A 72,089-nucleotide genomic window follows, 5' to 3' on the forward strand; every position below is an offset into this window, starting at 1 on the left:
CACACACACACACACACACACACACACACACACACACACACACACACACACACACACACACACACACACACACACACACACACACACACACACACACACACACACACACACACACACACACACACACACACACACACACACACACACACACACGCCGTGAGTAATCTATAGAAACAGGGTGAACTACTCCTTTAATCTTAAAATCGAATCATTTGTAGTTTTAGTATTTTTACCACGTGACTATCTGAACACTTTATAGCATAGTGGTGGTTGCCAAACATTTTTAGTGTGAGCCCCAAAAAAAACCCAAATACATTTTGGAAAATGTTGAAGTGGTTTTTAATTGATGAAGTTGTGATTTCAACTTTAAAATATTTTGGGGAAGAAAAAATAAATAAAAATAAGGCCCCGGGCCCTACGGTACATTTCCTTGAATATAGGTAAAAGACAATAAGTGGGATGCTTTACTTGCGACACACAAAATGTGAACTTTATAGTGTCCCTGTTCTGGGGCTAACAAAAACAGCCAATGTACAAGCTCAAACACTTGGTGTTTGTCATACGTTGTGAGGTTGTAGATTGGCTATTTTTTTTCTGCCAAAGTGTTGTGTAGAGTGAGAACAGGTGTGGGCCTGAACATAGCAGTGGTGGCCATTTTGCAGTGCCACACAATTTACAAAAATCACACCTGTGTGAAGTGGAGCTGTGTGTGTGTGTGTGTGTGTGTGTGTGTGTGTGTGTGTGTGTGTGTGTGTGTGTGTGTGTGTGTGTGTGTGTGTGTGGATCATGTGTACCGATTTTTGTGACATTTGAAGAAAATAGATGGCGGAAAATCTATCCTGGCGCAAATGGGCGTGGCCTATATGGGGAGATGCGTCTTGACCCAAGGAATCCAGGGAAAAAAGAATTTTAATTTTCCGATCTACGGTTCAAGAGTTACGGGGCAAAACGTAAAGTGGGCCGTTATAGCGCCACCATGAGGCCGAGTGATTTTTCGATTCATTCTTAAAATCATTATGAATCTCCTCTCCGAGGTTTGAAACTGTAGCTCCTATGGTTTACGAGAGAAAAATACTTGAAAGTGATTTCTTGCATTGTCCCATTATAAGTCAATGGGGACAATTAAGCGTCGTTTTTTGCCGATTACGTCGGCATGGTAAGGCGGATCGGAACGAAAGGTAATAGAACACCATTCCCGGCCGAGCCGCACATTTTGATGTATATATTGCGCGAGTGGCGTAAATGGTGCGGCACTAGTTACGCGCCGAAGTCAGGCTACATACACACACACAGACACACAGACAGACAGACACACAGACAGACCCACACAGCCACGTATAGGGAGCTGCACACAGCTCCAAAAATCTCCTGGTGAATCATGACCATAACATTTAGCAGTTTTCAAAGAAGAAAGGCCCACACTGCTATGCCCTAGACTAGAGCAGAACCTTTTCATGTCAAGGACCCCCAAATTGACACTTATTAGCCCACAGACCCCCATTTGAAGAGATGGCACTGGGTCCCATTTTTCAGAGTTGTTGTTATGAGTATGACCCAGGGTGGGAATCGAACCCTGACCGCCCAGGCTCAGGGTGGACCACTCTAACCAAAGGCCACAGACCAAGAGCCCTTGGAAATCCGGTCAATTATACTAAGGCTCTATAGAGAAACGAAGCCATGTCGTCATTTGTGTGTAATGTCGCCCTCTAGGGGGTTCATGCTGGTATTGTTTTGTATTCAAATCGCCATAGGGGAATTTGCGAACGCCGCATATAAGGACTGTGTTAAAAAAATAAACACAACATGTGCGCGTTTCTGTCAGCGGGGGGGGTTCTGCATAGTTTATGATATTCATTCATATCTGATATAGCCTGTGTAACTAGTTTCTAGCGTTTATTGTGTTACTCTTTGGGTAAATCTGTACATTTCCACCTTAGTCGATGCTTCATATCCATTTGGGTCAATCCGAGAGCATGGTGTGTTTATATTTTTAACACAGTTCTTATATGCGGTGATCGCAAATTCCCCAATGGCGATTTGAATACAAAACAATACCAGCATGAACCCCGTAGAGGGCGACATTTCACGCCATTTCACGGAAGTGACATCACACTTCTGTGCCCTATTGCCTACAAGCAAGGACAGCATTTCCATCTACACAAAATTGCAAAAAAACAGCCGATCTACACACAGTGAGCTTGGATGTCTAACCCAGAATAGAAACAGTAGGCCTACAGACCAAAACATGATGTTCTTCCCAGCACATTGGTTTGAAAATAATAATGTCATGTATTAAAGCAAGTGAAATAATTGGACATTTGAATAACCCAATAATAATAAACCTTTGTTACCTCTAATAGCGGTGCCCCTTTGAGAGAAATGTTTGTCTACAAACGGAAGTGTAAGCCTGGGCTTTTAGTTTGGGTGCTGTGCTGCTAGTGTGACATGTGATAATGTGAATGAAGAGAAGCTTTCTCCTGAACTGTTTGACTGAAGAACACGGCTGAAAGTAATCCCATTAATTGTGTGGGTGACTGGGGTGTGTTTAATTTCCCCTTTCTTTGGTGTTTCACCCAGGTGGGTTGAGGGTGGTTAAATGCAAGGTCTAATTTATGGCTGGTCTGGTCATATGGAAATAACCCCCCCCCCCCCCCCCCCCCACAGGCTCTCTGTTTCATGTATGTCCATGGCAAAAACAACATTTTGATCAAAATGTCCACCAGAATATGGCAAGTTTAACTTCGTTATGTAATCTACTGTAACAACTAAGCTTTTTTTTTTTTTTTTTTGCTACACCCATGAAACCAAACCAAACAAACAAGAAAAAGCAATAGCACAAGTCTCAACCATAGGGTCTCTATATCTGGTCTCAAGTACAACTTCTTTGAAGTGCAATGGCATGTTTTCATCACAGGATGGCGCTGCTGTCTTCTATACCAGAGCGGTTCCTGTGAACATGGTTGGTTGGTTCTAGTTCTCCAAATAGAACAACTATTTCTCTTGTGATGAGCAGGTGACGGTATATTGTCACGCACTCAATCACAATTCAAACATTCAAAGGGGCTTTATTGGCATGAGAAACTGAAAACATATTTACATTCTCTCTCTCCTCTCTGCTCTCTCCATCTGAGATGCTGCTGCTATACACACTCCGGTACAGCAGGTGGCGGTATACGCGCTGCCTTTACCCGGCATTCCAGTGACAGACACACAATCCGCCCCCTAATCTGTGGTCTGCAGACAGACCCGTCTCGATAGTTTTGGTGTAAAGAACTACAGTTGTAGTCCAACAACAACAACACGAACACAGCGCCGATCATCATGTCGTTCTGCTCCTTCAACGGCGGAGAGGTGTTTAAAGACCACTTCAGTCTAGGTTTGATGTCTCCTCATGTCGTCTTAAACATTCACCTCGTGTCATTTTAACTGCTGTGTGTGGAATAATGACTTTACAACAACTATAGCCCTAACGGGGTAACATGTTACCTAATGTAGCTTAGCTCCTAACCTAACCACAGACAAAGCTGATACTATAACGGTTATAGTAACGCCTATGTTATAAGCTTATATACAAATACTTGCACTAACCTACTGCTGAGTACTTTTTAAGTGTTTAAACGAAAGCCACCAGAATATGGCGCTAGTAGATAGTGTTGTTGTAACTTGTAACCTACTTTCTGATTACACAAGCAGTGCATGGTTATTGATTACACAATAAAGTTACATCAGAGAGTAGTTACAGTTTAGAGTAGCCCTGAATACAGAGTCCTGTATTCAGGGCTAAGTTTAGAGAAGCTGCTGGTGAAAACTTTAACATTAACTTTAACTTAGAATCGAAGTGGAAAATGTGGCCTGAAGTCACTGCTTTGTGAGGACAAACTGGAAAATATATGTATTTGATGTCGAGCATTTATTTATGTCAAGTTCAGTTCAATTCAATTTAACTCAAAGGAGCTTAATGGCATGAGAATGAAGTACTTTAGCTTACACAATCACAAAAAAGTAAGTTCATTTGTTTTTACACATGGTGATATGTACTACAAGGCTAATAGCTATCCTAGGTCAGTGGTTCTCAACCTGTGTGTTGTTTTGGGGACGGTCTCCAGATGACAGTGAATTGACAATGTAAGGACGTTTAATACCTAACAAATTAAAACATCTTGTGAAGGAATTATGGCATTAAAATTAATCAACAAACTATACTATAAAAACTGGCCAAACCTTGTCCAAATTGTCAAATAATATAAGAAAGCGGTAACAATTTTGAAAATAGCTTTGCGTTGCAAGGTGTCGTGAGCTTGTGGATCTGCTATTTTGACAATTGTTATCTGTAGAACTGATCAACTAAATGTAATGTCTCAACACCTACATTCCATATGCCAATAAATAGCAGATCTACAAGCTCACAACGCGTCGCATTGTAGATTGGCAGAGATATTTGGTAGAGAGTGAAAAAAAAAAGCTTGTATCGAGTATGTTATTTTCAGGTCCGTTTTACCATTTATAGAGGGTTTAAATGGTACCAGATATGCAGCTCGGCAAATAAAAGGTGAATTGATCCCAGACATTGCATGACGCTGGATAATTTCATGATTAATCTAAATCTCCACGATACGATTATTGTGAGTCTTCTTTATCACGATGAACGGTAATAATGATTATCGTCCCATCCCTACCCTCATCTCTCTCTCTCTCTCTCTCTCTCTCTCTCTCTCTCTCTCTCTCTCTCTCTCTCTCTCTCTCTCTGCAGGCATGTATGTGTGTGTGAAGTGTGCTCACCAGCTGTTCTCCAGCAGGTCTAAGTATGAGCACTCCTCCCCCTGGCCGGCCTTCACTGAGACCATCCATGAGGACAGCGTCTCCAAACACCAGGAGAGACCCGGGGCGTATAAGGTGACTTCATTCTTCCATGCATGCTTTCATTCATTCCCATTGTAAATGCTGCATTTATATAGAGCGCCTTTATCCAATGCGCTTCACATAGATGGTGCATTGCATTCACACATTCACACTGATGGCGGAGGAAACCATGCAAGGCACCAACCTTCGCATCGGGAGAAATCAGGGGTTCAGTGTCTTGTTCAAGGACACTTCGACACTAACTCTGGGGGAAGTCTTGGAGCATTTGCCTCGATACGTGGGCTTTTTGAGACATGTTTAATCTCCTTCTTCTTTGCCTCTGGTTACCCATACTTGTGCAACTTCCTGCAACTCAGATTCTGAGCTGGGCTGACTTCCGGCCCAGTGATATAATAGTTTCTGCCCAGAAGTTATTCTTGCCCCCCCAGTGGCGAAAAAATAACTTCTGGGAACTCGGGTTACTCTGGGGGAGCCCGGGATCGAACTGGGAACCTTCTGATTTCCAAGCGGGCCACTTTACCTCCTGAGCCACTTCCTCTCGATTTAGGAGTCCTTGACATGAAAATGTTTGAGAACCACTCACTTCTAGGCAGGCACCTTACTAACTACACCAACTACACAGAGGCTCTGTGTGTGTTCAGACTGTAGGCTACTGTAGCCAGGCTGTGTTCAGACTGGCAGCTGCGGTCTGAACAAAGCCTTTACTGTCAGGGTTCCTGCTTGTCCCTGAAAACCTGGCATAATGGCAGCGCTCACAATGGAACTAACAAGTTGTAGTGCTTCAGTTTTTGTCTGCTTTGCCTTTATCCTTCTTTCTCGACTCTAGTGACTACGTAACTTTTCTCTATCTTAATTCCACTGCTACTGTAGGTTACAACCTGTTTATCCCGATTAGTTTTATTTTGTCTACTTTTGAAGCTCAAATGTATCTTACTTGCATCCTGTCCTGTGTTTCACACTGTGTTGCTGTTATGACATCTGAATTTCCCTTGTGGGATCAACAATAATACTTATTGAAGTCTTTCATGCAGTTTTTCAATCGTTGGAAAACGACAAAATAGTCAGAATGAAAGTAGTTCTGGAAAATATGTTGTATAATATTTCACATAAAACGCCTGAGCGTCTGCTCCTGTGGCGCTGTATCTGATCGCTCCCCATAGTCCTCATGTTGATGTTGTGTTTCCCCAGGTGCTTTGTGGGAAGTGTGGTAACGGACTGGGCCACGAGTTTGTCAACGACGGCCCGGGAAGAGGACAGTCACGCTTCTGAATCTTCAGCAGCTCACTGAAGTTCGTCCCTAAAGGTACACACGGTCTGGTTAATCTGTAGAGATGCTGATTATGTGATAAGAAATGTCACTATCCATCGATCCATCAATCTATTCTTTGATCAATCAAATCTCTTTCACAGCTATTACATGGGTCATTAACCACTCTCAACCTGTCATCCCTGTTTAATGCATGTGATAATAAGGAAAGAAATAATAAAGGTATCTATCTATCTATAATACTGTGGGAAACAATGTTGATTAGTAGCCACCCTACAAGCTCACATTGTGGTGGGTTTCCACTTATTCAACACAAACTACAATTTTGTAAAAGAAAAAAAAACTAAAAAACATTGGAAGCAGCAGATGTCATAGCGTCTTAATTTAATTCACAGACCTTTAGTGACCAGTACACAAGTGCCCAGTAGCTTGGCATTGTCGCCCTACCAGATATCATATGTGTCATCATTCTTAACAATAGCAGTTTAGGCAGACAGTATGAAGCAATCTACTTGTGTGTCTTACCACTAAACATACTGTTTGTGTCAAATACACACACACACACACACACACACACACACACACACACACACACACACACACAGTGTACAATATGAATATAACATGACAGTAAGGTTGTTGTGTGGTGTTCTCAGACAAGGTGGATGGACAGTAAGGTGAGCTGACGGAGGTCCAGGATGGATGGAGCTGTGTGTTGTGCTCAGCGTGGGGAGACAGTGGATGATGGGTTCTGGGACAAAGCCCTCCCTGGGACCTCCAGGACCCTGATGGACTGAAGACCCCCTCTGGACCAAAGAGACAGACTGTCCACTCACACACACTCTGTCTGGACTGCAGGGACAGACAGACACTCACACAAACACGCACAAACAGAGAACAAGTTAGTGTCGTTCACAACTAGATCAGTTTATGACATCGTGTTGGCTTTATTTAATATTACACATCTCTAAACAGAAGTCACAAGGTGCTGCCCAGAGAAGTTACATGTTAAAAACAAAAACGCATAAGAACACAAATCACAATTCTAAAGGATGCAAAATAGAAATACTAACAACTCATAAATCTAACGGCAGAAATTCCAAATGAAAAGAGGGCTATTAGACTGTATGAGAATGTCCAAGAGAATGTATGTCCAAAAGCTATTTACTTCCATCGTTTTACAGTGTTCGTTTTGACAGCAAAGTTTGATTAAGTTTGAGACATAGTCTAGATTTAAGTCATATTTTTGTCACCTGAAATGTATTGCTTTTAGTCTACAGTTGAATACACTGGTTTAAATTATTCTCAATCATGTATTCTTGTGTTTTTAGTACATGTTTGTTTCAATTTGAGGACAGAGTAACTTCACACTCATTCCGTTTATCAATCAATCTTTTAATTTATGAACTAAGATAAGAAACTCATTCATCATTCACTGCTGCAATCAGTGACATGTCAGTGGTTTCTTTAGCTTAGGTTTAGAATGAACACCATATTAACCTGATAAAATAACTGTAGCTTGCGTGCTTATACTTTTGAATGAAATTCGGAACGAATTGTCTTCGTTCTACTGGATCTCTTCTCCACAAGTCCCTCGCTAACATTTTGGTATTCATTTGTTGAAGAAATTATCTATATGGTTAGTCATAGTTTTTGTCATCATAGCTTAGTCTTTGTCATTGAAAGAAGGCAGTCAACAAACATTTGTGTGAGCTTGTAGGTCAGCCATTTTCACTACGTTTTAACTGGCACTGTCATACGACAATAAAAGAGTGCATTCATTTATAAGAATTATATAAAAAGATGACATACACCGACAACAATATTATGTTGAATATACAACAGTAAAGGACAAACAAGGACAAACCTGAATGATTTTAATCACATCCATTTTGTAGTCATTTACCGTATGGTGAGTTCACAGACAATACCATGCACATGTATTGTTTTGGTAGCTATATTTGGAAGTGGGAAATATGCATTCGTGAAGCAAAGTATATATATTTATATATACTGTATATAGTTGCAAAAAAGCAAACGTCAAATATGCAAAGAGACAGAGCTATAATTTTGTAATGAGAATATTGCATTGCTTTATCTCTAGTGATAAAATGAATGAATGAAAGAATAAATATAATTTTATAAAGAGAATTGTGTACTGCTGTGTATCCTATGTGGATCTTGAGTCTGCTTTTAGAGGTGCATGAGACTTTATGAGGTTATTCTAATTTAAGGTGGTTGCACACTGCTGCGTTTTTCGTTGCGAAATGCGTTTTTCAGGGCAAGGGGAGAGAGGGAGATCGAGAGAGCAAGGGACCGAGTGGTGTGCGAAACGGGCGGCAGTGTGCAAACGTGACTGACATAACGTGAGGTTGATTTTTGATTTGCGTGCTCCGAAATTCACTCCGATATTCGGCCCGAAAAACGCAACCACCTTTATTCCATAAAAAAAATGGGAAAAGCATCAGTGTCATTTTAGATTTTAGCGTTGGCTATTTTAAAAAAAGAATAGCAGATATACAAGCTCACGGCGTGTCACTTCTCATGCCGCACTGCGAGCTTGTACACATCTGATATTGTTTAACATTCTTTTGATAAATAAGTGTAAGAACCAGTGATTTCTCCAGCTAGAACAAAACACATAGGATATGCACATCCCCACATGTCTTTACACAGTGCTGGATCCAAAAACAAACAAGTGAATAAAAATTTTAATGTTAAGGGGCCATTCTTCTGAACAATATATTTTTCAGAAGTGTGGCCCCTTAACTGATGCAATTATACTGTGTGTGCTGCTATATTGTAGGCCTAAGCACTTATGAGCTGCATTTCTATGTATGAAAAGTGATACATAACATGAGTAGTCTAAATAAAGCTCATTATCGTGTAAATCAAGCCTTATACTCCGGGTCTATTTGGACCACACAGCAGGTGGGTTAATCATTTAGTGAAATATGTTCACAGTACATTTTTGTAAAGCATTCAATTCAGACTTCACTGACTTGGATTACACTGTGTGTGTGTGTGTGTGTGTGTGTGTGTGTGTGTGTGTGTGTGTGTGTGTGTGTGTGTGTGTGTGTGTGTTCGATTCTATTTGTGGAATTCTAAAGATCTTTGCTTTTTAGATGCCTTTATTTGATAGCATACAAGAGTAGACTGACTGGAAATGGGGAGAGAGAGACAGGGAGTTACAGGCAGCAATAAAGGTTGCCGGGATCAGTGGGTAGAAATTCTAATTGTTCTGTCCTAAGATGAACAGTGACCCCATGTCACTGTTCAGCTGGATGATAATGATGAGCATACTGCCACCATGAGGTAGACATGAGAACCTTTGTGTCCTACAAATAGACTATTGGCACTGTAGTCACCTGAACTGTAGTATGTGTACATGTTCATTTTAGCTGTGGCCTTAAGCTAGATGCAGAATAGACAGAGTGATTTTTTTTACTTAAATCTTTGCTTCTGGGGGTTGTCGTAGAGTTTATGTTATCATGATTGATTAAGTGACGTCAATAACAGTAGTAGATATTATATTATCATGATTGATTATGAGTGACGTTAGTAAGAGTAGATTATGCTGTATCATGCATTACAGACAACGTGATGTACTGTAAGATGTTTTCCTAGGTTGATAGATATTGTTTATGTTACAGCTTGTCCTTGCAATGCCAGTATAACTAGGGTTTGATCTCCTTTGCTTGGGGCAGAATCTCGGTACCACAGGCCTGTGGTACTTCTATGTACACAATCACTTGTACAATTCATTGTATTAAACCACCACCACCTTATGCCTTTGTCTCTGACACTTCTTTGTTTACGTCTTACTGACAGAACGTGAATTCCACCACAGGGTCCCCGGAACAAAATATTCTGAGATGGGGGTCCGCGGTCAATAGCATATCATTTTAGGGGTCCATGACATGACAAAGTTTGAGAACCACTGATATAGCAACATAAGTTTATTTTTTTTCCAGAAAACTGTTAGGATTTGTAGAATCAGCCTATATCAGGTCTTAAATTACTTGTTTTATATTGATTACTCACACCATGGAGACTTGAGTTCTATAATATTGCATTCCTAAGACAAATGATTATAGTAAATTTACCTATATATATATATACATATATATATAGCCTACACATATACTCTGTGGCACATTTTGTCCTCTTTTGCTCATTGTATTCCCTTTCATGGGCACTGGTGGTTTGAGGGATACCAGTTATCCAGTTACCCTGCTATCTTCTTTCACTGTCAGCAATGTATTTGTCCCTTTAGCTAAAACTGCCCATTTTTGCCAAAGATGAGGAACTTGCAAATACACGTTCAGACAAACCACAGCCAGATGTTTCCAGCAAAAAAGTGAACTGAGAAAAGGAAAAAGGGAACTACATGTAGGTCATCCTCAGGCTCAGATGAGCCCTCCATCGTCGCTTCCAGTCATCCCGGTTCTCCATACATAACAGCTCCTTATGGTGCGTTGCACTCATGTGCCTTCTTGATCATCCATCATCCATGTATGTTAGTGACCGGTGTTGTGTTGGCAACTCAGTGGGACTGAGTTACTAAGGCCCAAGGTGGAGGGGCCTTAATTATTTCATACTTTAGCTATTGAAAAATAGCAGATATACAAGCTCACAGCTTGCTGCGAGCTTGTAGATCTGCTATGTTTTGAAAAGTCGTGAAAATGTGTGCAAATCTTTGTATAATGTATTTTTTAAGCGAACATTTGTAACTGATTTTTTTTTTTTTTTTTTTGCTTCTGGGGGGTCTGTAGCAACTCATAATGTAATAACGGCTCATAATGTAATAACGGCTCATAATGTAATAAGAAAAATGTAATAAAAACTCATAATGTAATAATCAGCTCATAATGTAATAAAAAAACCAGCGCATAACGTAATAATGGATTTTTCAATAATGTAATAATGTAATAATGTGTTACATTAAGAACCTCCACATAGGAGGCTCATAATGTAATACAACTTCATAATGTAATAATGTATTTTTTATTACATTATGAGCTGATTATTACATTATGAGCTTTTATTACATTTTAATTATTACATTATGCGCTTGTTTTTATTACATTATGAGCTGATTATTACATTATGAGTTTTTATTACATGTTTTTATTACATTATGAGCCCTCATTACATTATGAGTTGCTACACACCTTGCCAATTTTGTTGATGAAGAATGGAGCAAATATCTGCTAAACATGCAGCAAATTAATACATATGGGGATCGTTTAGCTGTACAAAGAGCATCCACAATGTTCAACATACAGTTCGTGATTGTATCGACACTGGGTGTTGATGCAACATCAATAATATCCCCATGTGGTCAGTATGACAGTCTGACATTGCTAGTTCCGGGCCACTTTGCCGAAGGTCATGGGGATCATTATGTAAGCCTTGATGGACCAGTCACACACTTGATTCAAAGAGTCCACGAAGCAGAGGATGGCGCACCACTTCGATCTGTCCCTCACTTTGGCCCTAAGTCTAGCCTTCACTCTGGCCCTGACTCGGTACCTCACTCTGGCCCTGACTCGGTCCCTCACTCTGAGTCTGGCCCTAAATCTGGCCCTCACTCTCGCCGTAAGGCCCTCACTCTGGCCCTGACCCGGTACCTCATTCTGGCCCTAATTCTGGACAGATCGAAGTGGTGCACTCTTTGAATCAAGTGTGTGACTGGTCCATCATAGGCACTTGCCCGTCGGGCAAGTACAGGTCATGTTCTACTTGCCCAAAGGTCATGTACACTTGCGCAACACTCGTCCATTATAAAATGATAGGTAACATTTTAATTACCACTCAATTTAAATCGATAACAATTTTTAATCATACCTCAATACCTCCAAATCCAAATACCTAGGTAGTTATGATTGCTATGGTTTCACACTTTGTCATTTTATATATTTTTTTATGGCCATGTTCAGGTGTTTACACAGATATCTTGTGTCGTGTTTATAGACGGTCGTGTCCCCTCTCAAATGAGCACTTGCCCGGTCTGGCAACCTGAAAGCAAACTTCACCTGCCCCAAAGTTTTATTTACCGGGGGCAGGTGGGCAAGCCTTAGTGTCAATGCCTGTTCGGCAAAGTGGCCCAGATCTAGCAATGGCAGACTGTCGGACTCGTCATACTGACCACATGGGGATATTATCGATGTTGCATCAACACCCAATGTCGATACAATCACAAACTGTATGTTGAACATTGTGGATGCTCTTTGTACAGTTAAATGATCCCCATATGTATTCATTTGCTGCATGTTTAGCAGATAGTTGCTCCATTCTTCATCAACAAAGTTGGCAGGGTGTGTAGCAACTCATAATGTAATAGGGGCTTATAATGTAATAAAAACATGTAATAAAAAGTAAAAACTCATAATGTAATAATCAGCTCATAATGTAATAAAAAACAAGCGCATAATGTAATAATTAAAATGTAATAAAAGCTCATAATCAGCTCATAATGTAATAAAAATACGTTATTACATTATGAAGTTTTATTACATTATGAGCCTCCTATGTGGAGGTTCTTAATGTAACACATTATTACATTATTACATTATTGAAAAATCCATTATTACGTTATGCGCTCGTTTTTTTATTACATTATGAGCTGATTATTACATTATGAGTTTTTATTACATTTTTCTTATTACATTATGAGCCCTTATTACATTATGAGCCGTTATTACATTATGAGTTGCTACAGGGTCCCTGGAACAACATATTTTTAGATGGGGGTCTGTGGCTAAATACATAACTTATTACATTATTGAAAAATCCATTATTACGTTATGCGCTCGTTTTTTTTATTACATTATGAGCTGATTATTACATTATGAGTTTTTATTACATTTTTCTTATTACATTATGAGCCCTTATTACATTATGAGCCGTTATTACATTATGAGTTGCTACAGGGTCCCTGGAACAACATATTTTTAGATGGGGGTCTGTGGCTAAATACATATCATTTTGGAGGTCCTTCACTTGAAAACGTTTGAGCACCAGTGACAAAAAAAATCAAACCTCGGTTTGAAGTGGAGCGGTGAATCTGTGTGTGTGTGTGTGTGTGTGTGTGTGTGTGTGTGTGTGTGTGTGTGTGTGTGTGTGTGTGTGTGTGTGTGTGTTTGTGCCTGCACAACAGCGCCCCTCCTTTAACTTGTGTGGCCACTCAAGGTATTGCCAGGCTACAGACATACCCAGCCAGCCAGCCAGCCAGCCACATAGCCAGCCAGCCACAGACATACCTGTCTATTGGGAGCGCTTTCACCGCTCCAAAAACCTTATTCAAAGACTTGCATAAATGTTCAAGATTTTTCAAAAATAGCAGATCTACAAGCTTGATGCTGCGCTGTGAGCTTGTATATCTGTTAAAGCACAACCTAATTTGTAATAATGCGTTCCATCCCCCTATGAAGAACATTCATGGGGGGCCCGCAGTGAATCCTTGTACCCAGGGCCCAGAATTTGGTGCGACACCCCTGGGGACGTCCTTGTGACCGGTGTTGGTTCCCAGAACTTCCCACAGCACCATGTTTGCTGACTGGCAGCTCCTGGGTGTCTTTGGCAGTGTCTCATTCTCCTGGCTCACCATTGCTATTCCCTCATACAGATTATATCAGCTCAATGGTTTAAAAAAAGAATACTAATGCTGCGCTGGAGCAGGAAACCGGGTTAAAATCTGGGCTAGAGGAAAGTTATATAAGCCTAGTGCAGCTTTAATTCATTATTAATTGGTGTGATCCATATTGACACTTTACTGTATGTTATTCTGTAAATCTCGAAAGAGGGTCTTTTGAATTTAATTGAGTCAGGCGTCAACTGATGTCATTCTTTCATTGTCGAAGTTGGTTACTTTTCTTTTAACTAAAGTATCGACATATTCTATGTTTGCATTGTTTGAATTAGCACAGCAGTGGCTCAGTAGGTAGAGCGGTCGCTTGGCAACATGAAGGTTCCCAGTTCGATCCCGGACTCCCCCAGAATAGCACTTTAATATCTATAGCCCTATCCTTTCAGTCAGCTGTTATATTTGACCGTGGAATTAAAAAAATGTAATAACTAAATACATGCATACATTCATACATTTATACCTACATACATACATACATACATACATCCAAAGGCGCTTTACAGACATTGTGCATTACATTCACCCATTCATTCATTGCATTCACCCATTCACACACACATTCATACACCGATGGCAGGAGGAAAACATGCAAGGCACCAACCTGCTCACCAGGAGCAAGTAGGGGTTCAGAGTTTTGCTCAAGGACTTCTCACTTACTCTGGGGGAGGCCGGGAAGCGGCCGCTCTACCCCTGACCATGCACTGCCACCCAGTATTTTGTCTCCCTGCACTTCTATTGAGACAAGATCATGTCAAAGGTCATGTCTCACAAAGGATCTGACCTGAAGGTTAATCCCCTGAGCAACAACATATTGTATATTTACCGTATGTATAAAATTGCGTTTCATATACATACGCATGTACAAGGTACAGCGCTGCCATTTCTAAACATACCTTATAGAGAACCAATGTCAGTACTAAACAAATCTGTCAATTGCACACTAATCATGATTTATTTTTTACATAAATGCGGAAATTGTTTTAAAATTATTATTATTAATATTATTATATTATAATATTAATATTATTATATATATATATTTTGCTGCAGTACCTCTGCGGACCCCCTGTTGAAAACCTCTGTTGAGGAGAGGATGTGGTCCCACACGGAAGACTGTAGATCATGTTTAGCACTGAGAAATGAAACAAGAAGTGAATCCTTCAACCTAACCACATGCCTGCTGTATGCCTTGCAAACAACACCGGCCTCTCTGCATGCCATCATCTCTGCAGGCATTGGTGCCAACCTAATTAATACTACACTTTGAATACAAGACATCATTACAATTTGCTCAACCAGTCTGGAATAATAATATGGATCAAAACAAAAATTGTCCAGGGAAAACAAATTATGATAAAAAGCACTGTATGATAAAAGCACTGTATGCTTTAAAAAAGAGATCATTTAAAACTTTTCTTTTGTTCCAAGCCTGACACTAGTGTGTCATTTAAAACTAACAGTAGCATACTGTACTATGCTTGGCACAGAAGCCAGACTGATAATAATTAAGAACAGAATAACCATAGAAAGAAAGGATCCACATTGTCCTCACCAAACTGATTTATTTTTGATCTATTGTGGATAATACACATAATCACATAAAGGGACTAAAACAACATTTGACATCATTTTCTGTGGCGGACAAAGAGCTTACGCAAATTGCCAAAGAAGTGTGAATTAATGAATGAATTAATACTTTTATTAACAGAATGCGATGACAAGCAGAAGCTAGTACAATTATTACATTACAGGGTCTGAACATTAGAGACACCACAAGAAAGCCGTTGGGCTTGTTTCGATAGGGGCCCTAGTGTACTCACTTCATAGAAAACATTCAGTGACAGACAGATATATTATACAGTATATTAGGGGTGTAACGATACATTTTAATAGCGATTCGATACATATCACGATACATGGTTAACAATACGATACATGGACGATATTGGTTCATTCATGGCGATACGATTCGATTCAATGATTTAAAATCGATATAGTAACTATTTAGCAAAGAAATTAAATCTGTGTGAAAGGAGTGGATAGTGCAGGATTTTAAGGGAAACATATATTATTATGGATATAAATAAGTAAACACAGTGATTATCTGCCAAATACCTGGACATTGTATAATGACAAACCTGCACCATGACATGAACCCAGAGATTACACACATTTATCGGTAGACCAGTGTAGTTATATGGAAAGGAAAAGTAATTAAACCCCTCCTTTTCATTTTTTCTTCTTAAAAATGCTAAATACAATGCACAAGTAGGTAGTATCGATACAATCGATTCTTTGCACTGCCGATTCGATACGATACAAAATAAAACGATACGATTCGATTTTAGCTGTTTTCATTCCAATATACTTCGATTTTTTAAGTTGAAAACGATATTTCGATACAGTTACTATATTGTTACACCCCTACAGTATATCTATGCTAAAACATCATACAAGAATATGAAAAAGGATAGAAATATATACATACAGTTGCCAGGTCGGTGGCCCACAGCAGAAACCATTGCATGTAGATTGTTGTGTGAATTTATTTTAACATAAGAACTTATGAACACTTTATTAGCATGCTTGGGAAACCGTATGACAGTACAGTTAATTAAAAAAATCACACCCGTGTGAACTGAGCGGTGGTTTACCCACCAACCCCTAGAGCTTCGAATTAATTTATATTTAATTAAAACAACAAATCTGCAGCACTTCTCGCGTGTAACGTTAAAATGTGGCTGGTCTCGCGAGGCAGAAGTCTCCATTCGCCGCTGCAAAAGTGGGCTGATCTACAAGTCCACAATGCGTCACTGATCCAATAGGTTGTGGGCTTGTAGATTAATTAAAAGGGTGCTTGTTTAGCGACACCGACATACAGCGAAGAATAAACCTCCAGCTACTGAACTTTCCCTACACTGACCGTCCTCCGCCTAGCAGACAGTGCTTTGCCTCTTGAGTTAAACGTGCTCACGTTTCACACAATGTAACTTTAATTGATTCAGAATGATAACGAGTCAAGCTGAAACGGGCGACTCATTTGGTAGGGACGGGAAGGCAGACTGTTTACGAGACTTCTCCACCGAAAACACTGTGTAAAGCATGGATTTCTTCTCTCACGAGTCTGCCTGCACGCAGCCACGTTCACGGTAAAACTCCCTCCGTCCCTCTGTAGACTACCTAATTTGGTTCAAACGAAAACATAATCCATTGGTGTGATTATAATTGCTCGTTTCACATCGTGGTTGTTCCACGCTTCGCATAGACGATGCGATGCTGCTGCTCTTGCTTTTACCAACGCCAGTCGTCAGGCACGTGCACACAGACATCAAACGGGGCTTGAGCCCCTGCCCTTTTAAGAGAGAATTGTCCACCAAAGGGCCCTTTTAGAAATGTCAGCCCCTGCCTCTCTTAACATTCTCTGCACGTCCCTGACCAACGCGGTCCCTGACCAACGCGTGAGAGAGAGAGAGAGAGAGAGAGAGAGAGAGAGAGAGAGAGAGAGAGTGTGTTGTCTGCCTCAGTGGTGCGTGTTCCCCACACTCAAGCCCCCACCGTTGCGCTGTGTGTGTGTGTGTGTGTGTGTGTGTGAGAGAGAGAGAGAGAGAGAGAGGGAGAGAGAGAGAGAGAGAGAGTGTGTTGTCTGCCTGCCCTGCTCAATAGCGGTCCTCCTTTAACGTGTGTGTGTGTGTGTGGTCTGTGTGTGTGGTCAGGAGAGGTATGGCCGGCGACAGACATACACGGCAGGCGACAGACATACACGGCCAGTAACATCTTGAAAGCGAATCACAGGAGCGGCTACCACCGCTCAAAAAGCTATGCTAAATGGATAACACAAGTCCGAAGGCCAAGGGGTTCTAACTTAAAAGTAATTCATTATCAAACACTGACCAAAAAGAAGGTTAAGAACTATGACGGCTATGCTACAACAATACACCAGTAAGACGCCCTAAGGGCGAGAAGCGACGTTGTGCCGAAACAACAGAGGCTGATACAATATTTCCATATATGGTCATTCCCACATATGGGCTTAATATTTATGACATCAGTGATCTCCACATATGGGCATAAAAGGGACAAGCACAGGATTAATTACAAGTAATAATATCACGGCACGTCGGCAACCCATCTTTAGTTTTACATTGGACCACATTAAAAAGGTGAGAGAAGGGTGAGGCTGGCAGGGCACTGGGAACTGTGGAAGCCAACACAAACATGGCATAGCAGTCGGGCGAGGTTTTCTGGTGCCACTAAAATAGCTGAGATTTACAAAGATATTTATATCAATAATGTTAAGCCAAGAATCAAGCCATGCAGGATCCTGGTGAATCATTGCCCATAAAACCTTTTCTTTTCTTTTATTTCTTTTTTCCCAGATGTTGTACTGGCCCCAGTAAACCATGCCCACTGCCCATAGCAGGGGTCTTCAACAGGGGGTCCTGGACCACTAGGGGGTCCTTAGAGTTACTACAGGGGGGGCACCAAATCTTTGTGTGATAGAAACCTTATACTCCCTTTTTATATTAACCACTTGAACCCATAATCTGATAACTTTAGCCAAAAATAGCAGATCTACAAGCTCACAACGCCTCGCGCTGCGAGGCGTTGTGCGCTTGTAGATCGGCTATTTTCGGCAAAGAGGTTTTGTGTAGAGGGGGAAAAGAGCTGACTACAGAGTTGAAAGGTAAATTTTATTAAGTATTGATGGTTGGCTCCAGTGGTTAAATATCTGAAAACACAAATGATATGAAACTATATGGAATCTCTGAAAAGGTTGTGGTTTCTGCTTCATCTCTCTCTCAACTAAGGGGTCCTTGGCCTGAAAACGTTGAAGACCCCTGCCCGAAAGACGTGGACCCAATGCGGTGTGACAGCAGAGCTCTGGGGATGGTGGAGAGGAGGATCACTAGCAGACACCAACCTCCCGGGCGGCAGTAGATAGATAGATAGATAGATACTGTACCTTTATTATTCCAAGGGGGAAATTCAGTTGTCCAGTAGAAGCACAGCAGTATACAGTTATTTACAAAGTTACAGAGACGTAAGAAAAGATAGATAAGAGGGGGAAAAAAAACAAAAAAAAACAAAAACAAAGACAAGAGCAGTACAGTACCAATAAAGAGAAGGTGCATCAATAGAGGGGGCGAATAATATATAAGTATATATACATAAAGTGTCTTGCAAAAGAGACCATAGCAGTCAATGCTAGTTAGTGCAAACAAGTATCTCACTGTCATTGTTAAATAAAGCAAAAATACTCAGAAACTACCAACACAACCTAATAGTGCAATGTCAAAAATCTGTGCGAAAAAAGAAGAAACTTGGAAGTGTGTCACCGCAAGACGCACATGAGCACTCTTCCTGGACCGTCCTTAGAGGTCAAAGTCAATACAGCAACAGTTCCTTAGAGGTCAAAGTCAATACAGCAATGGTTCCGTCAGTCTAAGTTAGAAAGGGAGACCTTTTCAAGCGTCCGTAGTCTGTCAGTAGCGGTAGTAGTAGCGGAGGTAGAGCGGCCGCTTGGGAACCAGAAAGGTTTCCAGTTTGATCCCGGGCTCCCCCCAGAGTTAGTGTGGAAGAGTCCTTGAGCAAGACTCTGAACCCCTCGGTGCTCCCGGTGAGCAGGTTGGTGCCTTGCATGGTTTCCTCCTCCATGTGAATGGGTGAATGTAAAGCACAACCTATGTAAAGTGCAGTGGTGTAAATTAACTAAGTACTTTTACTTAAGTACTGTACTTAAGTACAATTTTGAGGTATCTGTACTTTACTTGAGTATTTCCAATTTCTAATACTTTTACTTCTACTCCACTACATCTCGGATCCAAATATTGTACTTTTACTTCGCTACATTTTTTGAAAACCTTAGCTACTAGTTACTTTGCAGTTATACATTATAATATATAAAAAAACATATATTAACCACTTTAGCCTTATTTTATCCCTTGGCTATTTAAAATAGCCGAACGCGTCGCGATGCGACGCGTTCTGAGCTTGTAGATCTGCTATTTTCAAACATTTTGTACTTTTACTTTTGGCACCTTAAGTACATTTTGATGCCAATACTTTCATACTTTTACTCAAGTACATTTTACTTGTAATGGAGTATTTCTATATTGCTGTATTGATACTTTTACTTAAGTATAAAATGTGAGTACTTTTTACAAGCGCCTTGGATGAAGGCGCTATATAAATGCACCATTTAGCTTTTACCTCGTGGATCAAAGAATAGATAAACACAGACAAGACTGACAGACAGACAGCACAAACAACATATAAACACTATAATAACAAAAAAAAAAGGGAGAGAAAGGGAGAGAAAATAATAACATATACGTTTAATTTGAATGTCATGGTGTAACAGTCAAATATGTGCATTAAATATGTACCGTCATTAATTCGGCTGTTCGGTGCTGCATGATGAGATTTTGTGACTGCCCTAACCGAACTGGAATACATTTGTCTCTAAAAGTGGAGTATGCAACGGCCCTTATGGCCCATAGGTGGCAAAGAGCATACGTCTTGCACTGTATTGATATCATTTAAAAATGTGTTTATAGTGCTGCTGTGAATGGGGTCCCTGTGACTCTCATGGAAAGGTTGTGCTATTTTACTAAATACCGGACACATTTTCTGCGGCACTCTTATTTCTAATGGATATGAAACTAAATGACAAGAGCTGGGCCACTAGGCACAGCTATTAATTATTGGATGAGTAGGCATACACACGGAGAGCTACACATTATAATGGCACTGATGAATTAACCCATTCACAAAAATAATAGGAAATAAATGCAATAATGTGCCTAACAAGCTCCAAGGATCACCTTCTAACTCTATACCTCAAATAATAAATATTAACCTTTTGCGAACGATGTCCCACCAACAGCATTCAAGACTTTCCTGAAGGCTTTCTCGTTGTGGCTGCACTTCAGGAATTCACCTTCCCAGAACAGAGTGTCGACAGTGAGGATGACATCTTCTCTGGTCACATGTCTACTGCTGTCATCTAGATAAGCCGGGGCATCATATTTGTGATGCATCACCACCAGAATCACTGGTTTACCACCTTTCAAGAGAGAGTGAAAATGAATATGAATTAAATAATGAATGTGGATGTATCAATGAGACCAACAACTCTTTTAAGATAATTTCTCACTTGGAATCTTTCTCATTGCCTCCTCGACATCAGTTCCAGTTCGTGTGGGGCTTGGGCAGAAAGCCAGGATGTAGTCACTTTGGTCCACAGAATTCTTCTGAATCTGTCCTTTACGTTTAAGTTGTCTAATGAATGTTTCATGGGCACCAAGGGTCTCTCCAGTCACAACCATGAAGAAATTGTAGAGCTGCCCTGTTATCAATATAGAGAGAATGTACGGTATAAGGCTCTAGATCTTATTGAGGAAACAGTCAAGAATGTATTTATCTGTCTGTATTTATTCACAGAATTGACATGAAAGCTTATCAATCAATCAATCAATCAATCAATGTCTCAATTGAAGAGCAGAGAGACAAAATACAACCACCCCAATTGTATACATTATATCTTATTAACATACATACCTACATATTGTATAGTTATATTGTATTAACATACTCTACCATACATATTGTATAAGTTATAGCTTATTGTATTATACTGAAAATCAAATGTTATTATTTTAAAAGGTTACATGAGTGCCACTTTAATTGAATTGCGTTGTGTTGTGTTGTGTTGTGTTGTGTCACATAATGTTCTTACCATGAACCTGTGGTGTGTTTTGCTCTGACAAGAGTCTGAGGAACAGACAAATAAACAGAAAATAACATCATTCAGATGAAATGATCACCAGCAATGCAGACAATGAAGACAATCAGAATACGGTTGCTGATTGTTTTTTCTAATGGTCATCACAGTCATAGACCTACTCTAGCAGTGTCTAACATAGATCATCCATTTACAGGCAGCCTTGGTGGCACGGCCATGGCTGACTGAGTGGGTGGAGATTACTGTAGAGGCTGCTTGGGAAACATTTCCCAGACCCAGTCTACGTGTCAAAACTGCGCAAGAAACGTAACACTTAACTGATCCCTGAGCTCTATACTACTGTGAACTCTCATCCCTCACTGTTCCTTTTAGTAATAGGATGGTTAAGGTGCATTTATGGTGCCTTTATCCAAGGCGCTTTACATAGATTGTGCATTACATTCACCCATTCACACACACACATTCATATACACCGATGGCGGAGGATGAGAGAACAGAGGCGTCAATTGGGTATGGCAAGGCATGGCAGCTGCAATACTGTACCCCGGGAAAATAAAATAAAAATGTACTTCTTTAAATAAATTCACGAATGTCTCTATGACTATCTGCGTTGCGTAGATAGTCGTTGCTAAAGGTACAGTACACGCGTGTATGACACCAGTTATGTTGCCATGGGAGAGTGTTTTTTGCAGGTCTTTCAGAGTGTATCAAAAAAGCAACTGGGACCTGGGTTAGGCACCGTTGGTCTGACCAGTTTAACATTCACCAGGTTAGCGTTCACCAGCGTCTGCATGTTAAAGTGATCCCTGACTAATACGACAAATATGCCTTAATACATTATAATTGTCCTCTATAACTACAATGTAAAATTAAAAACACCTCAATTATTTTATTTCCTCTAGAAATAGGTAATCTTTCACTCAATAGGGAAATGCCCGTCGCAAGTTGATGATGTCATAAATGTCAAGTGTGATCTATCCCTATGGAATTTATGGCATGCATGTGAAAATAAAAACAAACTTAATACTTCCAATGGTTAATATGAGCATCAAATCAATATTTCAAATGTGTTTGTGTTTTGTTTTTTTGCACATGCATGCCATAAAAATTACACATGACATTTATGACATCATCAACTTGCGACAGGCATTTCCCCTACTGAGTGAAATATTAGCTATTTCTAGAAGAAATAACATATTTAAGGTGTTTTTAATTTTACATTGTAGTTATAGAGGACAATTATAATGTATTAAGACATATTTGTCGTATTAGTCAGGGATCACTTTAACATTTCACCAGGTTAGCATTCACCAGTGTTAGTTTTACTGAGGTTAGGGAGGGTTAGGGTTAAGGTTAGTTAGGTTTAGCTTAGGTTTAGCTTAGGTGTATCTCCCCCCCGACTTTCGGCACCTCTGCGCAGCCAATCACAAGCCACTGCCTTAACCCAGTTGCTTTTTGGATACGCTCGGACTGAAAGACCTGTAAAAAACACTCTCCCATGTTGCCATACCTTAGCTTTTTCTGAACTGACGTCACTGAATGAGAAGTCTACTTGCAAGAGCCGAATTATTTTCACTCACCTGGTCGTATCCTCTGATGAATGTGTCCTTCTCTCCATTGTCTGATCGCTTTGGGCAACAATTAATGAGGAAATACTTTTGACCGAATAAATTGTGTCTGATTGGCCTATAGGCTATGTATATCAGCCTGTCAAATGGAGAAGTGCTTCTTTCACATGCTTCTGGTCCACTCTGCAAGGCTCCTCCTCCCTGTTATTGCTCTGACTCTGATGTCACCGCCACTAACATGATATGGAGCTGGAAGCCTGTTTGAAACTTTGTGAGTGAGTCTGCAGTTCTAATTGCAATGGAGAGTTTATACCACAGTTTGGGGGCCAGGATGGCGAAGAGTCTAGACGAGTGGATTGTTGCCCAGGGGTATACATAGCCTTTTGATTGACTGATTGAATATTTTATTGGACCAAAATGGAGAACAGTACAAGTATAGTCAATACAATAAGAAATGTAGTACAGTACAAATACAGTTAAACACCCTGTTAAACACCCATTGCCACTTTGATTGGCAGTTGTGCCGACTGCTCACCCCAAAACATGATTTACAAGACTGTGGTGGCTGGTGTTAGACAACCAAGGCATGGATGTGTTAGTAATGACAACTAACACATTCATAAAAAAGAATACATTTTACCGCAACAAATAGTGTAAAAGTGATAGGCTTAAGGGCTCCACTCTAATCTATACAGGGCTGCCATGGGTTCTGCTGGGGAAACTGGACAACAGCAGCATTTCTGCCGAATAGACCCCATAGACAGTCAAGTCAAGTAGGAAAATGAGCCTAGATGTTATTTAGAGCGGAGTTGTCCTTTAAGTCGCAAGGCACATTGTTTGGTTGATCATGTAATAGTTTGCGATTTTGCCACGGAATAGACTACACATTTTACATTCCTTCAACTGAGTCAGAGTGTCTCCAACATTATTTTGTTTTCCTGAAAATAAAACTATAAATGCATGGGCATCACATGCAATATGCTTGATCGTGTTGTCATTGCTTGTATTTGCTTATTTGTTTAACTTTTGTCCTTGTAATGTTACAGTGGTGCCTGCTTTCTATTTTGAAATGTGTGGTGTCCTTTTCCTTGGGTTTGTGAATTCCTTAGGTCTACTTGTGAATAAAATCCTCCAAACAAGTTTCAATATAAACAACGTTTTACAATCAATTTAAATAAATAGTTGAACCAGTCAATGTCTTAAAACAAGGGTCTTCAACAGGGGTCCGGGACCCCTAGGGGGTCCTTAGAGTTACGACAGGGGGTCCTCCAAATCTTTGAGTGATATATATATATATATATATATATATAAACGACTTTTATCCCTAGTGTCCATATTCGGAGAAATTTTCCAAAAATGGAAGATTAACAAGCTCACAACGCCTCACACTGGAAGGCATTGTGAGCTTGTAGATCTTCTATTTTTGGCAAAGAGCTTTGGTGTATTGGGGAAAATGAGCAGACAAAGTACAGAGTGAAAGGTCAAATTTATTTTGATTAAGTATTGACGGTTCAAGTGGTTAAATATCTGAAAACATAAATTTACTTGAATCCAACATACGCTAACTGTGCTGTCAAACAATGAAACTATATGGAATCTATGAACATGTAGTGGGGGGTCCCTGCTTCATCCATTTCTCAATTAAGGGGTCCTTGGCCTGAAAACGTTTAAAATAAATGTTGACTGCTATAGCAGTATAGCAGGCAGCGGTGAGAGCAGAGTGAGTCAGAGCAGTAACAGGGAGGAGCCTGGCAGATCACACTAGAAGCATGTGAAAGAATCACTTCTCCATTTTACAGGCATAAAGTACGTAGGCTTATAGGACACAAAAGAATATATATATTCTGTAAAAAAAATATATGTATATTTTTTTCATGAGTTGTTGCCCAAATTATCAATTGAGATGGGGGTCCGACTTTCGAAGGGGTGAGTGAAAATTACATGATTTTGCAAGAATTCTCTAACTTATTTGAAAGAGCACAGATTTTGAGCCGACTAATGTTAGTCTTTGGAACCAACATCACTTGACTTTGAAACACTGGCAGTAGCCTATCAATATAGGCTAATGATTAACAATAATAATTTGGTCTCCATGCACTCCTTCGGGTGTCTTTGTCACTGATGGGCCTTAATGAACTCTATAGGGCTCTATTTTGATTGTCTTCAAGTACCTCTTATGCCTTAACTTGACACCAAACCTTTCGTCTGAAAGGGCTGGTTCAACTACAAAATGACGACCTCACCCTTTAGGGTGGGGTCGCTTGTCGCCCTTAGGCGTCTTACTAGGTATTATTAAAGCTATACTGTGTAAGTTGCTCAACTAGTGGTCAGTAGCGTTATAGCAAACCGTGGTCGCGTCTGCTTTTTTCGGCAGTTTTTCGCCGCGGACCGGGCCTTCAGATCACTGCGTCCGCCTCGCCGGCTCGCCCGCCTCGCCACGCATCCGTGGAGGTGTCTCGTGTCCCTCTGCGGACCGGCGTTGGGGAGTTACAGGCTAGACTTCTAGACCAGCGTAAACAAAGCTGTTGAAGCAAGCTATTTCCTGAAGAGACGCAAGATGCACTGTGATTGGCCGGTAGTGTATCATGTGTGTATGATCTGCAATGTGATTGGCCAACGTATACACAACGTATACGGATGATGCAGATGACATCATTTTGCCGGGAAATCCCGCCCCTGTCGCGGCTAAGTAGAAAACATATAAAGAAAAGGCTTTTGGGGCCGAGTGGGGGTTCTAAAACTTTAGCGATTTAATAGTTAGGACAATTATAAGATATGTTTTATAAAAAAAGTTACATAGTATAACTTTAACTATTAGAAAACCAAAATCTCCATGAAGTCAAGGCTTCATGATGGGGTGACGTGTAACTGATGAGAAGATACATCATTTTTGGGGTGAACTGTTCTCAACCTTGACCCCCAAAATAATCATATTTTAACTGCCCCCCCCCCCCCCCCCCTACAAGTACTAAGAGTTGAGGCAGTATAACACGGTTCTATTGTGAAAATATTTTCACAATATCTGCCTCTAATATTTGTCAGTTTTACAGGTATTTGATTTGTAATTCTAGACCTTTTATCACTTTAGAAATGTGCAGATACGGGGCGCCCGCTGGCCTAGTGTTCAAGGCGCATACCACATACTAGGCTTTGATGCCTGCTGGTGTCGCCGGTTCGATTCCCGATCCGGAGAACCTTTGCCACATGTCATTCCCCGTCTCTCTCCCCATTTCCTGTCAGTCTACTATCCTATCAAATAAAGCCCAAAAACAAATCTTAAAAAATAAATAAATGTGCAGATACCCTCTATACTTATACATGCTGTATGTTGGTTTGTTTACTGTTGAGTGAGAAAACAATTTTGCACACTAAGTTAATCATCTGGGGACTCGTTTCACTCGTACAACAAAATGTGTTTTACTTGAAAAAAAAATGCTTCTCAGGTCAAATATCGATGTGCGATTAAAATGCGATTAATTGCGATTAATTAATCACAGAGCCTGTAATTAATTAGATTAAAAATTGTAATCGCATCCCAGCCCTAATATATATATATATATATATATATATATATATATATATTTAACCACTTAAATTGTTGATACTTGGTCAATTTGACCTTTCACTCTGAACTTGGTCTGCTCTTTTTTTTTTACCTCTACACCAAATCTATGTGCCAAAAATAGCCGATCGAGGCGCTGAGAGATTGTAGATCTGCTATTTTTGGGTAAAGTTCTCCCCTGTTGAAGACCCTTGTTCTATGTGAAATGGACCTTCACTGAGTGCTGGCTGTTTTCTTGTTCTAATGATACTGTTGAGCACTTTGAGATAGTTTTTATGATTCAGTGTTTCTGAGTGCTTTTCCTCTGACCTATTTTTAGTGACCTGCTTGCTTGAGGTCATTTCATCATCTCATGTTACTCTTTGTTTATTCTCTGGTCCTCAGATCCACATCACAGGATCATGCAGGTAAGAACATAATATGTGCCTACACTTTTACTAATTCTATAAAGTTACAGGACATGTAGAAACAAATATTCTAGCATAAGTAATAATATTACTACAACTGGTTTGGAGATGGATAGAACAGATGAATATAAATGAATAGAAAAATATAATAATCCCTCCTGATTGGCTACCATTGCCTTCTAAAGTTTGTGTATGTGACCTGACGGTCGCGATTTAGGGAGTCTTACTGGTGAATAATAAAACATTTAGGATAGTATAATTCATATGTGATCTTGTGATCTACAATATGTATGATTGGCCAGTTTGTGATAGAAACTAAAGATTGTAATAAATGGTGAATTCTGTAAATAAATAAATACATGAATTCAGCTTGACTGTTTCTCCAGCCTTACGGTTCTCTCTGTCTTGACAACAGGGCGGACCTTCAATGTATTTGTTGCCCTGACGGGAGAGACCTGCGGCGCCCACGACAAAGTCATTAGAAAACTTGAAAAAAGAGGAATGACCCGGAAGAATTCTGTGGAGGAAAGTGACTGCATCCTTGCTTTCTGCCCCACCCCCTTACACATTAAAACCGATATTCAGGAGGCAATGGGAAAGATCCCAAGTGAGACATTCTCTTATGAAAGTCGATGGATTCATTGATGTAAAAATCATCATCCGGATTAATTAATTGGTCCAAATTGGCTCTCTCTTGAAAGGTGGCAAACCAGTGATTCTGATGGTGATGCATCACAGACGTGATGTTGCAGCTCGTCTAGATGACAGCAGTAGACATGTGACCAGAGAAGATGTCATCCTCACTGTCGACACTCTGTTCTGGAAAGGTGAATTCCTGAAGTGCAGCCACAACAAGGAAATCTTCAGTAAAGTCTTGGATGCTGTTCATCATTCTCTGGTAGGCAACTGGGTTAACAAATGCTCCCCCCCCCTTTATTTTACTACTGTACATGGATGTCTGAGTAGAGGTTCAGGTGCAGAACGGTGCCCTTTGAATATTGGGGATAATCAGTGTCTTGCTTAAAGGGATATTCCACTTTCAAGAACAAATGGTCATGTTATCGTCTAATCAGGCTTTTGTGAACACCATGGACAGTTTTTAATTTGCTTGATTCAATATTTAGATATTTGATATTCATTTTATTAGACACTCCAGGGCCCATTCCTATACAAACCCATTGTAACTTCAAACTCCATTTTAACCATGATAGATTCATCAAAAACATCTGTCTTTTTTTTTTACTGTTGACTCATATACCGTCCTCCTAATACGTGAGCTGGGTGAGCCGTGTTTTTTCGATAACCTTTTTCATATTTTTAATACTCTTTTATTGTATTAAATGTTTTTCTTTTCTTTTTTTTATAGAACTGTACTTCATAGAGCTTTTTCAGCTTAGAACATGCTCCCTATAAATCTTAGACTTACCAGAAGCATAATATTATTTTCTCAAAAATAAGCTCTTAAATAGATGTAATTGTGTTTTTCTATGTTTGTATCTTATTTGTATTCGTGTATTTTGTGAAAACACTGTATTTGTGATTTATTTGATTATGGTGTCTCTGTTTATATATGCAGGGTGATTTCCCTGTTTTTGTTGGTAACTAGATTTTGTCTGTTTTAGATAGCAACATTTTTACTATTGTCTGTTTTTACTGTGTACATTTTCGTGTGGACCCCAGGAAGACTATAGCGACCACATTGTGGAAGCTAATGGGGATCCTAATAAAGCATAAAGGACATCAGTTAAATAACTCAGTTAAAATCAATATACTTTGAATGAATATAGTGATGATGTCGCACTGGGAACTACCTAAGCTCGCTGTCTGATATCACATCCTTTTTTTCTTTAACTTTCCAGACCACTTTGAAATCCACCGGGAATGACTTCTTGAACAGACAGTCTTGTAAGTTGCATTACAAACACAAAGAGAAACCATATTCTAATGTCAGCTGAGCTGTCAAACACATGTTGAACACAATGTATTCAAGGACACACTGGTGTCTGATTAATGGAGAACTTAGGGCAGTTTATTCACTTTTCAATTGTTGAAATTGTTTCAAATTTGTGTTTGTTTGCATGTGTTGGTAACTTTCCAACAGACAGTATAAGACAAGTGACACCTGTATGTGTATGATGACCCCCCCCCCCCCCCCGTGTCTCTGTGTGTGTGTGTGTGTGTGTGTGTGTGTGTGTGTGTGTGTGTGTGTGTGTGTGTGTGTGTGTGTGTGTGTGTCTCTCTCTCAGCCTCTGTAATTCCCCCACTGGAGACAACCAGCACCAGGTAATGTATTTCTCTTACTGCACTTGTTTGTTTGGCCTCATGAGTCTCTTTGTCACTGTTTAAAATTGTTTTTGGAAGATATTAAATATTGACAGAGGAGGTGTATTTCTAATGTCAGTGCCCAAATGAAAGAAAACCAAATGTTTTAATTTACAACGAACACACCTAACGGTGTGATTGTTTATTCTGATACTCGTTAAATAAGACACTTGTTACATGGTACTTTGAAGACCAGTGTGTGTTCTTGTTGTTTGTCATTTCATCTGATGTTATTCTCTGTTTGTCAATCCTCAGCACACCAGAGAACATAGCAGAGAACACTGAGAGTAAGAGTTTTTTTTTATTTTTGAATATAATTATATTGTCCAACCCGAAGGTTGTAGCAGCACGAGGCAGGATGGAGGAAGCACGACTCAACTTTGAGCGTGAGCCAACAGAGGAGGGTCGCGAGACACTGAACGAAGCCAAACAGTCTCTCTTCAGCACCTACGACACCATCAAAGGGGAAGAAGTGATGGAAAGTGTGCGAAGAGTGCAGGCAGCGCAAGGTGAAAGGCAATACGGGGAGGCCTGGAAGGTAATAAATGAGATGACAGGGCGGAAGAGGGCCAAGGAGGGCCAGGTGGAGGGACACAGCCCAGAGGAGAGGGTGGCAACATGGTTCGACCACTTCCAGAGGCTCCTGGGAACATCAGTGGAAGAGGGAGAGGAGGAAAATATACCGACAGTCCTCCAGGGCCTGAACATCGACGATGGACCCTTCACAATCAGCGAGCTCGCCAGGGCAAAATCCACCCTAAGAGAGGGAAAGAGTGCTGGGCCGGATGGCATACCCCCAGAGGTCTTGAAGAACTGCGACCTAGACAACCTCATCCTAGACTTTTGCAACAATGCTCTACAGCACAACAAGCAACCTGAAATATGGTCTCTGTCTAATATCATCCCGGTGCCTAAAGCTGGAGACCTCTCAAAGCCAGACAACTACAGAGGCATCAGCCTGACATGTATCACTGCTAAGGTCTTCAACCGAATGATACTGAACAGGATACGGCATGCCATCGACCCTCACCTGAGAGAGAACCAAAATGGTTTTCGAGAGGAGAGAACAACCGTAGCACAGATCCTGGCATTAAGGAGATTAATAGAGGAGGTGAAAAAGAACAACCTAGCAGCTGTACTGTGCTTCATTGACTTCAAAAAGGCTTTTGATTCTATCCACAGAAGCAAGATGGTGAAGATCCTTGAGGCCTACAATGTCCCTCCCAACATTCTCCGGGCTATCGAGACCATGTACGCAAAAACAAGGGCCAAAGTGGTGACCCCAGATGGCAGCAGTGAGGTGTTTGACATCCGAGCTGGGGTAATGCAAGGAGACACCCTAGCCCCCTACCTCTTCATCATAGTTCTAGATTATGCGCTCAGGAAAGCCATAGGGGGACGGGAACAAGAGCTTGGCTTCACGCTAACACCAAGGAGGTCAAGACGGCATCCCGCAGTAGTTCTGACAGACCTGGACTATGCGGACGACATCAGCCTGCTCTCCGACAGCATGGAACAAGCACAAGAACTCCTGAACAGGGTGGAGATAGAGTGTGCCAAAGTTGGTCTCAGGCTAAACGCTAAGAAAACTGAGGTTATCACCTATAACCTACCTGATCACTCACCTCTGACAACAACAGAAGGAGCTGTGTTGAAGGAAGTCAAGGACTTCAAGTACCTGGGCGCATGGGTCGACTCAACTGAGAAAGACCTTAAAGTAAGGAAGGCACTCGCTTGGAGGGCCCTGAACGGCATGAACAGTGTATGGAACTCTAACCTCCCCCGCCAAATCAAACTTAGCTTCTTCTTTGCAACGGTGGAGTCTGTTCTCCTCTATGGCAGTGAATGCTGGACCCTGAAGCCAACCCTGCAGAAGTCTCTAGACGGGTGCTACACTAGAATGTTGCGTGCAGTACTCAACATCAACAGGAGTGCACATGTTACAAACGAGAGCCTGTATGAGGGAATACCAAAGGTAAGCGAGAAAATTGCCACCAGAAGAATGAGACTAGCAGGACACTGCCAAAGACACCAGGAGCTTCCAGCCAGCAAATTGGTACTGTGGGAGCCAACACACGGGCACCGGCCGTGAGGACGTCCCACAAAAACATACGTGGACGTACTCAAGGAAGACGTAGGGACACAGAACACCAATGAGCTGGCCAGATGTATGGAGAACCGAGATGACTGGAAACAACGATGGAGGGCTCGTCTGAGGACGACCTAGATAGATATATTGTCCAATAACGTATACATTTCGTGTCCCTGTTCTTCTATTGACAGCTTGTTCAGCTTGACTGTACCGGCATATTTTGATAGTTCGACGTCCCATTAGTCTGCGGTGCGGTATAGGGTTAGGGATAGGGATAGAGATATAGAGTGTTAGTCAGCGGGGAAAGACTGTTTCCTTAATAAGATCTCCAGCCTTACGGTTCCCTCTGTATTGATAACAGGGCAGCTCTCCAAATTCCATGTTGTTGTGACTGGAGAGACCCGTGGTGCCCATGAAACATTCATTAGACAACTTGAACAAAAAGGACAGAATCAGAAGAAATCTGTGGACCAAAGTGACTACATCCTGGCTTTCTGCCCAAGCCCCTCACGAACTGGAACTGACGTCGAGGAGGCAATGAGAAAGATTCCAAGTGAGAAATCCTCTGTTAACAGTTTTTGTTCAATTGATGTATAAATCATTATCCAGATTAATCTTTCTATTCATTTTCTCTCTCTCTTGAAAGCTGGTAAACCAGTGATTCTGGTGGTGATGCATCACAGACATAATGTTGAAGCGTATCTAGATGACAGCAGTAGACATGTGCGCAGAGAAGATCATCCATCCGTCATCCTCACCGTCGACACTCTGTTCTGGGAAGGTGAATTCCTGAAGTGCAGCCACAACGAGAAAGCCCTCAGTAAAGTCCTGGAGGCTGTTGGTCATTCTTCGGTACGAGTTTAATTTACACATGAATATTATTTTCTTCTTTTTAGTCTCACAGAGGTCTCCACTACACGGAGGTCTGAGTACAGGGTCAGGTGAAGTACGATGCTCTGTGAAGCTTTTTAGAGATTCAGTGTCTTGCTTAAGTAGTTCACCCCAAAATGACTTTTTTTCTATTCATTAGTCACGCCATGGAGACTTAAGTTCAATAATATATTTTTGTATGTGTCGCATTCCTAAAAAAAAAAAAAAAAAGTATTATAGTAAATTTACCCCGATTGATTCTGACCCAAATGCATTTGGGTCCCCATCCAGGGCCTTATTTGGGTCCCCATCCACGGCCATACATTTGGGTCCCCATCCAGAATCAATTAATTGTTTCTGTGTCTTAGGAATGCAACGAATACAAAAAATATATATATTATTGAACTCAAGTCTCCATGGCGTGACTAATCATTAGAAAAAAAGTAATTTTGGGGTGAACTACTCCTTTAAGGACACGTCGGCAGGACACAATCAAGGGACCATATAATGTAATAGGCCTAATAATGTCACACTGGGAACTATGTGAGTTATTGATATGTATTATGACACTGATGTATAGAAACAAACTGTTGTACTGACTGTCTTATACATGTTTCTTTCTTTTTTTTTTTTTTTTTAACTTTCCAGTCCTTTTGGACATCCACCTGGACCACCATTAAAGGATCGGTTTGTAAGTTGCATCCCAAAAATAAAGATACACCATATTCTAATGTCAGATGTCAGACCATTTTGAAAACAATGTATTCAAGGAAACACTGGTGTCTGATTAGGGGTGCGTTCGGAAATGCGCACTCAACGCACTGGTGTGCCATGTTGTCGTTCGTTTATTCGGTGCACTTGGTGCGTTGTCGTTCGGAAATCCAGTGCGCGACGCACTGGTGTGTTGAGTGCACGCACTGACCAACCCTACTCAGAATATGGGGTTTGGCGGTGTGGTGCGTAGGTGCGGTGTTTTGATTGGTTGGTTTTCATGGCCGTGTCTCGTATGCTTCTCAGCTGTGAACAATGGAGGAAATAACCGCAAAATACAGCACTTGCAGCATAATTGGTCGTTTGGGCTTGATAGTTTCACACACATCAACATGTAAATTAACAGCAGGTATGCCGATGTTGTGAATTAGACCTACATCTCCTAATAGCAACGTTACGTTAGCATACTCAGCAACTGCTGCTTTTCAGAAAGTTTTCCTTCAGAGTTCAGAGTGAAAAAGCACACAGCTGCCTGTTAAAACTGGTCGTTCGTAAATAAGCCACACTGAACGCACTCTCCAACGTCACGCCCACTGCACTCACTACACTGAGCACACACCCGGTGCGGGTTTCCGAACGCACCCTAACAGAGAACTACTCATGAGGATCTGATCTGATCTCTCTCTCTCTGTCTGTCCTACAGTATGCCTAACCTTGTGGGTCGTCACTTCTGCTGTTGTAATTCTGTTTGTCAATCCTCAGCAAATCAAGGAAGAAGAAGAAGAAGAAGAAGAGGAAGAAGTAAAAGAAAAGTGGGCACCCAGAGTAAGATGTGTTGATATAACATAGCAGAATCTTCGATGTTAAAGCTCTATCATGTTTGTTTTTACTTTTCTTGTTTTGGTGAATACATAATGATTGTGTCCAATCCGTGGTAGAGTATGAGAACCCTTTCTTTTGGAGAGATAGTTTGACAATATCTGGAATGTATTTGGAAACATAAAAAATATATATATTTAGTATAATTTTAAACTTGAAGTACAAAGTTATTTTCAGTCAGTTCTAACCAAAATGGCTATTATCCTAAAGTTTCCCTTTTTTTCCCACTCACTCACTCACTCACTCACTCACTCACTCACTCACTCACTCACTCACTCACAATTCAAAGGGGCTTTATTGGCATGGGAAAACAACAAAACATTTACATTTGCCTCTCTCTCTCTCTCTCTCTCTCTCTCTCTCTCTCTCTCTCTCTCTCTCTCTCTCTCTCTCTCTCTCTCTCTCTCTCTCTCCACTTACTGTTTCAGGGGACAAAACCATCTCCAGGTAATATATTTCTCTTTTACTGTATACTTTGGTATGTTGAGTGTCTCTCGTTAAATTGTATTACATTCATTTTTTTAATATGTTCTGAGGAGGTGTATTTCCAATGATGAACTGAAAGAAAACCACATTTTTTTATTTAGCTACAATTAACATACTGTACTCCTATGTTTACTGTATATTCTGTTACTCACTAATTAGGACACTTGTTACAGTACGTAATGTGGGTGGTACTTTGAATACCATGACTGTCCTATTTAAAATATTGTTTAATCTTGTGGGTTGTCATTTCTGCTGTTGTAATTATGTTGTCAATCCTCAGCAAATCAAGGAAGAAGATGAAACCGGGCACTAAGAGTAAGCCACAAGCAACAACAACAACAACAACAACAACAACAACACAAAAAATCACACTTGTGTGAACTGAGCGATGGAGACTGCATGTGTGTGTGTGTGTGTGTGTGTGTGTGTGTGTGTGTGTGTGTGTGTGTGTGTGTGTGTGTGTGTGTGTGTGTGTGTGTGTGCGTGCGTGCGTGCGTGCGTGCGTGTGTGTGTATTTGTGTGTGTGAATGTGAGTGTGAGTGTGCCTGGCCTGAACAACAGCGCCCCTCCCTTAACATGTGTGGTCAGAAAAGGTATAGCAGGCTACATACACAGGCTACATGTGTTTTCAGATGTTTAACCACTTGAACTGTTGATAATTAATAAACTTGGCCTTTCCCTCTGTACTTAGTCTGCTCTTTTTCCCCTCTACACCAAACCTCCTTTCCAAAAATAGCACATCTTTTTATGTGAAGGACCCCGAAAATGATATTTATTTGGCCACGGACCCTCATCTCAAAATATTTAGTTCCAGGGACCCCCCCAGAGGCAAAATCTGAGTTACAAATGTTCGCTTACATATATTCAAAGATTTGCACACATTTTCATGACTTTTCAAAAATAACAGATCTACAAGTTTTCATTAGCTAAATACTTAAGGCCCCACCACCTTGGGCCCTAGTAAACTCAGTCCCACTTTCCCCCCTCTTGTAACGCCCCTGGGTTCAGGTTCATTGATGATGTGTTTTGCATTTTTACTGGTTCCTTCGAACAGTTACAAGAGTTTAAAAGGATCCCTGACTAATACGACAAATATGCCTTAATACATTATAATTGTCCTCTGTAACTACAATGTAAAATTAAAAACACCTCAATTGTTTTAATTCTTCTAGAAATAGCTAATCTTTCACTCAATAGGGGAAATGCCTGTTGCAAGTTGATGATGTCATAAATGTCATGTGTGATCTATGGAATTTATGGCATGATGTGCAAATAAAAACAAACGTACAGTAATACTTCCTATGGTTAATATGAGCATCAAATCAATATTTCAAATGTTGTTTTTGAAGCGGTGGAAACCGCTTCCAATGAATGGCTTTGTGTGTATCACGCCCATATATGGTCATTTCAGTCCAGAATGAACAGGCTTTTTCAAAAACAGAATGTCCGTTTAATTACCATATATGGTGATCTCAGTCCAGAATGAACAGGGTTTTTCAAAAACAGAATGTCCGTTACCTTATGTCCATATATGGTCACTCCAGGCCAGAATGAACAGGTTTTTCCTGTCCCGTACGTGTAAAATATCAGTCCAGAATGAATAGGCTTTTTCAAAAAGCAAAATGTGTGTCCCATGTCCATATATGGTCATTTCAGTTCAGAATGAATAGGCTTTATATGTCCTGTACATCTAGAATATGTGTGCGGTGTCCCTCCCGGTCAGATGAATGGATACTTTGAGGATTGGTCAAGCTTCACATGATAATTTGGCCTTCAGGGTTTATCTGTCTTATTTAAACACTTTATATTTATTTATGTATTTATTTAATTACAAATTCTTATTTTAATGTATGTGTTTTAATCTATTTTATTTTTTAAACCTATTATACCAACTGTCATACCAGCTCTCCAAATACATTCAGAATAGAAGTTTTATCTGTCCACCGCTTCAATTCGAAACGAGGTTTGATTTTTTCACAAGTCATTGCTGTCAGGTTTATCAACTTTTCAGGAACCTCAGGCCCTTAGTAGCCGCCCTTTTGTCTATAGAGTTGTCTCTGTGTTTTCTTAGAATTGTGCATTGTATATATAGTTTTTATTTTCTATTATCATTGCATCACTATTCACATATCATTTGTCTTTTCTTGGTACCCTAAAGTAATATGACTCTTCATTGTGAGCATAAAGTAATATGACTCTTCATTGTGAGCATAAAGTAATATGACTCTTCATTGTGAGCATAAAGTAATATGACTCTTCATTGTGAGCATAAAGTAATATGACTCTTCATTGTGAGCATAAAGTAATATGACTCTTCATTGTGAGCATAAAGTAATATGACTCTTCATTGTGAGCATAAAGTAATATGACTCTTCATTGTGAGCATAAAGTAATATGACTCTTCATTGTGAGCTTTCAAGGCGATGACAGTTGGCACCTGATATCAATTGCACACTTTTATACCTGACTTCCTGTTATCTTGTCACAACGCTGATGAAGACCATCAGGTCGAAACGCGCCTGTTGTTTTCTGTCCAGAAGAGGTAAATAAACCATGTGAAAAGGATATTCCTTGTGTGCTGGCTACTCCTTCATTGTTTCAATTTCAAACCAATAACGTATAACCTAACTAGTAAGACGCTTAAGGGCGACAAGCGACCTCGCCCTAAGGGTGTCGCGCCATGTCTTGGCCATCTGGCCAGTGTTGTATATCGGACCGTGGCAGTTACCCATACAGTATATGGAGACCCCTGGTACCCATAAATGGAGATCCATGTACTGTATTATGGAGATATGCTGTGAGAGCCCAAGTCCTATGCCGTCTATGCCATCTGACATACATACAATGACAATCCCTTTTATGCCCATATATGGAGATCCTTGTCTGTAGAACCAGCCACACAGATATGGTCTGTCTTCCTCCATACATGGGCATTCCCCATATGAAGTCCTGTTAGATATGGGCTTAATATTGATGACATCAGGGATCTCCATATATGGGCATAAAAAGGTTTCTGTTAGTGTGGCTCCCCTCAATCCCCTGACATCACAGTGATGTTGGAGCGTGATGTCATAGCGGCAAACCCATAGGCCGTCAAAAAGTGTACACGGACAGACGTCCGGATGGAGACATGATGTGCCGTTTCTGAAACTGAACTGCGACCTTCGGTCGGAATAATAACAGGAAATGTGCATTTCTGAGAAATTGCAAGTGTGGTTGCACTGAAGCGAGTCGCGAGGAATAAACTGGGAAGGTTAGGTATAGGGTTAGTGTCGGAATGGGGGGATGTCGGAATGGCAGCATGTCGGAATGTAGACATGTAACCCCAATCTTGTCTGATTGGATATTTATATTTTAAGGGATATTCCACTTTCAACAGGGAAACAGGGGAAGGGCCTAATTTTTTTGTATTTAATTTTTTTCCATTTTCCCAAATAATTATTACAAATAAATGAAAACAGTTATGGATAAAACACGGCCTGCTCACGTATTAGCAGGATAGTATGAGTCACCAGAAAAAATAATGGGTGTTTTTAATGAATCTATCATGGTTAAAATGAAGTTTGAAGTTAAAATGTGTGTGTGTGGGGAGAGGCCATTTTTATTATCTATAATACCTGCAACAGATGCCAGTTTTTGGGAGCTGAAATAACAGCCGCTGCTACTGCGCTGTGGTTTAGGTGATTTTAAATTGCGAATAAGAAGTTGCGCTGCTGCACCAGCTGCGGATAATAATACTAATCAGATAATCATTATAGGGTGCAACTGTGTTTCAATAGGCTACTGTTATTGAAATCTCTATGACAATAATATTATTATTAAACAGCCAATATTTGTGTTGTTTTTGATATATTTTTTTTAACTTTACATAGAATATAAATTGCAGGGAGCACAACTTGCAACTGAGGGTGCAATGGCCCAGTAAGATGAATTACGAACAAAGTGTTATGCACATCAAACAAGTCAATGGGACTTTCAAAATACTGTTGACAGCACTTGACCCACTTGGTTGCATAGTTGAGGATTCAGTTCCTCAGTTCTACGTCGACTGGAGAAAATCCCGTCAAATAATTTGTGCTTTGTCCGAAAAGGGTTTTGCCAACTTCCCTTTAATCCGCATTACTGCGGATGTTGTTGATGAGACAAACACGTGCTTAAAGCCACAAAACACCACCGGTTTTCACAGGACAGGAGATTTCAGTTCCTTCTTCCCCTTTTTCTTCCTTTTTTCTCATCCGTAAGTCATGTGAGGCGTCCGTAGGCTCCCTGACTCAGCGGCTCACAAAGGAATATAGAGTATTTTAAGGGAAGTGAGACAGTATTGTTGACAGTTTCCCTTTTAAAATCTGAGTTTGCATCCTGATGGCTAGCAGACTCTCGCCTCATCATCAAGCCTGTGTCTATAGATGCTTGGTACCTGTTTCCTCTTTCCACAGCATGCAACTGTCAGATCGATCTCACACTACTCTTGATTCATCTCTCTCTGCTTGGCTCCTGAGTAGTTCTCATTAAATCCTTGTTTTATACTTTGAAACTGTTTTTGAGTCTCTTATTGTTTGATGGTAGAATTGTTCTGTCTTTTGTGAGTTTCTTTCCTTTTTTTTCCCCTTTTTTTTTGTGAGACTGTGCCCTATAGGTCAGAGAGAGTCATGTAGGATGTGACTGTCGCACCCGCACCCGCTCATTGGTGCTGTAACAATAACAAGTCCTACTGGACTATTTTTGGGGGCGTTATTTCGTCTTTCTCTGGTGTTGTTGGTGTTAAATGTTGTTTTCAACAGGGGACCTATAGTGTACTCAATTCATAAAAAAACATCCAGTGACTAAAACATCATACGTAAACCAAAAAAGAACATAAATATATACATTCATACAGTTTCCAGGTCAGGAGGAGAGACTTTATTACTGGGGCCAGTTTTGAATTGCAGCCACCTGTAGGCGCTCTTTTGGAGTGGATTTGAAAGAAAGTAGGGATTTACACTCTTTTTATGGATTTACTTGCCCACAGCAGAAACATGGTTAATAAAAACTGTGCATATAGATTATTGTATGAATTTATTTTAACATAAGTACTTATGAACACTTTATTAGCATGCTTGGAAACCGTATGACAGTACAGTTAAAAAGCTATGCTACATGTATAACACAAATGTGAAAGCTAAGAGGTTCTATCTTAAAAGTAATTATCAAACACTGAGCAAAAAAGAATGATATATTAATTTGACATTGGACCACATTAAAAGAAGGATGAGGCAGGCACCCGGAACTAACTATACACACACACACACACACACACACACACACACACACACACACACACACACACACACATATATATATATATATATATATATATATATATATACAGTATATAGTGTGTGTTTGTGTGTGTGTGTGTGTGTGTGTGTGTGTGTGTGTGTGTGTGTGTGTGTGTGTGTGTGTATATATGTATATATATATATATATATATATATATATATATGTAATATTTATATTTATATATACATATACACGATGCATTCCGTGGTCAGCGATGGTGCAGTTCCCATACCAGGTGGTGCTGGCACTCGCCAGGACGCTCTTGTTGGTGCTGTTATAGAAAGCTCATAGATACAGACAGTGGGGGTCCATCTCTGACAGCTTGTTTCTAAGCCTATTCAATCTATACATTTAGGTATCCCACCCTAAATGTAGTTGTTCAATTCTGAGCAATTATGTGGGTGGTATTCATAGAAATAGAAAGGTAGACGCCTCACGCCTCCTTCGGCTCTGGGGCATATGCATCGGGGAATCCTTGTGCATTGCGTCCATGTGCGCCACACATACGGACGTTGGTAGGCCAATCAGAGGCAGGTGGGGGCGGGTCTTTTTGTACGCAGCCTGTAAGGTGTGTACAGGGGACGGGGGTGGAGGTTATGGGGACATGGGTGGTGGAGGTTATGGGGACATGGGTGGTGGAGGTTATGGGGACAGGGGTGGAGGTTATGGGGACATGGGTGATGGAGGTTTTGGGGACAGGGGTGGAGGTTATGGGGACGGGGGTGGAGGTTATGGGGACAGGGGTGGTGGAGGTTATGGGGACAGGGGTGGTGGAGGTTATGAGGACAGGGGTGGAGGTTATGGGGACATGGGTGGTGGAGGTTATGGGGACAGGGGTGGAGGTTATGGGGACGGGGGTGGAGGTTATGGGGACGGGTGGTGGAGGTTATGGGGACAGGGGTGGAGGTTATGGGGACATGGGTGGAGGTTATGGAGACAGGGGTGGAGGTTATGGGGACATGGGTGGTATGGGGACAGGGGTGGTGGAGGTTATGGGGACAGGGGTGGAGGTTATGGGGACATGGGTGGCATGGGGACAGGGGTGGAGGTTATGGGGACATGGGTGGAGGTTATGGGGACAGGGGTGGAGGTTATGGGGACAAGGGTGGAGGTTATGGGGACAGGGGTGGAGGTTATGGGGACAAGGGGGTGGAGCTTATGGGGACAGGGGTGGAGGTTATGGGGACAGGGGTGGAGGTTATGGGGACAAGGGTGGAGGTTATGGGGACAGGGGTGGAGGTTATGGGGACAAGGGGGTGATGGGGGTGGTTGAGTTGGCACAACCGCCTTTGTGGCGTATTGTAAAGTACAACCCGATAACTAGGCCTACTAATACTATAACACAAACTACGCCTATAACCCAGAGCGCATAAAAAGCCTGGAACAAAAAAAGGGAGAGAAAAGAAGAGAAAAGGAAACGTTTAATTAATGGTGTAACAGATAGTTATGTGCATTAAATAACTGCCAACTCTACGTTATTGAGGTCCAGCGAAGAAGAGGAGAGGAGGAGAGGAGGATGAGGAGGACGAGGAGGAGGAGGAGAGTAGGGGGAGGGGAGAGAGAGAGAGAGCTACAGCAATGGATAGTCCCTCCACAAAAATAAGTGTCCCAGCAAGCACAGTCAGGACCTGGACCAATCAGTGACGTCTCGATTGGGGCCAGAGATCAGATCACAGCCCATATGGGGATGATCTTGACATCATTACCAGGACGTCATATGGACTTTTTTGTTGGTTGAAATCAGGTATATATCATAACAGTCAGATATGTCCCAGAATACGTTATATACTAACGTTACAAACAATATCAATAATCCTGTCAAAAAAAAAAGTCCATTTACGTCCTGGTAATGACGTGAAGATCATCCCCATATGGGCTGTGATTTGGCCCAAATCGAGACGTCATTGATTTGATCCAGGTCCTGACCGTGCTTGCTGGGGTTCTATGGCTGTGTTTTGGAATAAAATGTATTCCAAAACACACAACATGCAATATGGTGCCTAACAAGCTCCAATTAAGGATCACCATTCTTCTAACCATGTACCTCAATGTAGGGAGAGGGCTCTGAAAAGAGAATATCCCTGAAGCGATCAATTCAACAAGAAGAAAATAATAAATATTAACCTGCTGATGCCCCACAGTCTGCCGGACTTTACCGAGGGCTTTCTCGTTGTGGCTGCACTTCAGGAATTCACCCTCCCAGAACAAAGTGTCGACGGTGAGGATGACATCTTCTCTAGTCACATGTCTACTGCTGTCATCTAGATAAGCTGGAGCATCATATTTGTGATGCATCACCACCAGAATCACCGGTTTACCACCTTTCAAGAGAGAGAAAATCATTAATTTAATAATGAATGTGGACGTATCAATGAGTCCAACAACAACTCTTTTAAGATAATTTCTCACTTGGAATCTTTCTCATTGCCTCCTCGACATCAGTTCCAGTTCGTGAGGGGCTTGGGCAGAAAGCCAGGATGTAGTCACTTTTGTCCACAGAATTCTTCTGAATCTGTCCTTTTTGTTTAAGTTGTCTAATGAATTTTTCATGGGCACCACGGGTCTCTCCAGTCACAACCATGAAGAAATTGATGAGCCGCCCTGTTATCAATATAGAGAGAATGTACGGTATAAGGCTGTAGATATTATTGAGGAAACAGTCAAGAATGTCTGTATTTATTCATAGAATTGATATGAAAGATCAGTCAATCAATCAATCAATCAATCAATCAATCAATCAATCAATCAATCAATCAAACTGTTAATCAATAGAAGAGGAGGGAGACAAAACATAACCACCCCAATTGTATAAGTTATATTGTATTAACATACTTTATACCATACATAGTTGTATAAGTTATATTGTATTATACGACAGATTGGATTTAATTAAATTGTATTTGTTTTAAAGGTGACATCGTGCCAGTTTAACCCATTCAGGTACGAGAACACATTTTTGTGTAGTACATGGTACAGCAACATATTTGTTTTTGTAAAACTTGAATAATATTTGAGAGTGATTGATAAGTGGTGTGGCACATAATGTTCTTACCATGATCCTGGGGTGTGTTCTGCTCTGACATGAGTCTGAGAAAACAGAAAATAACGAAATGATCACCAGCAGTCATTAAAATTAGGACAACCATCAAAGTATCAGATTACGGTTGCTGTTTGTTTTTTCTAATGGTCATCATAGACCTACTCTGGCAGTGTTTAAAACTGATCATCCATTTACTGTACAGGTAGCCTCGGGGGCGGCCATAGCTAAGTGGGTGGAGACTACAGAGGCTGCTTGGGAGGTCACCAGTTTCATTGACCGAATTCACGTTACGCAACTTCCTGGCGCTGACTTCATGGTAGAGGGGGAAAAAACTACTAATATCCCATAGAGTTAACACAGAAATCGCAAATTTAATGCAATTTCCGAATAGTAATGTATAAAATACGGCTAGCATGATCAAGAACACAAGATAGTAAAAGGCACAAAGCGGTATAATTTACTTTACCGTTCGAAATAATGATTTGTTGGCTTAAAGTCCAGCTATTTCTGTTATAGTTTCCCCTTCTAAATTGGACCAAATTATTATTATTAATTGTTATATTGATACTGTTATTATTTCCACTCACCTGGTCATCTCCTGACTCTCCTCTAATGGTGGTGTCACTGTCTGTCTAATCGTCGTCGACTTGGGCAACAATTAATGAGGAAATCTTTATTGTGTCCGATAAGCCTACAGTATTAGACAGTTGTAGAGTCCCCTCCCACACACACACACACAAAAAAAAGTGGAAATCACGCGCCTGTGGTCAGTGGTCACATGTATGAACCACTTGCTGCAACGGCAGAAATGGATAAAAGGATACATGGTTTCAGTTGCAGTTCATTCTTCTTTCATTTGCAGCATCAACCTACGGCTACATTATACACATTCTAAGGTAAGTAGCCTACTTTGTTTCTTCTTATTATAGTTGTTTTACTTACAGATGCAAGACAGTAGATTTCCAGTGGATTGGCAGAACATTGAGCTTGTAGATCAGCTAGTTTTGCACCTTCTCTGACTTCGAAATTTAAATCTAGGCTACCCTAAACAGCACATCTGTATTTGTTTGTATTTGTAATGAAACAACATTTATCAAATACTGCAGAATGCCTACAATGTGATGTTAAAGGTTTTCACACTTTATTCTGGCTATTTTTGTTTCATTCAATAATTGAATTTAGTTAAACTTTTATGGAAGTAAGATGGAGCTTGACCTTTTTTGATTGATTGATTGATTGATTGATTGATTGATTGATTATTTGAAGACTTTATTAGAAGTTTGCATAGGAAAAGGTACAGTTTCATGACTGTACAATTCACTGGTACAACTTGCAGCGTTTCTGCTTATTTGCACAGGAAACCATTTAAGTATCTCATATGACGGATTATCGGATAGAACACAGTACTATGCAGTAGATATTGTCAGAAAAAAAGAAAACAAAATAACAGTGAAAAACATACAGTAGATATTTACAAAGAAGGGTCAGGAGGAAGGTAAGGCTGGGCTAGGTTTTTTTTTTACCAGTTACGAGTGGGTTACCAGAACCCACTTTGAGAACCTCTGACGTATAGATACTTCATGTGCGTTGTATGAAACATGCTTGTAATCAATAATTATCTTACTTTATAGCTACACAATGGGAAACAAGGCATCAACACAAAATCCCTTCTTTGAATGTAAGAATGTTACAAATTTCAATGATATTTAAATAACATTTTACGTATTTATGTATGTATGTATGTATTTATTATGTTGTGTTTTTCTTCTCTTCACTTTTGTCCCTCAGCTGAATGGAGAAAGGTTGACTGGAAGTAAGAAAACCTATTTCTTAAATTGACTGAATACTTTACATCAAATAATATGACAAAACAGTGCTCTTTATTCATCAATATGAACATGAAATTATACAAATGTGTTGCAACTCTGTTCATTTTAAAGGAGACACATCATCAAATGTAACCCCTTCTTACTTTTTAGTGCTGACCGTTTTCACCATTGAGCTAATAGAGCCTGCCTGCTTGCTCAGAGGATAAATTGATCTTAACCATCAGGTCAAAGTTTGTGTCAGATCCTGTCTTGTGTCTGTCTTTGACACAATCTAAATATCCAACCACCTCAATGTATATTTTATTGAAACAATTGTAACATACTGTAGGCCTAGTAGTCCAGTAATTTTAGGCCAAAATTAGGCTAAACCTAAAACAAATTGCAATAGTAGCAAACTCAACTGATTTTGTATCCTCAATATGTCCTTAGTGAGAGAAAAAAAGTCCCAAGGAATCCCATCAGGGCAAAGTTTTGAAAACGACCCACCTACCTTCACTTACTATACACTACAATATAAAGGAAAAAATTACTCCCAAAAAATCTGCTTTAAGTTGGATGTGAGGGGTCAAACTAGGGTTTTTTTAATTATTCTGAATCCATTGCAAGCATTTGTTTTGCACAAAAAACATTCCTTGGGCAAGAAATGGCCACTCAAAACGATGGTTTAGTGATGAGTCATCAATTTTCAGAGTCTTTTGGGGTCAGTTTTTAGCCCAAGGAATGTTTTTCATGCAAAACAAATGCTTGCAATGGATTCAGAATAATTAAAAAACCCTAGTTTGACCCCTCACATCCCACGTATTTTCCTTTATAGTGTAGTATATAGTAACTGAAGGTAGGTAGGTCGTTTTCAAAACTTTGCCCCGATGGGATTCCTTGGGACTTTTTTTCCCTCACTAAGGACCAGAGGCGTAATTTGACCAATATCTAGGGTGTTGCAAGGAATGGAGTTTGTCCACGCATGTGAAAAATGTCGGGTTTTATCCGGTTTTGGGTGTTTTTTATTTCAGTTTCGGGTGTTTATTCTCCACACAACAGTCTAACAAGGAGATGCAGATACCTGTATAGTTACTATTTGGCATGCAGTGAAGCAAACGTACAGTTTTTATATTATTTTTTTATTATTAGAAACAATACTCCCATAGGCTTAGTTTGACATTTGCCCTTTCATTATTGGTATCACAGTTGCAGCAAGCCATTTGGTACGAGAGATATTTGTTTAAGAAGTGCCAATAAGAATAAACCATTTGATAAGGGAATATCAGTGAATAGCCTAATAATACTTAACATTTATATGTTTACATTTTAAACGCCTTTTTAATTATTATTTTTCAAAATTTTGAAAAAATACGTTATTTTCTTAACATCATTAATTTTCAAGCCTAATATGTGTAATAGTTGAGAGTACAGTTCGGATATTGCAGGTATGTACAGGTATATGCATAGCCAGACAACCAGGGAGAGAGACAAGAGAGAGAGAGAGAGCTGATCACTTAACATTCCAATCAATCAATTTAATTGTCACCACCTGGTCTCTGTGTGTGAAACCTAGACTCTAGTGAGCAGTTGTTTAATTCTTTAAAAAATCATAACTCTTGACAAGAATGGGCTAGAGACTTACTTTTTTTCCCTAAATGCTCAGAAATGCTGGAGGCCCAAATGACGTCCCTGCCAAGGACATAATGAGGATACAGAATCAGTTGAGTTTGCTACTATTGCAATTTGTTTTAGGTTTTTTCATATAATGACTGGACTATAGGGGCCAGTTGATAAAATGACAACATTAATGATACTTGATAACTTCTGTCTTTCATTGTCCATCTTAACAACTGACACTGTTTTCTGTCAAAAAGCATAATGATATTGAATTTGCATGAGGTGGTAAAATGAAAGCAAAAGCACCTGTCCATTTTGGGTTAAAGTTAATCTTTTCTGCACTTGCTGAGGCTCATTCTTTATTCGCTACTCGACCCCAGGGAGTGTTAGACCTACTTGTATGATTTACATTATATCCAATGTCTATTTCTTCAGCCAGAAGGCCACAACTGCTAACTCTGTGAAGGAGTTCAAACCTGCAAATCAGAGCGTCAAACACGTCAGGATTCTGCTCCATGGACCAGTGGGGTCTGGCAAGTCCAGCTTCATCAACTCTGTCAACAACATCTTACAGGGGAGAATGACCCATGACGCACTGGTGGCTACTGGCAGTGGTAAAAGTTTCACCAAAAACGTATGTCATATATTCTCATCCAATATATCTACTTGTGAAAGAAATTCGTCATGTATGTATGTGTGTCATGCACATTGAGAGAGAGAGAGAGAGAGAGAGAGAGAGAGAGAGAGAGAGAGAGAGAGATAATTTCACTTTCAAAAAAAAGTTTTTTTGAAAGTGAAATATTCCTTTAATGATCAATACTCTGATAATATGTTAACTTGACATGGCTATTTGGGTTGCATGGAAATCACAGACTTGTGTTATTTTTTTCTTTTTTTTACAGTATCAAACCCATCAAATCCAAAAAGGAGAACCAGGAAACTACTACCCCTTCGTGTTCACTGACCTCATGGGCCTGGAGGAAAGCAAAGGAATTCACGAATCAGACGTTACATTGGCCATGAAAGGTCACATGAAGGAAGGTTACAGGGTAAAATTACTGCATGCAAATGAAAAATATTAATTGAAGCCATATTTAATGAAAGATTATTGAGAAATGTAATATTGTACTCTGATGGGTACATTTTAATTTTTTTTTTGTTCAGTTCAAGTCTGCACCGATGGCGAACGAGGATCCTCTCTACAACCATGAGCCCACTCCAGATGACAAAACCCATGTTCTGGTTTGTGTCGTTCCTGCTGACCAAGTGGCCGTTTTATCCCCAGGACTCATTGAAAAGATGCAGCGCATCAGACTTGCAGCCAGAGACATCGGTAAGCAAATTTCACTTGTTCTTTCATGGTTATTTTTAACTTTTTGTCATCTTCCTAAAACTTAAAGGACAACTTTGTTTTTTTAGAACAAGGGTTCATATTTTAGATTGATAATAGAGAAAAGAAAATATGAGTGTTAAAATGTTTTCATTTACCGCTTTCTATCATTTTAGTGATTTTAATGATTTTGATTTCAGTGGTTAGGGGCATGTGTGCAAGTGGCTAAATATGTCTTTTTCAGATTGAGAAGGCCACTGTTGCACAGCCTAGACACACACGCATGCACGCACACATCAAATATTCACCACTTCACTTCTAACCGATAGTTTGATTTTTGGAGCTGTGTGCAGCTCCCTATACGTGGCTGTGTGGGTCTGTCTGTGTGTGTGTGTGTGTGTGTGTATGTAGCCTGACTTCGGCGCGTAACTAGTGCCGCACCATTTACGCCACTCGCGCAATATATACATCAAAATGTGCGGCTCGGCCGGGAATGGTGTTCTATTACCTTTCGTTCCGATCCGCCTTACCATGCCGACGTAATCGGCAAAAAACTACGCTTAATTGTCCCCATTGACTTATAATGGGACAATGCAAGAAATCACTTTCAAGTATTTTTCTCTCGTAAACCATAGGAGCTACAGTTTCAAACCTCGGAGAGGAGATTCATAATGATTTTAAGAATGAATCGAAAAATAATTACATCACTCGGCCTCATGGTGGCGCTATAACGGCCCACTTTACATTTTGCCCCGTAACTCTTGAACCGTAGATCGGAAAATTCTCTTTTCCCTGGATTCCTTGGGTCAAGACGCATCTCCCCATATAGGCCACGCCCATTTGCGCCAGGATAGATTTTCCGCCATCTTGAATTTTCTCCAAAACACACTTTTTGCTCCTTTTCCTACATATTTTCTTCAAATGTCACAAAAATCGGTACACATGATCTACACACACACACACACACACACACACACACACACACACACACACACACACACACACACACACACACACACACACACACACAGCTCCACTTCACACGGGTGTGATTTTTCAAAATACAATCTAAAATATGAACCCTTGTTTTAGTTGTCCTTTAAAAAAAACTATTAGTGTGGTCAAACTACATAAGAATGTTTAGTCTCAGTGTCATTGTCACAGGATGTAGCAGGTTGGAAAAACAAAACAAAAAGAAACATGAACTTGTTGGGCTGTTTGTGCACTTTTGACAGGCATTCCACAGATCTGCATCATCACCAAAATTGATCAGGCCGATCCTTTGATGGCGGAGGACCTAAAACATGTCTACACATTGAAAGCTGTGAAGGAAAAGGTGAGACTAATGACTAAGACTACGTTTTATACAATATATTGTTCAACTTATCTTTGTTGAATGTCAAAGGAAATTTTGCTTTGTAATACAGTATCTGGCTTAAAGTCCTGTTCGCAATTTGGTGTTAGGGGAGTTTCTCACCTGAACTGAGTCAGTGGGTCCCTAGACATGAAAAATCACCAAGGTGCTCGTCCGCCATAGTGCCACGAATGGCGCAATGGCCACATCAAATATGGCTGCCATCGGCTATGATGAAAATCCAACTTTTCTGTTTCTGGGTGTATATGCACATGTAATACCTCTATTTGGACTAATTGTCGTGTGGGGAATTCATTTCTGATATTGTTTTGACCATTTTGGGTGATTTGGACCTCGAAAGGTCATGGTCAAGGTCATTTTGCTATTCCGAAGACCGTGGGCCATAACTTGGCCATTGTTAGGAGTAAAAACAGGTGCAGTAGGTCTAAATCAACTAATGCTGACATGTATAATTGATTTCTGACATTGTTTTGACCATTAAGGATCACCTTGTCTTTGAAACATCAATGTCAATGCCATTTTTCAAAAACGATTTTGTTCATTACTTGCACTTTTATAGTATTTTTGTAAGTTTGTTACTATTTTATAGTAAGTTTGTTTTGTTTTAACAAAAGACATACTAGTAAGACATACAACAAGTAAACATCCACACTTAACTTTAAAGGGGGGTTTTAACTAGGTGTTTAAATGAGCAAATAAGACTATTTACGAATAAAAGTGACAAATAAAATTACACAACAAAATCACATACAAAATTAAATGACAATTTCCCTCAAAGTGCACCATATTGTGATTGTGTGTGTGCATGCAAGTTAGTATGAGGTGTTTTTACAGGACGGATTTGTCATTGTTCCATGGCAAAATATGATGCACAGAACTCCATCAGTGTCGAGTGTCTTGCTTCAGACATGGCAGGAGTGTACTAAAGTCAAAGTGCTCCTTCCATCCATCAGAGCTTGACATTGACTGTTTGAGGCAGTTGTCCTTTGGACAAGTATATTTCCCATTCACTTGTCAGGGACAAAAGTCACTTGTCCGGATAAAAATGTCATACATTGAAATAATAACAAAAGGATGGCTCCCTCCACTCCATAGTATGGGCACTTGTCCCGGACAACAGGACAAGCCTTTATGTCATGCCCTGTTCCATGTTCCATTGGTTCTAGTCTTTCCTCAGGTTCCTTGGCTGTTGCAAGCAGGTGGCAAGAAATGCGCTAGAAAGGTGCCTTGTTGGTATCAGCAGTTGTACTTCTCTGCTACCAATACTGTGTCTTGTTCTGTCAAGGTCTTTGCCTCTCCAAAGTTTGTTAGATATTGTACTTGGTCAGAAGCCATAACTACATGTTTAATCCTCACCTGGCCCATGCAGTCATCTCCTGTCTCCAAGGCATATGCCTTGATCACTGTCTTGGCTAGTGGTGCTCCAAGATGAGACTGCTTGATGCAGTGGAAGTGAGTCTCACCAGTGCCATACTGCTGCCAGCTCTCCTTCATCCCCAGTGCTTGGAGATATGGGGTGTAGTATAGCAGTAATGTGAAGGAGACAACAACTCTCTGGGGTCCGCTCATAGTTCCGACATCCCATTATTCTGACCATTAGGTTAGTGAAGGTTAGGGATAGGCTTAGTTATAATGGAGGCTGTACATGCACTAGGTGTCAGCCTCCTCAATCCTATTCAAGATGTCTGGGATCTCTTCTCCACTAGCGACATCATCAACAGAGACAACAGAGCTGATAATGGTAAATGGACTGCATTTACAGACATTCACACATACATTCACACCATGAAACCATGCAAGGTGCTCATCGGGAGCAGTTAGGGGTTCAGTGTCTTGCTTAAGGACACTTCGACAAATAAGCAGGAGGAGCCAGAAATCGACCCTGGAACCTTCAGATTCCAAGGCAGCCGTTCTACCTACATCGCCACAAGCTTGAATGGACACCATATTCCGAACACACAGCTGGAGAGCTGTCTGTTCTCCTCAGACACCCAGAATTTGTAAAGTTAATGAGGGATGGGTGCGTCTGTCGACTCTGTTATCTCTGATGATGATGATGAGTGGCTCCCTGCAAAAGGGGCTGGAGGTGAAGAGATCCCAAAGATTTAACTAGATTGAGGAGGCTGTCACCAAGCTGCTAGTACATGTGGAGTCAACTGGCCCTATTATAACTAAACCTACCCATAACCCTAACCTAATGGAGGGAATAATGGGTCACCAGGATTATGAGTGGACCCCAGAGAGTTGTCGTAGTGATACTTCCAAGCACTGGGGATTAAGTAGATCTGGTAGCAGTATGGCACTAGGTGTGCAGCGGCACATGCTTCTACAGCATCAAGCAGTCTCTCATCTTGGAGCACCACTAGCCAAGACAGTGATCAAGGGACATATGCCTTGGAAACTGGAGATGACTGCATGGGCCAGGTGGGGACTAAGCATGCAGCTATGGCTTCTGACCGAATACAATATCTAACAAACTTTGGAGAGGCAAAGACCTTGACAGAACAAGACACAGCACTGGTAGCAGAGAAGTACAACTTCTGAGACCAACAAGGCACCTTTCACCTTGCAACAGCCAAGGAACCTGAGGAAATACTAGAACCAATGGAACATGGATGGATGCAAGGAACACTTTGACTCTCGAGGATATGGCTGCCTTGCTGATGGATATCGGTGCATCATATGATATTTTGCCATGGAACAATGGCAAATACATCCTGTAAAAACACATCATACTAACTTGGATGCACACAATCACAATATGGTGCACTTTGAGGGAATTTGTTATTTAATTTTGTGTGTGCTTTTGTTGTGTGATTTTATGTCACTTTTATTCGTAAATAGTCTTATTTGCTCATTTAAACACCCATTTAAAACCCCCCTTTAAAGTTAAATGTGGATGTGTACTTGTTGTATTTCTCACTAGTATGTCTTTTGTTATAAACAAAACAAACTTACTATAAAATAGTAACAAACTTAAAAAGAATACTATAAAAGTGCAAGTAATGAACAAAATCGTTTTTGAAAAATGGCATTGACATTGATATTTCAAAGACAAGATGATCCTTAATGGTCAAAACAATGTCAGAAATGAATTATACATGTCAGCATTAGTTGATTTAGACCTACTGCACCTGTTTTTACTCCTAACAATGGCCAAGTTATGGCCCACGGTCTTCGGAATAGCAAAATGACCTTGACCATGACCTTTCGAGGTCCAAATCACCCAAAATGGTCAAAACAATATCAGAAATGAATTCCCCACACGACAATTAGTCCAAATAGAGGTATTACATGTGCATATACACCCAGAAACAGAAAAGTTGGATTTTCATCATAGCCGATGGCAGCCATATTTGATGTGGCCATTGCGCCATTCGTGGCACTATGGCGGACGAGCACCTCGGTGATTTTTCATGTCTAGGGACCCACTGACTCAGTTCAGGTGAGAAACTCCCCTAACACCAAATTGCGAACAGGACTTTAAGCCAGATACTGTATTATTGTAGTTAGTAATTATTTGATATTCTCTCAATGCAGATGGAGGAATTCAGCGCCAAAGTGGGGATTCCAATGAACTGCATCTTCCCTGTGAAGAACTACCACGAGGAAACTGACCTGAATGATGACCTTGATGTTCTGATATTCAAAGCTCTGCAGCAGATGATTAACCTTGGAGACGACTTCATCAACAGGATGATGAATCCATATGATGTGAATTCATCCCGTTTGATAAACATCTGATTGATGAAGTCGCTAAACTGATCCATTGTCATCAGAGTATATCAAAGCAAAGCATTTCTGATTAATCTAGTCAGTGAGGTCAGAGGGTCAGTGATTGATTTGCAACACATGCTTAGATACAAATCAGCCGTGTTCATCTTTGAAATAAGACTATAATGAGAACTTTCTTAACTTGTTTTAAGTGAGTTGGATATAAGCGGGTAGGAAAGGGGGGGGGGGGGGATATATTTTTCTAACCAACCTACCTTTTTAGAATCCTTGATCCTGAATTTTGATGTTCCCATATAGGGTTTCTTTTAACCATATATTGTGTCTGTCTTGGATTTTTGCTGTGAAAAATAAAAAACTTAAAATCAACAAATATCCTGAAATATCCATCTGACAGAAACCATTCACCCCATTTGTTTGTCTTTGCAAGATGAGTTCATTGATTATGATGATTGCCATGGTCCCATGTTTAGTGCATCTTCCATAAACAAATGTTGATGTTCCCCATTTGAAATATTGCATTGATTCTTGAGGGTCGGGACAAAACATGTCCCACATAGAAACGTCTTATTTATATAAAAAACAAAGAAATGTATAATGATTGACATACTCACAAAGTTAGATCTAAAGGAATTCTGAATACTGATGTTATATTAGTTTTAGCATAGATAATTACTTTTTGGGGGGAAATTTGTTTAAATATACATAGGCTTATACATAGGCTATATAAAACAATGCATGCCATGAACATCTGAAAATATTGTCCATGGAAAATGTGATATGCCTATAGGCTAAAGTTGTTTCGTCTGTTTGTGAAAATAACCAAACATTAAGGGGCCCATAAAAATGTTTCAAATCATGAATCAACACAACCATGCATCATTGAATCATATTCCCCATCAACTCACCGACTGCCATATAGTTTGACTATAGTTTTGGAGGTTGTCCAATAAGCCAGTGACAAGTTTGACTAGTTTTTAATGAATTACATTTCCGATTTCACCTTATAAAAAGCACTTTCCGTTTGAGCCATTTCTGTATCCGGGACTTTTTTTGGCTCAGGGCACCCCTACAAATATATATATATATTTTTTCATTTTAGCGAGGAAAACATTGAGATAATGTCTATTTTGGTTAGAACTGACTGAAGATTTAAAATCTAAGTTTAGAATTATCCCAAATAGTTGTTTTTAATTGTCCAAATAAATCCCAAATATTATCAAATTATCTTGAGGCCCTGGACTGCCGTCACGGCACCCCAGGGTGCCTGTCACCCACTTTGAAAACCCCTGATCTAAGTACTGTATATGTGTATGTCATCCATCGCTGACCCTCTGAGCTGTCCCACAATAATATTAACATTTTTCAACTCAGGGGTCTTCAACATTTTCGGGTCAAGGACACCTATAGTTGAGAGAGAGATGAAACAGGGACCACCACAACCTTTCCATAGATTCCATATAGTTTCATTGTTTGACAGCACAATCATCAGTGTATTTTGGATTCATGTCAATTTGTGTTTTCAGATATTTAACCACATCAATACTTAATAAACTTGACCTTTCAGCCTGTATTTAGTCTGCTCTTTTCCCCCTCTACACCAAACCTCTTTGCAAAAAAATAGCCGATCTACAAGCTCAGTGATCGGCTAAAGTTCTCAGAATAAGGACACTAGGGTTCAAGTGGTTAATATAAAAAGGAGAAAAAAGTTTCTATCACACAAAGATTTGGACGAACCCCTATAGTACTCCGAGGGGTCCCGGACCCCCTGTTGAAGACCCTTGATTTAACTCATAAAAGTGTACAAAATAATTGTGTTCCTTTTGGTCCATTTAATCGTTTAACAAATGTTTACATTGTTAGTTCTTAACTCACTTACTGCCAATTAAAAATGCCCTCGAGTGGCATTAGTGCCAGCCCTCTCCATAGACTTCCATGTAATTTGTAGTGCACAGATCATGCACACCCATGCACAGATCATGCACCATGTTTGTGCAGGCTGTTCACAGCTTTCAAACAAAAAAAAAAGATTGGAAATCCGTTCAGGCATTCTTGAGATAATAGCCATTATGTTTTCCTAAAATGTAAACAAAGATGGCTGCCATGTTTGATAGATGGGGTTGCTATGGGGGTTAAACATGCAATTTCGCGATTTCTATCATGCCTACTACATTTTTTGGGGTCCAAAAATTTTTTTGAAAAAAAAAATTTTTTGAAAAAAAATTTTTTTTTTGTTTTTTTTCTAAGTAAAAGTCGCCCAAAGTCGCTTGGCAGGGAAGCCCATAGTGAGAAAGTTGCTCTAAAAGTCGCCTGGCACTGTATGAGTTAATAATAACATAACATTGTAACATAACATTGTAATAACATTTTTATATAACAATAAAACATTTGTGGAATTAAGGATTATGCCTCAAAATGAAGCAGAAATGCTATACAATCTTTAAGACTTTTGAGTTATTCTGATTACATTGGATCAGACTTCGTCCTGTTGATGAAGTTTTCTCCAAAGAAAATCATCCATTGCAGTGCAGTCAGTATCAGAACATCAACGTCGTCATCCAGGTCAGTTTCTTCATGGTAGTTCTTCACAGGAAAGATGCTCTCCACTGGAATGCCCACTCTGGTGCTGAATTCCTCCATCTGTGTTGAGAGTTCTAGTCAACGTTCAACGGATATTGGTTTAATAATATTGTATACAACTTCCTATAGACTCACCTTCTCCTGCAGGTTCTTGCTCTCGTAGACCTTTGCTACGCCTTCCTTCATCAAAGAACTGGCCTTATCAATTTTGGTGAGAATGCAGATCTGTGGAATGCCTGTCAAAGGTGCAGAGTGCAGACACATTCAGACTACAGAGCCCACAAATGCATTTGACACTTTCCTCCTTCCCAACCTGCTACACATCAATCTTATATAATTTAGAACCACACTATTATGTTTTTATTGTTGTATTTTTAAGAAGATAACACAAAAGGTTGACAATAACCATGTGAAAACAAACAACCAGCGCCGGCGGCCCGTAAACGCATACTACGCAGTCTGCGTGAGGCCCCGCCGACCAAAAAGGCCCCCACCGCCTCCTCCTCTGCAGAAAAGAACTAGTGCTGCACGGTTAATCGTTTTCAAACCGAAGTCGCGATGTGAAATCCCGCGATTAGCGAATCGCAATTTTAGAAAGCCCTTCATAATTGACTAAGCAATGATCAAATCAAACTGTGGTGACTTTCTTTGCTTCTGTGCATCGCCACACTGCTGAAAGTGAAAATGAATGTGATGTTTTGGCACAGACGGTGGCTCCGGCCATAGCCGTGGGAACTAGGGGTGCTGCAGGTGCTCCAGCACCCCTATGGGGAAGTTTTAATTTTTTATTTAAATATGAAAAGAACAAATCAAACATAGCAAAAATACGTTGCCTGATGTTGTAGTTTTTTATTTATTCATTTATATATATTTTTTGGGGGGGGAGGCGGAGGATTTAGTGCTATATTTACAAATTATATAGCCTACTATAATAGGTTTCAGATCATCGCCTTGGCATAGCCTACATCTATGCTTATTTGGGGGTATTTGTCCAGTCCTTAGTTAAGTTAGGCTATTTGGCACTACATTGCATGACGATTATGCAATTTGGCCTATTTATATTTTTAAAAAACAGAATTAAACCCATTATAAAATGGATTAAAAAACTATAAAAAAATATTATTATAGGCCCCATAGCAGAATCATGCTTAGGGCCCCCGTGGGCCCAGAAACGGCTCTGCAAACAACATTATTTACCTCGCTAAAAACCCCAGGATAGAAATCCACTCGTCCTAGACAATTTGCCCTCCTGGCCCCCAAACTGTGGAATAAACTCCCTGTCGCACTTAGAACTACAGAATCACTCCCTAGCTTCCGCCGTGGACTGAAGACTCACCTCTTCAGACTCCACCTAAACCCATAGCACTATTGTAACACTCCACTTCCCTCGATGACCACACATGAAGCTAGATAGCATTTTTTAGGTTTTAGATTTTTTTGTTTTTTGTTTTTTACTGATTAGGTGCGTGGTCTACCTATGTTATAGTTTTTTCTAGATTGATATTCCTATGCATTTGTTGTATTGTTGTTGATGTACTCACATATTATTTTGCTTATTACGTGCTTGTAAGTCATTTTGGATTAAAAGTGTCTGCTAAATGCTTAAATTGTAAATCGTACCTATAGCAGCTGCATTGTTTTTCATCTTCTTCATGGACTCTAGGGATGAAGAGGTCATTTGGTCAGCAGGAATGACCAGAACCAGAACATGGGTTTGGTCCTCTGGAGCGGGGTGAGGGTTGTAGCGAGGATCCTTATCTGACATCGCTGCTGCAGGATTGAACTGTACAAGAAAGTAAAATATTCTTATGGTCAAAACTATGACATCGGCAGGGACCGTTTAGTTTGCCACAAAAATGTGGTTTGAATTATGAATTTGTGTAAATGACGACATGTCATCCCCGTCTGATAATGGTAATGCAGGATTGAAATGTAGAAGAAAATAACATGTAAATAAATATAGAATAAAATAAATAACCCAAATTAAGAATTTGCATTGGCATTTAGCAGACTCTCCTAATCCAGAGATTTACGAAGCAAGCGATTTACAATACATCAACATCAATACAATGTAAACATCAATACATCAAGTAGACATTCAGTAAAGGATGACATGCTATGATGAGTGATGAATCTAGTCATTTTACCGTATAACCATCCATCACATGACCTTTCAGAGCCAATAGAATGTCTTCTTCATGAACTCCTTTCTCACCCCCAAGGCCCATGGTGTCACTGAACACGAAGGGGAAGTAGTTTTCTTTTTCTCTTTTGATCTTATAGGTTTTATACTGTAAAAGAATGAACGTATGTATATGTAAGACAGTGCTTGTAGCCAAGCCTTCTGGCACCTATAATATATATGCATTTCTGGTCCACGTTACATTGATAAAAACCTAGATGCGCGCGCAGGTCGGTACCAAATGAGCAAATGAAACCAGCACTCCCCAAAAACAACAGGTTTGGGGATTGTTGGGAATTGATTACATGATACAGTCACCTGTGTATTTAGTCTCAATGTTTGTAAACAAGAAATTGGTCTATTGCAACAGAGATCATACTGAAGATAAAAGTCATAATTCTGATAATAATAGGTGTAATTAGTACACAACAATTTAAATGGTCAGACACTGACCCCAGTGTCTACAAGGATTGTGACAATTGACAAAGGTGACTCCTACTGATTTGTTTGTTTGTGATCAGGATATAGAATTGCTGCCTGTTTTAAACTTTGCACACTTTTAAAGTGTATGGCACAGTATTCTAAGCAGTGAAATATCCCTTTAAGTAAATTACAATGTACTAGTAGACATACTGTAACAAAACATGACGTACATTTGTTGTGTAACTTTTTTTTGTGTGTAACACATCACCACGACTAGCATCCACAGGTGCATCATGGGTCATTCTCCCCTGCAAGACGCTGCTGACAGAGTTGATGAAGCTGGACTTGCCAGCGTCTACTGGTCCATGGAGCAGGATCCTAAAGTGTTTGATGCTCTTATTTGCAGGTTGGAACTCCTTCACCCGGTTAACGACTGTGGCTTTGTCTCTGAATACATTATTGAGAACACATGATACAAGAGAACTAATTAGACAGAGACTTCTGTGAGCCAAAGCATTTGTTTTCTTATTTTACAAATGTCTTACTCGAATGAGTGGGCACCTCTCCATAGGGGTACTGAAAGAAGAACACAGGTCTAAGACAACAATAATACACAATTTATTTGAACAGCTTTAACATTGGATGTTCTGTAAAAAACACATCTTACCCTCAGTGTCCTCTGATGTGCTGAGAATTGAAAGATGCAGAATTAAATCAGATGAAATGACAACCAGCTATGATTGACACTAAAATATGACACGTGTGAGCCCATTAGGAACACAACCCCTAGCTCTGAAAATATTTAAGCTCTTCAAAAAAAAAAAGAAAAAAAGAAACATGTAATACAATTTAATGAGAGACTCTTATTAAGACCAACCAAGTACAGTAAAAGATAAATATATTACCTGGTGCTGGATGTCTCTTGTGGGGGAGTTACAGAGTCTGAGAGAAATTGAGAGAAGTCTTATGTACATTTACACTTGTCTCTCTAATAAAAAGATATATTAAAAAAGAGAATATGGTTTCTCTTCATGTTTGTAATGCAACTTACAAGCCCATGTTGTAATGGTGTTCCAGATGAGTGATGTCAAAGGGGTCTGTAAAGTTTAAAATATCATGTATGTTATCAACAAAGAACAACAGCTTGTGCAGTTCCCATTGTGAAATCATTACTATATTCTAATAATGTATTATATACTGATAAAGTATACTTTGTTATTTCACTGATAGTCTAGTAGCCAGCCCATAGAGCCCCATTGTAGACCCGGACATTTTGAGTACCCTAAAGTTTTATGTTAGAAATGTTGAGTATGGGTCCCCAGCATGTAAAAACCACCGGATGCTAACTTGTATATGTTGGGCAATTTTCATAATCAGCCGCTAGAGTTGGTGTCCCATTAACTTTACATTACAGGAAAAATAAGCAAAAGATTAATCTGCTTTAAGTAGCATATGAGGGGTCTAACTAGGGGTATTTCATGATTCTGAATCCATTGCAAGCATCCGTTTTGCACGAAAAACATTCCTTGGCGAAGAATCGGCCTTGGTTTAGTGATGAAAAGTGCCGAGTCATCACTTTTCACATGTTTCTGGGGTCCGTTTTAGCCCAAGGAATGTTTTTCATGCAAAACGGATGCTTGCAATGGATTCAGAATCATGAAATACCCCTAGTTAGACCCCTCATATGCTACTTGAAGCAGATTAATTTTTTGCTTATTTTTCCTGTAATGTAAAGTTGATGGGACACCAACTCTAGCGGCTGATTATGAAAATCGCCCAACATATACAAGTTAGCATCCGGTGGTTTTTACTTGCTGGGGACCCATACTCAACATTTCTAACATAAAACATTGGGGTACTCAAAATGTCTGGGTTCACATTCTGGCTACTAGACTATGATGTTCTCATCCAGTTTATCAATGGATAAGTGCAGTTGAGTTTAAGCCCCTTCTGTCCTGCTTCTTTAAAGAAGCAATAAGAAGAATATGACAACAATGCTGTGAAATTGTAACTCGTACCGAAGAATGACCAACAGCCTCCAGGACTTTACTGAGGGCTTTCTCGTTGTAGCTGCAGTTCAGGAATTCACCTCCCCAGAACAAAGTGTCGACGGTGAGGATGACGTCATCTTCTCTGGTCACATGTCTACTGCTGTCATCTAGATAAGCTGAAACATCATATCTGTGATGCATCACCACCAGAATCACTGGTTTACCTCCTTTCAAGAGAGAGAGAAAATGTATCAATAAATGAATCTGTATGGATGATGCATACATAAATGAATCCTATAACACTTATAAGAGGATTTCTCACTTGGAATCTTTCTCATTGCCTCCTTGACGTCAGTACCAGTTCGTGAGGGGCTTGGGCAGAAAGCCAGGATGTAGTCACTTTGGTCCGAATTCTTCCGATTCTGCCCTTTTTGTTCAAGTTGTCTAATGAATGTTTCATGGGCACCACGGGTCACTCCAGTCACAACAACAAAGAAATTGAAGAGCTTCCCTGTTATCAAGATAGAGATAAGACTGGTGATCTTATTGAGGCAACAGTCAAGCTGAATTTAACTTTCCTAGATGTCTAAATAGAAGAACAGGGAAACCAAAAACAACAACCCCAAATGTTATATTCTCTACCAGAGGGGTCTTCAGTGTTTTCAGACCAAGGACCCCTTAGCTGAGAGAGAGATGAAGCAGGGACCCCCACTACATATAGTATAGTAGTATAGTAATTACAATCTGCGAAACTTCAAACAAATTCGACCCTACCTAACAATAGAAGCAGCCAAAACGTACCTTCATTGCATGATTTTCTCTCACATGGAATACTGTTTTACAAACTGGTCTTTTGCTAATACAACCACCACCAAACCCATTGAACAGGTATTTAAAAGGGCTATTAAAATACTAGACAAAAAACCAAACTCCTATCACCACTGTAACATCCTGGAAAAGTATCACCTTCTCAGCTTTGAACATTTTAGGAAATTTAAAAATGCATGTCTAATATATAAATGCCTTAATGATCTGGCTCCCCCTTATGGAATTCATCCATAAGAGGAGGGATATTGGACGTAGTACTAGGTCAACATCCAGGGGAGACTGTGACATTGACTTTAGAAAAACTACTTTTAGTAAAAGCGTTCTCTCCATAAATGGATGCCAATATTGGAACCAGATCCCTACCTCAATTAGAGAGATCCCCACATTTGGTGCTTTTAAAGGGCAGTTGAAGCAATGGTTAAAACGCTCACAAACATGTAACCACCTATGAGAACTATTTGATGCCGGTACGAATTACTCTGCCAGGTTAGTTTCTCCTGTGTGGATTTTTAGCTTACTTCTGGCACTAAGCACTTTGTCGCACTAGGCACTCTGTTGCGCCAAGCACCTTGTTCTTGTTGTGTTTTGTCGCCCTGTACTGTTCTGTTCTTGTTATTGTTAGTCTTGTTTTGTTTATTGTTTTATGTGAGGACAACGGATGAAATTTAGCTTTAAGCTAACTCCGGCTGGTTTACACTGAGATTTTTGTATGTTTGTATTTATTATGCAACATGTCAATGTCAATGTGTCCATTAACTGGTACTGTCCTGTCCAAAAAAAAAGTAAAAAAAAAGAAAAAGTAAGTATAATGTGTGATGCAGATGTGTGATTGATTTCTTAGATAGATTCATAGACTTGTTTGACAGGCTGACAGCACTGTGATCAGTCTATGTTGGATTCATGTTAATGTGTATTTTCAGACATTTAACCACTTAAATTGTCGATATTTTGCAAACTTTCACTCTATACTGGCTCTTTTTTTATCTCTATACCAAAAATATTTGCCGATCTACTAGCTCTCAACGCCTCGCGTTGAGAGCTTGTAGATCGGCTATTTTTTGCTAAAGTTCTCCTCGGAATATGGGATGCGAGGGTTCAAGTTATTAATTTAAAATAATTATCCTATCGCACAAGGATTTGGTGGCCCCCCTGTAGTAACTCTAAGGACCCCCTAAGGGTCCCGGACCCCCTGTTGAAGACCCCTGCTCTACCATACAGATTAGACAATATTCATGTCAAAAATTATAATAATAAAGCAAAGCATAATAAAGCTTTAACATTGAAAAGAGTGTAAATGTATAAACAATGCTTATACAGTACTCTCAGGGTCCTCTGCAATCTTCTTCACTGGTGTGCTGAGGATTGACAAACAGAGAATAACATCAGATGAAATGACAACCATCAAGAACACACACTGAAATAGGACAATCATGGTCATCAAAGTACAACCCACATAACCATGTGACAAGTGTCTTAATTAATGAGTATCAGAATATACATTAAGCATACAGTTAGGTTTGGTAATGGTAAATTAAAACCTGTGGTTCAAGCACCTCACGAGAAGACTCGCCTATTGGGAGATAAACTCTTGGTTTTCTTTCATTTCATCAATGGGCACATTAGACATACACCTCCTCCGTAAATATGTAATGTTTTCCAAAAACAAGAGAGTGGCTCATGAGGCCAAACAAGTACAGTAAGAGAAATGTTTTACTTGGTGCTGGTTGTCTCCAGTGGAGGAATTACAGGAGAGTCTGAGAGAAAGAGAGAGAGAGAGAGAGAGAGAGAGAGAGAGAGAGAGAGAGAGAGAGAGAGGCACACATCACACACACACTTATTTATTATGACTACTGTATATGGAATGTCCGTATTACTTGCGCAAGCAGAGAGTGCAAGTACTGTAATCAGCAATCAGCTGGGTATGTAGGGGAGAACGGGGTAAGATGAACCGCTGGGTAAGATGAACCACCTCCTTTATCTTTAGACTATACACATGAGTTGTCATTTGACCCCACAATAACAACGCAAACATAATTTCCACCTGGCTGTGGAGTTGACAGACACGTGGGCAAAGTGGAAAGCATATTTCTACCCCAAAAAGTGTTTTTTTGCTGGTCGAAGTACATTTTTTACTTTTATGGTATAATGATTTTTATGTTAAAGCAAATGTACCCAGGTCTAAACGTATATATCATGCATGTTGGTGATATCCCAATGTATAAAACTATGTTAATTATTTAGCTAAAGATGAGACTTAAGCATTAAGCTAACCAGGTTTTGTCAAAATGGTGGCCATGGGGCAAGATGAACCACATGCCTTAAGGGTAAGTTAAACTATGTGAATCACCATTCATATTTTGTATTAGGTCTTTGCTACTCAATTTATGCTGAATGATCTTTCATTTTGATGAATACACTAATTTAAGAGAAGTTTTTAATATTATATTAATAATTGCAAATATTAAAAGGTTCTGAATAACAAACTTAATTTAATTGGTTTTAATACTTTTTCTTATGGTTTAAATAACCATAAGAAAGGAAATATGACTATTTGCAAAAGGGAAATGTGTTATCAAAATATTTCTGATAAGTACATACATTCTTTGTTCAAGTTTAAACTCTTAAAAGTTTAGAATTTCACGTGGGTCAACTTACTCCTTTACCTGGATCAACTTACCCCTCACCTGGGGCAAGTTGAACCAGATGACCACTTTTTTTTAATATGTCATATTTTTAAGGTCCTTTGTCATAGACACTTACTTATAATTTCAAATGATAGCAGACATCCTGAAATATGTCTAGATGTTTTGAATTTACTGCCATCTCACTTTTTCTTGCTTCCAGGGCAACATAAGCACAAAGTGGTTCATCTTACCCTGTTCTCCCCCTATGTACTGTAGGTGACACCTACACTGAGGGACCAGCATGCCTGGTGGTGATGTCAGCAGAGTTTGTATAAAAGAGCGCTCTTGATAATGTCTTCATTAACGGGCGAAGCCATAGGACTTGAGGCCAACAGTGCACACCTCGTGGCGCACTCTGCTTGCGCACAAGTAGGCCATGTGTGGCCTGCTTGAGCGTAAGGCGCAATTTTTTGAGGGTTAGAGAAATAACAAAAGAAATTCAATAGGCTACTCATAATGAGTACTTTTACTTTGGTATTGTTAGCATAGTGATGCCAATACGTTTGTACTTTGACTAGACTACAATTCTATATTGCAGGACTTAAAGAAATTAAAAATAGAGTACTTGTTCTGCCAACGCTGTGTACCTGTGTCCTTGTGGTCATACCACACGGCAGTAGGACCACTGGAGTTAGGATCGTCAGTAGGACCCACCATGGAGGTAGGATCTTCTGTTGGAGTTGGAGCTGAAAAGCAGGACAGAATGTCTTATGTTATAGACCACACGAGACTCACACACAATATGTCCATATATTGGGCATTCCAAGCTATATGGGCTTAATAGTGATGACATCAGGGATCTCCATATATGGGCATACAAGGGACATGGACGGAATGTGATGTCACAATGTGATGTCACAACAATGTCATAGGTCAGCTATAGACATTGAGGCATTGCTCACGGACAAGATGTGGCGGTTTTCATAGCTAACTGCGACCTATACGGTCACAATAAGTATCATAAAAGCGTGGTAAGTGATTAGTTAGCAAGACTGAATATCATGGCAGTTCACACAGCTGTGTCTGCAAATGTGATGATATATATATTTCTTTTCCACGCAACTACAATTTCGCATTGCAGGTCTTAAAGAATTAAAAAAATGAAGAGTACTTGTTCTGCCACCGCTGTGTACCTGTATCCATGTGGTATCCAACTTCTTCCTTCTTGACCAATCCGCTGGCGGGGTCAGAGTTGAACACGACGACAGGGTCCACGGCCCCTCTCACCTCCCCTGCTGTTGTTGCAAGGTCACGGGCACCTGAACGTGTTGGAAAGATGGAAAACACAGCTAAATACTTTTTCTATATAATACATTTGTATATATACTATGTACTGTATATAATATATAGGTAGCCTATCATAAATGCATGGTAAGTAATTAGTAAGCATGTCTAGTTAAGCAGTGACTCGTGCAGACTTGTGCTAGAATATTTGTTTTCTACATTTCTTGTAACTTTGTTGAATTAATATACTGTACAAGTGATGGAAGATAAGGATCTTACCACAAGGCTGTGTTGTGATTCTGAGGAACAGACAAATGAACAAACAATAACATCAGATTAAATTACCAGAAAGACTCCCTAATCGGGAGACCAGCGACCGTCAGGTCGCATACACAAACTTTAGAAGGCAATGGTAGCCAATCAGGAGGGAATATGGGAAATGGGACAGATCCATGTTGATGACATGACTTTAGAGATACTGTGTACCACTTGCTTTGCGTGATTTTAGGGCAAAATCTGTAGGAGCAGTGTCCAAAAATGTGTTTTGCATGAATCGGCCTCATGGTGGTGCTAGAAGAGGGACATGTGAGAAATGAGGGGTGTTTGGCATGGATTGGGGCAACGGTGGCGGAGATATGAGTAGGACAAAAGTTTGACGTGACATGTGACGGACAGACTGATAGACAGACTGACTGACAGCCGTTGGAGGTTTTGATAGTAACTGCGACCTGACAGTTGCAACCACCAGAAAAGCAAGTCCCCATAATTAGTGTTATATTATTTTGTAACATAAAAGGCAAGTGATGCATGCAGTTTCCTAGATGATAATGGCTCGAATATGTGCTCTTTCAAATGAGAAGCCTACCTGAAAAGTTATGATTTTCACTCACCCCTTGGACTCATCGTAAGTTCCTCCCGACATTGTCTGACAACAGTGAAAACAAGACAAATATAATGTTTTAGTTTTCTTTTTTTTTTTACCAAATATCCTTCGTGTCCGAGGTCTATGTACCACTTCAAGCCTGTCAAATGGAGAAGTGATTCTTTCACATGCTTCCAGTGTGATCTGCAAGGCTCCTCCTGTTACTGCTCTGACTCACTCTGATGTCACTGCCTGCTACGTTGAATGTTTCATGGGCACTTTATGTATAGGCCTATTAGTAAGTGGATTTTATAAGATATTTGACCAATCTGCGAAGTAAATCGTTACCAAGAAATGTCTTCACCAATTTGTTTCTAAAGGTGTGTAATAATATGTACTAAAAGGTTGAAATTCAACTCCTGGGGGAAACCTCATAAAAAAAACTGATTTGTTGTCCCATTAATTTACTATACAGGAAAAAGAAATACAAAAAATTAATATGATTTAAGTATCATGTGAGGGGTCATTGGGTCAAACTAGGAGTCATGATGCTGAATCCATTGTAAACATTTGTTTTGCACGAAAAACAGTCCTTGGGCTAAAAACAGACCCACAAAACGATGGTTTAGTGATGAATCATCACTTTTCACCGTTATGTGGGGGCCATTTGTAGCCCACGGAATGTTTTTCGTGCAAAACAAATGCTTGCAATGGATTCAGCATCATGAAAAAACCCGAGTTTGACGGCTCACATGATACATAAAGCATATTTATTTTTTTGTATTTTTATCCTGTATAGTAAAGTTAATGGGATACAAACACAAATCTTTTTTTTAATTTTTTTTATGAGGTTTCCCCCGGGAGTTGAATTTCAACCTTTTAAGTACATATTATTACACACCTTTAGAAACACATTGGCGAAGAAATGTCTTGGTAACGTTTTACTTTGCAGATTTTCTTATGTTCCCCATATAGTCTTCTTTTATTGTGACAGGTCTTTGACACTTTATGTTTATATTCTTCTTTTTATTGTGCCTTGCTGTTTTTGACTGTACACAACAGTACTTTTTTTCTTACTTCTTTGTAACCTTAAACTGCTATGCTGCCTCTGGGCAACATATTTCCCCCTGTGGGATAATACAAAAATATCTACCGGTATCTATCTATCTATCTATCTATCTAACGTTGAACCTTGAATAACAATACATTTAAATTAGCATATAGTGACACCCAGTGGCCACCTTTAGCCAAGTCATCCAAACGATGGAAGGAGGTAGAAGCACTTTAGAAAAGACACTGACTGAAGATGTGGAGCAAATGAAGACAGACGATTCATGCAACAAACACATCAACAGTGGGCACAAAGCATTGTGGGCTCAAACAGCACTTGGTGAAGCTGGATACCAGGGCATTTAGTATGGATGTCTCCGAGCTCCTTCTCATAGGAAGGTCCTTGGTGCACGTCCCACTGGGAGGAGACCCCGTGGCAGACCAAAGACCAGATGGAAGGATTATATCTCCAAACTAGCCTGGGAATGCCTCGGTATACTCCCGAGTGGAGGAAGTTGCTCAGGATAGGGAACTCTGGAAGTCTCAGTTGGAACTGTTACCCCCGCTACGCGATTCAGGATAAGCGGGTGAAGATGGATGGTTGGACGGAGGACACCATGACCCACGTCCGTCATCCTTCACACCACTCTCTCCCACCTGAGGATGGGAGAAAGCTGCTCTGTGTCAAACTGGTTAATAGCTGCTCTGCCTCTGGGTTCAATACCATAGTATCCTCCAGGCTGGCCAGTAGGCTGTGGGAGTCAGGAGTCAAGACCAGGGTAACAGGAAAACTCAACCTAAAACACACTCTACCTCAGTCATTCGGATGACCACGCGTGTGCCAACAGGACAGTGGCCTTAAGCTATAGATGCAGAATAGACCAAAATCAAATCTTTGCTTCTGGGGGTCCCTGGAACAAAATATTGTGCGATGGAGGTCCGTGGCGAAATACATATCATTCTGGGGGTCCTTGACATGACAAAGTTTGAGAAACAGTGATTTCAACAGATTTTTTTTCCCCCAGAAAACTGTTAGGATTTAGAAGACATTTGTAGAATCTGTGGTTAAGGACCCCCAAAATGAGTTTTTGGACGCAGACCCCCCCATCTCAAAATATTTTGTTCCACGGATGGAACCCTATCGCAAAATATTTTGTTCCAGGGACCCCCAGAAGCTAAGATTAGATTTTGGTCTATGAAACACCCAAACGATGATTATTTTGGGGGTCGTGGCCTGAAAAGGGTTGAGAACCACATCTCTCTACATTGCATATAGTCAGAAATAGCAAAAATGGCCGAGCTTGTAGAACTTTTTCGGTATTTCTGAATTGGAATCCTGAACATTTTTAAATGTATTTAATAAATTGCATCTATATGTTCTTATGTTAACTGCATAAACTTAAATACAAAGGACATAAAGAAAGACTAGTATTAGTCATCGAGCTACTAAGTAGGTCATATTTGGAATTCTAAAATCTGAAATCAATACTCAGTATTCTGATGCGGGCCGAATAAGTGGGGGCCGCACATGGCCCCCGGTATGCCAGTTACCCATGTAGCCTATGCTCTAGAGTCTAGAGCAGGGGTGGGCAACTTTGATGATGGGGCGGGCCACTATATTTACACATTCACTCCAGAGGGCCACGATGCATATTGCTACGTCCTACTTTGTCATTCTAGTATCTCATACAAAAGCAAAAATAGCATAAAAAACACATCGCAGAGTGATGCGTTTTGAACTTGTAGATCTGCTATTTTTGCTTCTTTTGAATTGGAATCCTGAATTATTATTTTTATTTTTGAATTGGAATCTTGAAATGTAATCAACATTTTGATTTAACTTTTTCTCTGCCATTTTAAACATAGCTGTAGTAAGCAGCTGCCAAATTGTCCTTACCTTTTAACGTGGGCACGCGCACGCATCGTGCACAATCTGTGCGCGACTCATCTAGTAGACGTGTAGACTCGGTGGCAAGCTTTCGAATACAAAAAACCCCATTGAAAAAGACATATCCGTTGCCACGCTGTATTCCTGCTTATCAGCCAGTGTTTACATGAAAAAGCATTGAAAAAAGCCAACTGTGCGCTATGGTAACACGTGGACACGTTCGCGCACAAAACGCACGATATGTGCGGGGATCATAATCCAGGCGTGTAGAGACTGGATCAAAGTTTCCAAACGCAAGAATCCGATTGAAAATCGATAGCTTCCACTTCTGTTACACAGTAAACCAATGGAGGCGGGACTATGGCCCAGGCTCAGACTGGATACGGAAAGCTGGATCCGGTCCAGACCGGAAATGACCGGATACAGTTATGGATACAAAGGTATGGCTCCTCCATACCTCCAAAACCTGATCAACCCCTACACCCCCACCCGCTCACTTAGATCAGCCAACACAGGGATGCTGACAGAACCCTCGCTAAAAACTCCAGGGCAAAAATCCACTCGTCCGAGACAGTTTGCCCTCCTGGCCCCCAAGTTGTGGAATAAACTCCCTGTCGCACTTAGAACAACGGACTCACTCGCTAGCTTTCGCCGTGGACTGAAGACTCACCTTTTCAGACTCCACCTAAACCCATAGCACTACAGAAAAGTCAGTGACCATACATGAAGCTAGTTAGCATTAGTTTTTTGTCTTTAGGTTTTTAGAACTTTGATTATACTGTGTTTTTTCTAGATAAATATCCATTTGCATTTGTTATATTGTTGATGTTCTGACATATTATCTTGTTTATTATTGTGATGTTATCTGCTTATTGTAAGTCGCTTTGGATTAAAAGCGTCTGCTAAATGCCTAAACTGTAAACTGTAAACTGTTAGGGGGGCGGGCCTAAAGAGCCAGAATCAGCGAAAATCTGCGCTAATACTTTTAATCCTTTCATAATGATTAAAGCTAATTAAACTTTGCGGGCTCTACGGGCATGGCAGCGCGGTACAGCGGGAAATCTACGGTCTCTACGGGGATCGCGAGGTATGAGTTAATTTCAAACGCATTTAGTTATATACTCATGTTAACTTTATGAACCTAAATATAAATACATTGGACAAAGAAAATACATATCTTAATACTACTATACTAGTCATTAAGCTACTAATATAGACTGACAGAATTAAAACAGGTCATGTTTGGAATTGTAACAGCTGAAATCAATAATATATCAGTATTCCGGTATTAACCTGCGGGCCGCATTAAGTGAAGGTGGCCCCCGGGCCGCCTGTTGCCCACGTAGGCTCTGTCTAGAGTCTAGAGCAGGGTATCTGCACATTTCCCAAGTACAAATTCAATACTTTTTAAGGCTTTTTAATACCTCTAAAATGACAAATTCAATACCATTACCGCGGCAAAGGAATCGACAAATGTAAGGCCACATTCATAAATCAGAGACAAAACAGTGTTTGTCTGTGGCAAAGCAGTGTATCAGTAAAAAGCTACCACATACAGTAGGAATAATCAAATGCACATGCAAACCTGGCCAACCAATATTCTTATTCCGGTCTCTTCAAAAATGATGTGGGCAAATATTGACCTTCACTGTAACTTTGACCTTTTAAATCCAAAAGGAAAACATCTCTCTCAATTAATTTTAGTAACAGCAATCTTAACAATTAACAATCTATACGCAGTATTTCATTTCTACCAGAGAGAGGGGGGAAGAGAAGCAGCGAGGATGGAGAGAGGGGGAGAGGCCTGTCACAATTATTACATGGACACGGCTTTTCACATTCTAAGTACAAATAAGGCTGTATTTTCATAGTAACAACTACCTTTTGCAAAGCATGTTGACAGTGTTCAATGAACATTTCCAAATAAAACATGAATGAAAACAATGCTCTTGAGGTATGGCACTTGAGATACTAGTGACACATTCAAGGGGCATTTACTGTAAGTTCAATTAAAAATGAAAATAGTAGCCTAAATTTTTTAGATTGTTTTTTTATAAACATTTATTTTCTCTTTGAATCAGGCCTTTAAAATAGCAAGGAACAAACCAAAGTAGGATACACATAAAGTAACCATAGTCACTACCTCCTTGCCCACCATAGTACTTTATCCTAGATAAAGTACTATGTTCTATCCGTCTGTCTTTCAATGTTATATGAGATACTTAAAGTGTGGTTCCTGTGGAAATAAGCCTCGGCTTTCTAGGATCTCCTTTTAGTTGACCTTGTACCAGTGATTTGTACTGTCATGAAACTGTACTTTTTTCTATTGCAAACTTCTAATAAATTCTTCAATCAATCAAAAAAACTGGCCTCCACCGTTGTGCTTAGGTTCCTTGGAAAACGCCAGGTCGCATCGCTAACAGGACGACAACACACTCATCAAGTTTACTGCGCTGTGGACTCGTGTCTTGTGCGGAGTTAAATGCTTCAAGTTAGTTCTCATTTTAATTCTTTGTAGGCCTATTTATAGGTCGACGTGTCTGTCCTGGACGGAGGTGCTTTGACAATAAGTTGGTCGTGTTAGCTCCGTTAGCTCCTTTTGTTGGCACAGCTAACAGTTTGGTGGCTGTCCTGTTCATTGGGCAGCATTGCGTTTTGTTTACAATCAAAACGGGTTGCGACGGTTCCACACATGCCATCCTGGCGACTGGCGAGTCTTTAGCTTACATAAATAACGACGACAATAACGCAACAACGAGCACCGAGTAGAGACGAGGAAGGAGGAGAGCATTCTCTCTGTGTGTGAGAGAACTGCAACTGCTGCGCGCACGAGCGCACACACATACACACACACACACAGTGTGTCGGCGCACCCTCTGTGCTGTATGTGCAGACAGCGCGTCTCAACCTTATAACTCTATGGTCTCAACCAGCAGCAGCGAGAGGTGGATTACGTCGGACGGCTCAGAACCAGGAATAAAAAACTATGGAGTGAAACGCAACTATAGTCTGTTTGCGACACGTTTATTCATTCTGCCCCAGATAAAATTCAATACCCCCACTCACACTATTCCATACTTTTTAAGACATTTTAAGGCCTTGAATTTGCAAAACTAAATTCAATACTTTTCAATGCTTTTCAAGATCCGCGGACACCCTGGTCTAGAGCAGGGGTCGGCAACCCAAAATGTTGAAAGAGCCATATTGGACCAAAAAAACCCCCAAAAAAATCGGTCTGGAGCCGCGAAAAATTATAAAAGCCTTATAAATCGTTGTTGTCGGGTGGAAACCTTGTTTGTCCAAAACTTCGTTTTGTATTTATCATTTAAAAAATTAACTAAACTAGTGAAAACAGCCGATCTACAAGCACACAACGCCTCGCACCGCGAGGCGTTGTGTGCTTGTAGATCTGCTGTAGATTTGCTGTAGATTTGCTGACCCCCGGTCTAGAGGGCCAATCTCTCAGGCACACAACGAGCGTTGTACCACTTACAGAGGGTTTAAATGGTACTGGAAATACAGATCGGCAAATAAAAAGGTGAATAATTGATCCCGGTGCATGACGGAGGATCATTTCACAAAAAATAAAAAAATAAATCTCCACGCTACATTATTGTCACGGTTATCCCATCCCTAATGTCATAATAGTTAGATCAAATGCATTTATCATTTGTTTTATTGAAAACGATACCTAGTATAGTTTTAATGTTTACAACCTGGTCTTTATCCAGTGTGCT

At 40.2% G+C, this 72,089-nt stretch overlaps 2 protein-coding genes across 3 annotated transcripts; both read left to right on the forward strand.

Moving 5' to 3' along the window:
- The first annotated feature begins 3,275 nt into the window (after nt 1-3,275).
- On the forward strand, nt 3,276-8,278 carry LOC308283880 (methionine-R-sulfoxide reductase B1-A-like). Its single transcript, XM_080724396.1, has 4 exons — nt 3,276-3,376; nt 4,751-4,893; nt 6,049-6,163; nt 6,784-8,278. Exons 1-4 carry the CDS (start codon nt 3,322-3,324, stop codon nt 6,801-6,803), a joined length of 333 nt encoding a protein of 110 aa, XP_080580522.1. The 5' UTR covers nt 3,276-3,321; the 3' UTR covers nt 6,804-8,278.
- A 35,299-nt stretch (nt 8,279-43,577) lies between these two features.
- Nucleotides 43,578-52,841, forward strand: LOC308284223 (interferon-induced protein 44-like). Of its 2 annotated transcripts, XM_080724773.1 has the most exons (9): nt 43,580-43,674; nt 44,410-44,456; nt 44,567-44,591; nt 46,250-46,306; nt 46,639-46,837; nt 47,106-47,252; nt 47,368-47,536; nt 48,769-48,869; nt 52,449-52,841. In XM_080724773.1, exons 2-9 carry the CDS (start codon nt 44,417-44,419, stop codon nt 52,650-52,652), a joined length of 942 nt encoding a protein of 313 aa, XP_080580899.1. In that variant the 5' UTR covers nt 43,580-43,674; nt 44,410-44,416; the 3' UTR covers nt 52,653-52,841. The 2 variants fall into 2 exon arrangements, with proteins under 2 accessions (XP_080580900.1, XP_080580899.1); XM_080724774.1 differs by lacking the exon at nt 46,250-46,306 and having other exon boundaries at nt 43,578-43,674.
- Nucleotides 52,842-72,089: the final 19,248 nt, after the last annotated feature.

The sequence above is a fragment of the Nannobrachium achirus genome (genome assembly GCF_963921795.1).
Source record: "Nannobrachium achirus genome assembly, chromosome: 4".
In the NCBI taxonomy this organism is placed as follows: Eukaryota; Metazoa; Chordata; class Actinopteri; order Myctophiformes; family Myctophidae; genus Nannobrachium; species Nannobrachium achirus.

Excerpts from the sequence above, each read along its gene's own strand:
- LOC308284223 (XM_080724773.1), top strand. The coding sequence starts at position 44,417 with ATGGGAAACAAGGCATCAACACAAAATCCCTTCTTTGAAT. Across the intron at positions 47,253-47,367 it reads ACATGAAGGAAGGTTACAGG|TTCAAGTCTGCACCGATGGC; the intron begins GTAAAATTACTG and ends TTTTTTGTTCAG. Across the intron at positions 47,537-48,768 it reads ACTTGCAGCCAGAGACATCG|GCATTCCACAGATCTGCATC; the intron begins GTAAGCAAATTT and ends CACTTTTGACAG.